We start from the raw sequence: 67,249 nt of genomic DNA, 5'->3' as shown, positions 1-67,249 counted from the left end.
GCACCAGTTTGCCCTGGTAGCCTCTGCCACCAGTATGAATGTGTGTGCAGTCTGTAATGTAAAGCGCTTTAGATATAAGCGCTATATAAATGCAGTCCATTTACCATTAGATGTCGTGTAGGTTCTAAAGTGGGATTTGGCTAATACTTGCCAACACACCAATTTCCATTTATACATTTTACACAGAAAGGTTGGTTTTAAGTTGATTAAAATGTCACTTTTCTGAGTATTTATCAGTTACTTTTTGAATATGAACCACTCTCCACATCAGCATAGATTAGATCCTTGGCACAGTGCTTATCAAAAAAGGAAATACTTCACTTATTAAGCTGGTTTGCCCTTTTCCTCCTGTGATTTAATTCTTCCAAAGCAGTGGTGACGAAAACCAGCTGCAAATGCCCAGAGTTGAACTTTCATTAAATCCAAATTATGACTGATGTGGTCTCTACAGGCCAAATTAATCAGAGCACATAAGCACAAATTGCCTCCTAAATTACCACATAACCGTTTGGTGACATGCAACGGAGCATTTAAAAGGCTATTTTCTAAACCGAGTCTTACACAGTGGTCGCTCCACATTAATCCAGAGCATTATGTTACTTTCAGAACACTGATGGCAAATACTGCCTCATGCAGCTGTTTTAACCAACTTTTATCTGGACTAGCTCAGTTTAAAACAGAAATGTTTGTGTATTGTTCATGCTGAACCTGTTTGTACTAACCCTTAGGCCACCAACATAATCTCCACTTAATCTCTAACTGACAGTTTAGATAACAGACACTCGACTGTCCTGCTTTTATTACCAACTAAACACATACAGACATCTGCTTCATTCATGGACTCACAGCAGTCCACCACTGTAGAATGAGTACAGACAAAACATAATTGCCAATCAGATTTATTTATTTATTTATTAATCAAGGGTGCCGGAATGCCACTCTGTAACGCCTGGAGTCATGATTATGATTTAGATTTGTTTTGGTCTTCACCAGCTCCTGCGAGAAATATGTACTTATCTTAACTTTACATATTGCTGTGTTTGCGTCATCTTGTTAAGACCATAGACTGCGTTGTCACATCAAATCGGACATATTGGACATATCTGGCAGTGATGATAGCTCCCACTTGTTGAAAAAACTATAGACAGCAATCAGCACAATGGCTGCAAAGAAGCCATCAATGTCAGTTAAATCTAAATAGCATTAAATATGAACACTTAATAGTTATTTAGTTATCTACATTTATTTGAAATGGTGCCATAATGGTTTCATAAACTGCTCCAAATACCCAATCAAGGCTATGATGTGACTACAAAGCTAGCAGTGGGGGGTAGTGTATGAACACTCCAGAGTCACTATAGAGGTTTTCCTGTTCTTCCCACTTGCTCGGCATTGTGGTGGGATTTTGCTGAAAACAGCTGGAAATGACAGATGAGAGTACTAAGACTAAACCAAAACAGTAAAAGTTGTGTGCTGTAAAACCAAAACAATGAGCTTACAGATGCTGAAACACTCCTTGGGTGGTAATTCTCTGCGGTTTTTTTTTTATTATGATCAACCCCCTCTTCACATTCGCAAAGTCAAGTGATTCATTGTTTATATAAAAGCAGCCTTTAGTTTAATTTTTTTATACATTTAAGTGTTGTTAGATCTATTTGTTGGTTGATCAGTGGCTGAATGAATGAATGAATGAATGGACAAAATCAAATATTTGAACCATTATTGCATTCATGTAACTCATATTTTTCCACTGTACTGACTAGTTGCATTTTCTTTTTCATAGGTCACATTATCTCTAACCAAGGGCCCGTTAAAGACCACCACACCGCCAAACCAACACTTTATAACCTCCCTTCTGTTTCTCATCTACCTCCAACAGAGGATTATAATGATGGCCCGCTACCGAGCTCCACATTAAAGACAATACAGTCACTGCCACCATCAAACAAAATACCGTCTACTCGGCTGTTTCCAGATGCGTCAGCGACCTCATATTTAATGACCGATCGATTATCAACAACTCAGCACTCTGATACAATCCAACATCTGTCCTCAGTTCTGAATCAGGATGTTATGTCTCAGCTAAATGTTACAACTCAGGACGCGTCATCGACCACATGGTCAAGTCAGCTGGCACTGACTGGACAAACTGAGCTGGAGTCTTCGCTCTCAACCTCCTTGTTTGAGCCCTCAGTGACGATGCTTACACCACCTTTACCTTCTGAGCTTGACTTTTTTAGTGGACAGTTAGAGACACCAAGCATGATAAATTCTGCATTCACAGCAGAGTCTCCCAAAGCCTCATTTACGATGCAACTATTGCAGACATTCTCCAAATCTTTTGTGCCTGATATTGGCGTATCCTATTTACAAGATAACATTGAAAGCACAGTTGTAACAGAATTATGTTCTGATCAAAACGCACCATGGCAGACATTAAGCTCCGACATTTTATTGATGTCCATACAACCAACACAGGCTCTTCAAATGAGCCTTCCTTTAACAGAAACTCTTTCTCTTTCTATGCTCAAAGACAAACCCTCTAAAGAACAACCATGTGTCAAGTCAAATCCTGGGAGTGTGCAATGCATGCCATCAATGCAACAAACACTCCATACACTACTGTTTGAGGAATCTCAGCAAGTTGATACATTTTCCAACATGTTTGTAGTCACTCATACAGTAACAGGTCCACATGTAAACACTCTGTCAGTATATGAGAGCAGTGCTCGACTAGTGTCTGAGCACTATTTTGCTCCAACTGCTCCCTCTACTGTTCAGGAGCCGTACACTACATCCTTCATTGATCAGGTGCAGAATCTTGATCCTTCGTTCCCGTTATGTGGCCAGTCTGTTTGGTGGGGTCATGTGTATGGAAATGGTTGCACCCTACAAATCAGAAGCACCTCCATTGAGGAAACAGTGGAGCAAGTTTGGGATAGTTTTTCACAAGATGAGAAGCACTTGAACACTTTTCCACCACAGTTTGATTCACGTGGACAAATCTTTTTGACCCAGACGTTCAGGAAATATATTTCAATGCATCCTATCCCCTCTGAAGATATTTTAAGCGAGTCGAATGGATTCACGTCCTTGCTTTTAGTGTCAACAATGCATCTGTCTGCCACAACGGTGATAAACTACTCAACAGCTACACCTCAAATTTCAGAGACACTTCCTGCTCTAAAGAGCACTGGTTTCTCAGTTATCACATCAGTAGCACTGACCACATCCGCACTCAGTGGCACTTGTGTCAGTTTAGAGAACTCCTTATTAATCTGTCGGTCATCTGCTACAGACAGCAGTGGGCCAGTCACAAAAGGACGTCCCACCCAGCAGATTATGAGCACATCTTTGAGTGGATTTTATGGGACATCAGCTGCAATATTAACATCATTACAGACTGTAGGCCTCTTCTCGTATAGAAGAGAGAGTTTGGTCCAGCCAACACCTTCCTCAGTTTCCATCTCAAGTAAGTATCATCAAGTGTACCATTACCATTGAGAGGGGATACCGTAGATAAATACATCAATACATTAATAAGGTACTTTTTTATTTGTCAGTAAATCTGTACCCCAAAAGTGTTTTATAAACTTAATTTTATGTTTCTATTTATGTGAAAAGGACCTTTTTCATAAAAGCAAAAGCCAAAAAACAACAAAAACAACTTTTTTTTAAGAAAATACATTTAAAGGTACCCTGTGATTTTTTTTAAATTTATTTTAAACCAACCAGAATATAGCTTCTTTTAAGATAGATAAGATAAGAAAGAACTTTATTAATCCCGAAGGAAATTCTGGTTCCAGATTGCTCCAAAGTTACAAAAACAATTACAAAAACAATCACAATATAGGATAATATAAGAAAAAACAATGAACAAAATACAGTCATGGTTTTCTTGATAATGATTTTGGTTTTTACCAAGAAAACCATGGAATATGGCTAGATATCAGCTCTTAAATTAAACTCCCATCAGCTATTTTTGTTGTTATCATTATATTTGTCAAAACAAATGAACCTTTAGTTAAAATGAACAAGAAATTGAAGAAAACTAGGGTGGTCTAATAATTTTTTCCATGACTATAGTTAACAATAACAATAAATAATACAAATATAACAATATAAAAATAAAGTGTTGAAGCAGCAATGTTGGAAGAGTGCAGGTGACATGGCAAGATGTATTATACAGATATATTGCACAAGATAATGATAATGAACATAATATAATAGTGGTGTTGAAAATTGTATTGTACATGGTGTTAATATTAGTCAGTCTGATATATTAGCTTTCCTCCCTGCAGAAAGCTGAGGAGTTATACAGTTTGATGGCTAAAGGTAGAAAAGACCTCCTGTGGGGATCTTTTGACCTTTTACATGTCAAAGTCAAGTCAAAGTTTATTTATAGAGCACATTTAAAAACAACCTCAGTTGACCAAAGTGCTGTACAGTTATTAAAATAGAATAAGTCATACACAACTGGGTATAAAAAAAAAGAATAAAAAAGAATAAAATACTAAAAACAGTAAAGCAATTAAATAAAATAGAATAAAATAGTAATAAAAACATTTTACATATAAAAAATAAAAAAAAAGCATAACATGAAAAAAGCTGAAACCATAAACTGGTATTTTTGCAATTTCAAACACATATTTCTGTGCAGTAATGTCATATCAAATGTTCTATTTGTATTTCAGGCTCCATGAATCTCCCACCCAAAGTGTTGCAGTCTATCCCAGTGTTGATGGCCACCGTTGGCTTCCCCTTCCACTACTCAATCCCACCCAACACCTTCCTGGACCCAGAAGATGGCGATGCAGACGCTCTTTCAATGGAGATTAGGTTGATTGATGGGCCTCCCATCAGCACTGGTACCTGGTTGGCCCTGGACGGTCTGGAGCTTCACGGTGTTCCTCTGGAGGTGGACTTGCAGTTTGCTCCTCAGCACCTCCTCCTGGCTGCCCGGGACAGACAGGGCCTGAGCACCTGGCTGCCTCTGACCCTGGATCTCCGTCGTAGCCGCGTCGACCCCTGTCATGTTTTCACCCTGACGGCTCAGCGCAGTCTTCACTCAGTTCTCCGTCGGCGCCGCAGGGTGGAGCTACTGCTGAGAAAACTGTCTCTCTTCTTTAACAGCTCGAGCAGCCACCACCTCTCTGTTGTTTCCATCAGGCCTGGGTCCACGGTGGTGTCCTGGTACAACTACAGCTTGTGTGTGATGGGTCACAGCAGAGTCACACGGTGCCATGTTGATAGAATACGGAGCATGTGGCTGGCAATGAGATCTGCAGATGGTTCAGTCAACGCTGCGTTCAGAGAGGCAATGCTTCCAGAGTTCCCCGTCACCAAAGTTGGACCTGTGAGCTACAGACAAGACTGTTTCTCCATTTCTCCTACGCCTGTCTTCAATGGATCTACCCCATCTGTCCACACCACCACAACACCAGCTTTTGGCACAAACGCTTCCCTCAGTCCCACCTTGAATACCTGTATTTCCGCATCACCAGCTGCCACCACCACCTCACAACAAATTAACAACTTTCAATGGATGGCTAGCATGTTCACAGCCCTCCTCGTTATCTGTCTCCTCATCCTGATCGTCCTCCTCGTCGCTGCTGTTCTCCATTTCTGCAAAGGTCACGGAAGGTCAAGGACAGTGGCCATTTGGCCCGCAGGCAGGGTGCTGGCAGTTCAAAGCAGGGATCTGAGAGCCTTAAGACCGCGGCGTCCTCCGCTACTCCAACCTGAAGTGCCTCCACCACCGCTCAAGCTGTGGATTAACTTTTCACAAGGCGATGATGGGCGACTCCCATCCACATATGAGCAAAGAAAGAAAACTGTTGACGAGGCGCTACGGCCTCGTCCTCCACAATATGACTTTTCAACTATCTAACACCAAGAAATAGATCTGAAAGTTTTACAGCAAAACCCTAAAGTACCAGGAAAGTTCAGTTCCTCTAATGTTTTCAAGCACTATCAGGGCAGTTTTATTTGTAAAATTCTTACAAAGTGCTAAAATTGTACACTTGTACACCTGGTAGTCCATCACTCTGTGATTTTCCAATTCTAAGGAGACACTCCAGGTGAATAGGATTAAAAACAGATTAAGTTAATTTATCACTATGAAACTTCTCCAGTTAATTACTTGCATAAAGACAATTATTTTTGCATTACAAGTGTCTGGATCTAATGCTAACTTTTGAATAATTTAGGAAATCTCAAAATGGTAAATAGACAATGTGTAGTAAAATAAACACCTAAATGTGTATTTTGGATGTTTTCTATTCACTGTATCATAAGAAGACATGCTATGGAAGCTAAATAGACCAAAATTGAACAATGCATGAAAAAAAGAATGTTTTTGTTTTTGTCGTGTCTCATACTGAACTCGTCTGTTATTGTAACTGAGATCAACTGGATCTTTTATTTTTGAACCAGCACATTAATACTTTTTTATTACTAAAATGCAATGTCATTTATATGAAAAACATAAGCATTTTTTTGGCCTGCTTCAAGTTAATGACACAAGAAGTCAAAGTGCATCACTTCCATATTCAGCAAAGCAGAATTGTCTATTAACAGCTTTTATTGTGTTACACAATATGTGAGCAGCATATCTACAAAACCATGAGTAAAAAAAAATATAAATTCCATGTTAATAGTTCACTGTCTGTTTCGTTTGATGTCCTTGTTTTCGGGAGTATAAGGTGACACCCAACTCTTAAAAAAAACACTGTGGTCCAAAATCTCATCCGTGGCAGGGGCGAAGCAGTGGATACGAGGAAACATCATCTGGAGGCCTTGCCGTTTTCGTGAACGTCCATCCTGCCAATGAGGAAAAAGCCAAGCTTGATTAAGATACAGGAAGCAACTTGGACACGTTCAATACAAGAGGAATGTAACACCCAGACAGAGACAGATATTTCACACACCCGTTCTCGTCTTTCAGCTGCTGGTACAACTCAAACTTGTTGTTGACAGAGCTCACTCTTCCAGCGAACTCTTGGTGCTTCCTGGAATTGACTGCAGTGATGCGATTGCTCCACATGGTGAGGAGCGAGACAGGACCTGAAACAACAGCCAGACAAAGCCACAGATGAAAACACACACACACACACACACCCAGTGTGGCCTGAGTGATTTCATGAGCTGGTATAGACAAAGTTACAGGTAATTATTAGAGCTTTTATGCCACTTCTCTGCATCCAGGATGCATTCATTTTATTAAGTATAGTATATGTCATTATAGTTATCCACTGCATGAATACAACAAGTTTTTATCCGGAAGTTTGTCAGTGAAATCGCAGAAAAAAAACTATGATCAGTATTAGGGATGGGCGTTTGGAAGAAACCTGCCAACTTTAGCATCTATAATGTTAATGATTGATTCATCTCTATGTTTTTATACATACTCCAGGATGTATAAAACCTGCATGCATAGGCAAAATAAAAGATATATATATATTTGATTTTTAAAGGACGAAAAGAGACTTCCCGTCTATGGTAAAATAAAATCAAGTGAGATTATGCTGTAAAGATAACGTCAAGGCCTTAAGAGGTATGAGGTTAGTTTTCACAGTAATCTTGCATATTTAAGTGTGTTTTGAGTTTAAGTAAGTTTTGGACAAAATTAAACCTAGTAATTCATGCTGGCAAGGTTTGATACAGTAAGTTAGTTTTGCTCAAATTATTCCTAATATCAATACCCTTGTATTTCTGTGTGTTTTATAATTGTTATTGCAACTTTCAGTTTGTAAACTGTAGCTTTATCTAACTTAATTCTCAGCTTATTGGCTTATTGATGTACGGCCGCAGAACTGAACGATCGGCCGTGCTTCAGTTCAGGGAGTACTGATACGCAGTAAAATAAAATTGAAAAATACACAGATCGATTAGAAAATCCACGCGATCGACCAAATTCTTAACGACCAATAATCGATTAAGTATTTCCATCCCTAATAAGTATTGATACCTTTAGCTCTCTCTGGGGGCTGAACCTCCTCCGTGCAGAGACGTGGCTTCTTGTTAAGCGGCTCTGGAGAGTCTGGGGAATCCTTGATCACCTCAGACTCCGGCTCTTCTTTATCCAGCAAACCCTTTAGTCTTCAGGTTAAAAGGTGGCACAAGAGAGGAGAAGGTTTAGTGACACAATCATCCAAAAGCCACAGAAAGATTATTTTCCCTACTTGATTTTGGTTATTTTTTACACCACTGACCTCTCCGACTCCTGCCAGCTCTTGTCTTCTGCGTCCTTGTTGCCATTTTTCTCCGTCCTGTCTTCCCTCTCCTCCCTCTTCCTCCCCCTCTTCTTCCTCTCCTCCTCCTCTGGAGGTTTGCTGCGGCATGCGATGATACAGTCCAGTACCCGCTGGTGTCTGTCAGTGGCGCCGGCGTGAGTTTTCACTAAAGTTTCCAGCTCGTTCCACATGATACGATACTGTTCATCTCTGGGGACAGCAACAATGCAGAAACATCAGCGACTCTGTTTATCATGGATTGTGATCTGATGCTGATTTTGGAATAAATACCTCTTGGGGCCTTTGCCTCTGGATCCCACAGTGGAAATAGGGAGAGGGTCGTTCTTCCTCTCCATGTCTACCAGGTTGTAAACTGTCTTCTGACAGGTCAGAACGTCCTCTTCAGATAAAGTCTCTTTCACTATCAGGTTAGCTAAGGGAACCACCTGGTGGAGGAAAACAGGAAGACACACAGACACCGAAATGAAGGATGATGATGTGGGCCAACATAGAGGCTGATCTGGATCTTTTATGTGCAGATTTCCTCAGGAAACAACAGGTCGAATACTTGATGGAAACTTCAGTTGTACAATGGAAATCTTTGACAGAACTAAACTGAACTGCTGCTCACTCACCGCCTGCATGTTGAAGATGGTGGTCTGGGAGATGATCATCGGCCAGTATCGAGTGTGGCGCTCCAGCTGAGCTTTGGCCCTCTCAGCTGGTAGCTTCCCCGAGGGATCATGGGAAGACTCTGAAACCGGAGTGAGCCGGTTCTCCCTCATAAATTCGCCAAAGTCCTGAAAGAGACAAAACAGTTACCATATGAAGGATATTGATGTACACTACTGGTCAAAAGTTTTAGAACACACCAACTTTTCCAGAATTTAATTGAAAATTATGCAGTTTAATGTCTCAGTGTACTCTGAAATTAATGCACATTTGCAACATTTAAAATTCTTTATTGAGCATGATAGTGTTTTGAAAGTAAAAAAAAAAGATTCAAAATCACATTTTATGTTGGACTAAAGGACTAAAAAAAGACACAAAATGACCAAAAAAAGACACAAAATGACAAAAAAAAGACACCAAAAGACACAAAATGACTAAAAAAAAGACACAAAATGACTTACAAAGACATGAAAGGAATTCAAAAATGGACAAAATAGCCCAAGACCCCATAGAGTTAAGTTGTTAACCCATTTCTTGTTCCCTGAAAAAGGCCTACTTGTATAATTCTGAAATGTACATTATTTTTCAGTTTTGGTTAAGCTTACCTTTTTTTATTTACCTCTGGCAGTTCACCACTTACCTTTGTACCCTTTCAATAAAAAACTGGAAAAATTGGGGTGTTCTAAAACTTTTGACCGGTAGTGTATGTTACAACAAAGCTGCTGTGAGCTGAACGTACAGTGATGCGATAGTCAGTGACTCGGCCTCCGCAGCCCTCGCTGATAGAGGGCGGGTCCTCCAGGGTGGAGCGGTTGCTGTTAAGCACGTGGAGGAAAATCTCTCCTCCGTGGCTGCTGAGCATGTGGCTGATGACCTTCGACCCAGACTTCCTAGGCTGCTCCAGCAGCACCGATCGACCTAAGTCAAGAGGAGAAGCAGTCGAACAACAAGCCAAACATTTCCAAGGACACTTTGCCGGAGACTCATAAATGTCTAATTACTAGTAAATTGAGAGATAAAAGAGAGATTTTACCCGGCTTACCGTTGAGGAGAAAGTTCGTTAAACATGACGAGGGACGACTGTTTACATCTGTGGGGGAGATACGATAGGCTCCTGTACAGTAATGCAGCTCTGGGGTTGGAAAAAAAACACAAATAGATAAAGCAAAATGCAGCAACCCATCAGTTTGTTCAGTCAATGCTGCAATGAATAACTTTCCGAACAATACAGCCTTAATGCCGAAAGAAATATTGTATGCCTTTTCTTAAATTAGAACTACTTCAAAATAGAGCTGCAACAATGAATACTATATGGATAAAGAATGAGATTCAAAATAAAATACTTACTAATACTAGAGAATGTAATAGCTAAAGGAGAAAAAGTGGGAAATATATATTCCTGAATGGTGTCAAAGCTTAAAACCCTTCAAATCAAATATCAACTGACAAATAAGAACTTCATCCCACCTATGCTGTTGGTTCGTGGAGTGCACCATTTCAGTGTAATTGTCTCTTTCAGGCCATTTTCTCGAGTGCTGGTGCCAGCCATATGCAAGTCTCCTGCACAACAAAAAGATGACGTTGTTAAAAAATGTTGAATTGTTCATTTTTTTTGTCATAAAAATCTACATACTGACTTCCCAGCATGGTGCCTAAAATGCAAACCATGAAAGCTAGTTTGAACACAACATTTGAGGATTTTGCCTTAAATTCGACTTGAAAACCTATTTTATATTCATTTCTTTCTTACTCACCGCTCTTAAAGAACTCCAGGTGAGCGTCTCTGTGATGCAGGAGCTCAACATCGTAATTGGCTGATGTGTTGGCGTGCTGCTCTTCCTGTCCATCCGCACATGCAATAACAAACACAGGTCAGTATGAAGTCAGCTCTTAAACTGTGCAAACTCACACACACGCACACACAGACACACACATGCACAAACACACATTAACACTGCTGATTTCATGTTCCAAAGGGTAAATGATAATGAACAAAGTAAAAGAAAAAGCTCGCTGGGTGACCTCAGTATGATTTCTTCTGTTCAGATCATAGACAAGTGTCCTAAAATTCACAGAAAACTGATCCTACACTTGGTTGATATAAACAATGGATTCCTGATCTTACAAAAACAGCAAAAATCTGGCAACCGCTGATCTTAAAACAATCACAAGCTTTACATTTGACAACTTTCTACCTGGAAAAATAGCATTTTTTTAGGACAGCTAAAGGTTTAAAAGGTCAAGTTTAAAAAAACTAGTTATCCAGACAACACAATGGACCACACCAAGACACTAAAGGGGGAATGAGTGGGAACTGATGGGGAGGGGGGGGGGGGACAGAGACCAGGGTAAAGTTTGGACAGCTTTAAGGTGTAAACACCTGACAGACACTGACAGGATTTAATAACTCAGAAGAGGCAACGCTGGTCAAAGATGTTTGGAAATTGAAACAGTTGAATATTCATATTTGGCAAAAACATGCTTTTCTCAAAACAGTTTGAATTCTTTTATAGCAAATGGAGAGTCAATTTAGTTACAACATAATTGAATTGATTAGGACCAGAGTTGCCTGTCCTTCACTGGAGCCTCACCAGCAAATCTGTAGACCAACTGTCACATCAAAACAAATTAATGAAGACACTGTAAGCCTGTTGCAACAGTAGAGTTCAAAACATACATTGTACACTACGTGGTGTAAACTCTGACCCTTCCTCACTTTGATGTGTGTGTGATAAGAGTACTAACCTGGTCGCAAACATTTAATGTGGGCTAGCAAAACAGAAAATACAGCATGAAACCAGCAGCAGATTCACAGTCAAATCAACATGCAGATGAGATAAACAAAAAGATGAGACTGTAAAGTTCCATGAGTAATTATCGGTGAGGAAGGGCTCGTACAAAAAAAAAAGATTAAGCAAGCAAAAAATATTGTGTGAGGTTTGTGAAAGAAAATGAAAATAAATAAAATAAAAACAGGGAGTGGTTCACTGCATTGTGGACATGACAACATTTTGTTCTAGCAGAAGATAAAAAATATTCAAAAGTTTATGTCAATTTTGGCGAGGCATGTGCAAGGACAGACGGAGGGTAAAAAGCCCCTTACCTTCATGGGGATGTTTGTTATGGTGGTGGAGGCCAAGTCAAAGTGCTGCTGGACCAGGATGTTGAGTTTGGTGGCCAGGTGCCGCCCTGCACGAACGCTGTGAACCTCGCTGGTGAGCAGAGGGGAGATCTGAGGAAACGAGAGGGCAAGACGCATTGAGAACTAACAGCTGTGGCATGATAGTGTCAGAGAGTGGCGTGGTGTTGAGTCCAAAATTACGCGTCATGTTTTCACAAAACCTCATGAAAAGTCCCTTTTCAACTTGACCAAAAACCCACTGATACTGACTATCAACCTGCTTTTGTCTTTACTGGGAAAGGTTACAATCAGCATGCATTCCTAGGACAGAGGACACTGAATTGACCCCCCTTTGCTGACAATAGGAAAGGAGTCTACACTTAATTTTAGCAGCTAAACCCTGCATATAGGTGCTAATTTTGGTTTAAAATGGGTTTAAGTGTTCCTGGTTAGCACCCACCTCTTTCTTTGGTCGGTCAGACACCAGTGTGTCCTCACCCTGTGGGTGAATGTGAACTAGAACCAGTTCACACTGCTGGATGGCCATCAGCCTAAAACACACAAAGAGTTGGGAATAAGAAAACAAACCTGAGTAATTTATCACCTCTTCAGAAGTGTGAGAATCATTACAACAACACTGTGATGTACTCACATGCGTGTGTGAGGGAATTATCAATGCCATATTTTCAGCCTATTTCCACAACATCATTTTTTTTTAAACAAGTGTATGATATATATTTAAACACCATTTGATACGGACCTGTCTGAGCCTGCTGCCAGCTTGTTCTGCTCTAAAATAGTTTCTTGGATGCAGTCTTCCAACATGCGCACATGAGTATCACTGTAACAGAACACAAAAAAGCAATGATTATCACAGTCATAAATTATATAACACATACAAAGAGCAACCCTGAGATAGGAGCCATGTACTTGCAATTTATGTAATAAAGAACAGTGGTTATGCAGAATCTGGATGCTGTTCATTTTTCCACCATGTTTATGTTGATGTTTACCTTTTAGCATTGGTGAGGCAGATAATACGGCCCCGGTTGGCAACTCTCTCAGCGGTGTCCATCAGACTGGTGCGCCTCTCATGCTGCAACTCTGTGATCTTGCATAACGACTCCACCGCAGCAACCAGCCCATGCAGGATGCTGCAACACTCGGGATCCTCACGTGGGTTAGGTGGCCCAACGGCTGCCAGAGCTGACATGAGCTGCCAGAAAAGAGGAAAATACGACATAATCATATTGCAAGTCCAATTCTGAGGAAGACCTGTGCAAACATGTGGTTTGTTAGAAACATTGTATTTCTACAAAATGTGGCAAATTGGTGGTGTTACTGTATGAGTTTTGAGCAGTGGATTACCTCATGAGTGCTCTGGTCCTCCTGTCTCCAGCTATTCAAGATGTGGAACTCTGAATCACTCACGATGTAATTAATCTGTAACATAAAGAGGAGGCAGAAGATGTCAATGTTGACGTCATTTGTGCACTGATAAAAACTTTCTCAGCATATTTCATACGTTAGGTTTCTCCTCAACTGCCATTTCATCAATGTCCACTTGAACACTCATATAGTTACATCAATTAAGTGAAACCAGTGGTGGAGAAATAGCAAAAACATTTCAAAAATTTTAAAAAACTAGAGGCGAACCAGTTTGTGCAATGGATAAACATCATAGAGGATCCGGCAGTACTCCATGGAGCACTCCACAGCACAGGTCCACAAGGACTTGGACACAGGGGCCAAAGGAATAACCCCTTGAGCTCGACTCTTCGTCAGTACGTCACACTCCACCTGCTGACGACTTGACTCTGCCATGTAGGGACAGTGGTCCACCACAAAGACAGTCTTGTGAGACACTGAGAATATCTTCATTTTTGCAAATTTGCAGTGTTCACTGGTCTGTAGGATGACAGAAAATACACAAGTGTGAGATCTGAATAAAAATATACATCCTAATATAAATGATACATAAGCTCAACAAAACAAGGCCTTTGTTATTCTGTATGTTGTTATAGTTGTCTTGTGTTATATTAAATCCCTATGACAGCGGTCACATTTCAGTTTGATCAACACGGGGACATTTTAGTCATTTTTTTTAAATCCCTTTTTATCACAACATTCACATTTACGGTAACATAATCATTATTTCATGTGGTTGCTGGTGGTGGTTGAAGCAGTCTCCAATGGTATACATAAGCTGCAATGTTCGACATTTATTAGCATTGCCTGATGGTCAGCTAATGTCAACTCACCTGGGGAAAATCTTGTAAGCGGGTCGCTTCCCAGTCAGGGAGCGATCTGAACTGGTTAATATCCGTGGTTGCCTTCTTTAGGTCAATTTTTAACCAATAAACGTTTTATGACTACCAAAACAGAGACACGATCAGCCTCAGGGCATGTTATTTACCAACAACTCCCAACCGTTAGCAAGCTAACATGACTGCTTGCTAAAGGAGCATGTCACTGACCACCCCGTTAGCCTTTTAGCTCACACTAGCCGGAATCATTTGTTTGCTGATTCACGTTTATATTACCAGCGAATTACACATTCACCCATTGTAGCATATGTGTAATACTAAACTGTGTGATTTCTATTTAATCCACCTCCAAATGATCATAACCTAACTATTGCATACACTTCGAACGACTAGGACAAACAATGCACTTGAAGCCGCGTCAAGCTAGCAGGTTTGTTATTGGCGGAAATGTGTCCTTTAGAATTCCGTCACCGTTTTCCTTCCCCTGGTTGCTTGGCCGCATTGATAAATGGTTCCGGGCCCCATTTATGATTCGTAATTCGGTCACGTAAAAATAAAACGTTATTTTAACTTCTTATAGAGTTGTTTAAAACGTAAAAATTGGGCTTTATGCGCTGGATTCATGTTATCAGTGTGGACAAACCGTTATCTCCATATCAAAATTGTGACTTTAATTTGTTCAGGAACAAGGTTATTATAGTTAACGAAAACTAACGAAATAACGAAAACTAGAATTGAAAAAACATTTTCGTTAACTGAAATAAAAATAAAAACTAGAGTTTTGTATAAAACGAGAACTAACTGAAACTGTATTGTGTGGTTACAAAACTAACTAAAACTAACTAAAATTATAGTGGAAATGTCCTTAGTTTTTGTTTTTGTCAACTTTTTTCATTCATAATTCAGTGTTTCTATTTGAACATGCAACACATGGTGAATATGTTTACTGAGACTGGGATGTCTACACTAGAACCAAAATTCAAAACAGTTAATAACCTTATTGTGGCTGAGATGGATAAACCAAAGGAAATAAAGGAAAAATGTATTATGACCTCTTTGAATCTGGCACCCAACACATAGCCCATTACAAAAAGACTAAAACTAACACTAAAACTAATAAAAACTAAACTAAAACTAAGCATTTTCAAAAAATAAAAAATAAACTAAAACTAGAAAACTCACTCTAAAAACTAACTAAAACTAACTGAATTTGAAAACAAAAATTCACAACGAAATTAAAACTAAAACTAATGAAAAATCCAAAACTATTATAACCTTGTTCAGGAAATATGGTCAGAACAAGTTAAATGCAATACAGGACATCCTATTAACGGATTAGAATTGTGAAATGGGTTTGAGTTGTGCCTCATAAAAAAAAAAGCTTTGTGAAATTAGCTACTTTTTCACATTTCTGTTTCCAGTCACACACACATTTTGGAGAAGCCACTTCTTGTCACAGTCACCACACTAAGGTGTGGTATGTGTATGTGTATGTGTTAATGACAATTAATGCACATTCTGTGAAAATGACATTGAAACCACAGACCATGTCTTCTTCTCATGTGATGTGATGTGATACAAACATTCTGGCTCAACATTCACAATTGGATTAAATAAATAATCATATTATTTCCAGCTGCTATTTTTTTTGTTTGCTTTTGCAAAACAAAAACGATTAACTATGTTGCAACGTTATCCTTTGTTTAGCAAAATTTTTCATCCACAAGAATAGAGTTATGAAATCATCCCCCAAATTCATTGACTTCATGAATTAATTCAAATTGAACTTAAAATCTCAAAAAAAAAGTCTAACAATAACAAAGGCACAAAAATTATATGATATCTTGAAAAATGTTCCCACTGAAATGAACAGTTAAAACTAATTCGAATCCCCTTTAATGAAGACAACATTTAGACTGTTTTATATGTATTTTATTTTTGTTAATTTATTTTTGTATTTATTTTAATTTTATTTAAACTGCTCTGAATTTACAATATTGATGTTATTATTATTATAAGTTTTACTGTTGATTGATGTTGACCTAGCATTCTTTCTACACTTATGCAAGGTATGTACTGTGAAAAACATGAATCATTATCATAAATAATCATAAATCTGTAGAACTGTATATGTGTATTAAGGTTTAGAACATTATGATACGAGTATGAACATCCCAATTTTAGGTTGATACCATTTGTTACGCACATTTGGTGCAGAATTAGGCATTTTTTTCCATTCAGGAATAGATAAAAATAAAAAAAAATAGTCAGAAAAACCTTCCAGAATATAACCTTGAGGAACACCGGAGAAATTTAAAAAATTTCCCACTGAAATGAACAGTTAAAACCAATTCGAATCCCCCTTATTGAAAACAACATTTAGGCATTTTTGTCTATTTATTTTAATTTTAACTGCTCTGAATTTACAATATTGATGTTATTATTATTATTATTATTATTATTATTATTATTATTATTATTATTATTATTATTAATATTATTATTATTATGTTTGACTGTTGATTGATGTTCACCTAGCATTCTCTCTACCAGAAATGTTTATTTTTGTAATTTTCAATAAAGCATTGCAAAAAAAAAAAATAGGTATGCGTTAGTTGGCGTGCTCAACAGCGAACTTCAGAGGAATGAAGTGGGCGTAACTTGATCTGTCAAATGCGGCAGAGCAACATCAACACCTCCTCCTCCTCCTCAGTCTCCTCCTCCGCCTCCTCGGACCCCACCCGTTTGATTTCCATTATCTCAAGTCAGAGCTTGAGCAAAACTTTTTTTGTGTGGCTAAGTCCATGTTGAGAAATATAGCAAGAATGCGCGGAGGACGGGGCTGCGCTTTAAAGCCACTGTAATATCTACAGTAGGCTGTTGGTAAAAAAAAGAGGACACTTTTTTTGTTTCTGCTATTGGCGATGAGACTGAAGCCCCCCGGGCAAGGACTATGAGCGACAACGACATCTTCGAGATGGACTCCGTGTGTGAGACAGAGGAGCTGGAGGGTGAAATTGAATTGGGTATGATAGACGACGAAGTTGGTAAGAGAATAGCTTTGGTTTTTTTTTTTTTTGTTTTTTTTTTTGTTTTGTTTTTTTGCAAGAGAGTTGTTTTCTTGGTGTGCATGATGTGTGACATTATGGGCGCTAGCTGGATCTGATAACAAATACATCTGTTAGGCCATTTACCTCTGGGGATTGAACACCCACTCATTCATACTACTTTTTCTCAGTTTAAACAGTAATTCTTTAATGGGTGTGACTTTTTCTTCCCTCAGAAATTTGTTGTTAAACTTGGTGTACCATAATGGAGTACATTATCTCTTATGATATTGAAGTACACATATAAGTTACTTGTACTTTTTTAGACTTTCTTCAATTTTTTTTTTACTATGTTTACAATGAAAGTGTTGTACTTTTTAATTCCACAAAATGCATTTGATATTAAGTTACTGATCAGATTGATTTATACAATACATCAATTTAAAACAATATGTTTTTTTTCTGTTTGTAGGTGGCTAGTTAAGTTTAGCTTCATCAAATAATATATGAGAATTAAACATATCGGTCATGATTTCCTTATTGGACTAAAAATACATAATTTTTTGCCCTTTTCTGCCACCATCAAACATACTGCATTGTTATTTTTACAGGGTAGGTGTTAATACAGAAGTAAATGATCAAAAGTGGGATAGGAGTGAGTTTAGGAGTTATTCAGATCATGTGTAGCAGAACAATTCTTGGGGGTGTGGTGCACCGATTTTTTTAAGTGGGTATAAGCTCACACCACCATTTCCGCAATACAAATTTAATATGAATATGAATAACAGATGTTGGGCAATCATTAGTTCAAAAAGAAACCGCCCTAAAGAGAAAGAATCCCTGTTTATTACATAGATGTCTAATGTGGCTCTTTAAAAGACGACAACTTCCGAGGCTAAAAGTTATCACATCTCTCCACACTCTTTTGTTTCTTACATTTGTTACATTCCTGATGCTACAAAGTGAAAGAGAAAATGTAAACAGAGTGGTAGAAACCTGCCGACAGTACAGTATGCTGCAGTGCCTGTACAGCTCTCAGCTCCCACACTAGTATTTCATGGGAACGATTTCTCAATCTAGAAGCTCCTATGAGTCTTGTTTTGTCTTGTCCATAATGACATACTGTCTGGTATTGCAGTGTCTTTTTGTACTCACAGCTCAGTGAGAGACAAGTGGTCCTTTGGGTTGAGTTGAATAGATGTGAGAAAATGTGCAAGGGCCTGACCTTACGATTGACCCAATGCTTTCCACTCTGGATCACATAAGGCATGCCAGAGCAAAGTGTACTTTCCTTAATGGAGCCTTTATTCACTTATGAATTATTAACACTGACACTTTGTTGCAGCCTGTGATGCTGTCAAAACAGCAGAAAAACAATACATTTCTTTTGTGATCACCATATTTTATTTTAGAACGAGCAAGGCAGTACAAACAACAACAAAATGGGAAGTTAAAAAAAATAGATGGAGCATGTCGTGGCAATTTTAACAACTGTACTAAGTTAATGGGTGAGCTGGCCAAATACAAAGCACTAAATACTCTGTTCAGCAAGTTTTATTAGCACATTCGTATTCCATACACCGCACGATTCCGAATGGCTATTTTACAATACAACAAAGTCCTGTACACCGCTCGACACTTTTCAGCATTGGCTTTTCAGCAAGACTCAATGTGGCCCTATCTTCCTGCCCTATACATCACAGAGTATAGGGCCGTTCAAAGAGTGAGTTCCCAGAAGGCTTTGTGTCTTGAATACCAAGTAGGTCGCCACCTACTTCATGTCCCACCATGCACGGTGTGCCTGGTCTACAACCAGCCAAAAGGGTCACATGTCACCCCGCTGCTCATTGAGCTCCACTGGCTACCTGTTGCAGCCCGCATCAAATTCAGATCTCTAATGCTGCCTACAAAGTTGTCTCCAGTACTGCTCCTACCTACCTGAACGCCCTGATTCAGACATATGCTACCTCACGACCGTTGCGCTCTTCCAATGAACGGCGCCTGGCTCTGACCCCCGTTGGTCCAAGGCAATCCAGACTCTTTGCATTTCTTGTTCCCCGCTGGTGGAACACACTACCAGTTCCTACCAGAGCAGGGGCGTCCCTCTCTACCTTTAAAAAACTCCTGAAAACCCAGCTCTTCAGAGAGCATCTTCTTCCTAGCACCACACGATAATTCTACTCCTCAAAGAATTGTCACTAGCACTTATTGATGCACTAATTATTATTGCACTATACCTTGATTGTTTGTTTTTACTCTTCCTGTAAGTCGCTTTGGATAAAAGCGTCTGCTAAATGACTAAATGTCAAATGCAGGAGACACCAAATTTCCTTCACAAGCAGTATACAGTAGCAGTAATATACAACAACAACCACCCATTTCCACTAACACTAACTGTCCTGCTCCAAGTCTTATATTACTGAGCATGGAGGAGTGTAAAGGGGGGAAAGCCTTCCTTTTAAGGTGGTCCCAAATAGACACAGCAAGGCTTGGTCGTGCCATTATGCTCTACCCTGGTTGGATGCCATCGTGGAAACAATCGGCAGAAGTGTTGGATGAAATCACATTGTCAGACTGCAGTAAGGCCTGCCAGCAGCAGTCTACACTGATTTATGCTGAGAGATAGTCTTCATTAATCAGACAAAGACGTTGTCACATCACAGAACATGGGTCCAAAAATCTCTCTTTCGTCAGCATTCCCAAAACGTATGCATTGTTGTGCGGCTCAGATGATACTTTTATAGTTTATTTCAACGTAGTAATATGCAAAGAATGAACAGTATGGCGATACAGGAAGGGAGGTTTTCACAAGTACTCAGTAGTTGGTGCAGGAAACCTGATGTCTATCAGCATAGATCAGACAGCCAGGGTTACTGTAGGTCATACTGGCAGCATGTTTCAATGAAATGAATCATCAGTGATCTACTTTGCATGTTAAGAACACAATTATAGAGACTAACTGCTAATACTGAAGCAAGATTTTAGAGCTGATGCTGTTCCTGTGAAAGATATTACACATATGTAATAAAATGTTCTAATCAGCTAATGAGAAGGACATTCGACTGTGGTTTGTGTTTGACAGTCAAAACAAAGCGTGTATCGTGCACTTTTATGCTGCGCAAAATTTAGAAAAATCCAGTTAAGCACAGAGGTTTCTGTGAAAGAATTTCTGTTTGTTTGTTCTGCCTTTGTTATTTCGTGTGTGTTGTCATGGAAGATGTTCTCTAGAGAGGAAGTGAGCGATGAGCGGGTGGGTTGTGGCAAGAAAGCAGATTTTATTGCAGGCTACGTGTGGGCACTCAACATGCTTTTCAAAAGAATCATACTTACTGACTCACTGTAGTTTGTAGAGGATTCATAACGGTGTTTCTGTGGAGTTTAATGACTCAGTAGTTGTTGCTCATTTTATTTATTTTACATAGCAAAGTGGTGACAGTAGAAAATAAATATGTGGGAACTGCAGTGTGACTTCCAGTCTGCAGCTAACAGCTAAAAAACACAGAAAGAGGGAATTCAGTTTTCCTTACCCAGCTGCTGGTATAGCTCTTGTTTCCATTCTTCTTTTTCAGAAGTGAGAGACATCTACGCTGTTGTATTCCAGCAAGTTACTAATTGGTCTGCATCACAATAAAGTAGCCTGAGGCACAGTCGTTATTAAGGATTGGCGGTTCATTTGTTTCTGGCTCACAGTTATGCCTTCTGTCAAAATATGGACTTAGTGTAACAATGTTTCAGACTGTTAGCCTCTGGTAGAGTGCTTTGTCAGAGGAAAGTCTTGTGATGAACAGTTATTCCAGTGAAGTTTCCCAGCGTGTTACTATGGCCTGTGTTTGGAAAACAACATCTGTCTTCGGTTAGTTTTGTCATAGTGCTCCGCTTTATATGGAAAGATTACAGGACATTCCCTATTAGATGTCAGCTGTTTTGTTAAAAAACATATATAATTTATAGTAGAATTATGAGGCATATAACAATGCAGTTTATGCTGTTTAGGCTTGATGTGGTCACTGGTGTGAATACTGGGTGCAGATTTCTAAATTCATATTTGGGGAAACCCTGTTATACAAACTCAGTCAGTTGCGTGGTCAGTTGACCACATTGTAGTAGACGGTGACCTATTTCTTCTCTCTTTTTCCAGGGAGTAATATGACATTGTGGTGAGTAGGCAATTGTGTCCAAGCAGTGAAAAAGCAACAACACCAGCGAGAGGTTTGGTGAAACTGGCCTGTTAAAGGAGGGTCACTGGTTTAAACCTCAGACTTGTTTTGGAAATGAGTAACAGCCTGTGCTGCTTCAGTGAGCACCACTGAGGTACAGCGTGAATGTTGTCCTGGTCGGTGTGTGAGTGTGTGAATGTGAAGTAGAGCAGGGCTGTGAGGAACGTTGGAGGTCAGCAGCACCTTCACTGGCAAATAAAGATAAAATAATAAAAATAACGTGGTAGCAGATCTCTGTGGCTGTGTTCAGGGACAGTGGTGACCAGTTTAGTTGAACCAGAATTTAAAACAAACATAGCTGGGTGCTCAGTCATACCATAGACTGTATATAAATAATGGACGTAGTCACCGTGACATCACCCATTGGTTTGTGGACTGCCCGTTGGAAGCCTCAAGTTCAGCGTTATACTCGTCGCCATCTTGCGTCGCCATCTTGTTTCTGATACGGGGAGCAGACCATATCTGGACTGTGGAGGAGCGAGAGGGATCTGATCACTGACTACACGCCTCTCTACACCGGCAACCTGACTGAGAGAAGCCGCTGCTAATTCATGTTAGCATTAATTGGAGCATTAACTGGGATGTTAGTTTTGGCTAGCAAAAAAACAAAAACAAAATGTATCTTTCTTACCTCAGAAAACTGAACAGCGACTCCTTGGAGTGTCTGTTAGTCCAACCAAACACTGAACAAGACATTTTTACTGAACAAAACATTCAAATAAACTGTCATTAAGTGAAAATACAGTGTGAAAGGGTCAAAGTTATGAGAACGATATTAGAGCATAATAAGTACATCCTTTTCCACAACAATGAATTTGTTTTTCATCTCAAATGTGGAAAAGAAGGCTCTTTTAATAAAACATTGCAGTAAGAAAATCATTATGTACTATATAATTTTATCTTTAGAATAACATATAAACAGCTGGAATGGCTGCTTGGGGAATATCGTTTATTTTCGGCAATTCGTACCACCTGTCAAATATTTGCAGCATTACTTTAAACACAACACAAAAAAGCACAAAAAGTCACATGTAAACGACAATATATTGAGTCCAGAAAAAAACTATCCTGTCCATTTTTATATATTGTTCAATAAGTCGATATAGTAATTATTGTGACAGGCCTAGTTGATGTCTCTGCATCCTCACTTTTTTCTGTTTGTGACGGTCGCTCCATGATGGTTTGGGAGGCTGCTGAGTGAGCTGTGAGGTGGAAATTATTATTTTTATCCACTCGGGTGAAATTTATGCCTAATCAGAAATGTTTTCATTTCAACTTTCTCTAAACTCTGCCTCATCCAGAATATGGTTTGCTTAAATCTACCGAAATGGCATAAAACCGGTTTTACAAATACATTTGACCTCGATTACAATTCAATTAATTCTTTTTTTTATTTATTTTTTTTATAGTTTTTTGCCCTCATAGTTCACTGACATGGTCTCTACTGTAAATATGCTCAACTCAACTGGAATATTTTTTCAGATGCATATCATTGTGATTTTAATGAAATTAAGGAAGCACACACAGATTAACTATTTTGTGGTTATTTATTGAATATTTCAAACTGAAATCAAAGCATTGCTTGAAATGAAAATGTCACATTTTAGGTTTAAAATAGAAATCAACTTCTCTAAAACAGTAAAAAACAAAACAAAAAAAAACAGTTTATCTCCAGTGTTAAAATTTGACTTCCTCTTATTCATTGTCATTTACCTTTATGCCAAAATGTGTCCAAACGACGAACATGTCATTTTTCTAGGGTACAAGCCGCTCAAGTTGCTCAGTAAGTTCAGTGTTTGAGTTCTCCTCAATGTTACTTTCATGTCGCGGGTTGGACACATCAAAATAATCAAAGTAATCGTCATTGGCAAGATTACGTCAATTTCATGTCAGTTCAATGTCTGTTTCAATTATTTTTCGATTAATTGCCCAGCTCTAGAGGATTATATCATTGTTGTTTTTAAACCTTCTTTTATAGTTTATATTTTTCTGTATGTTTGATATTACTGACTATTTTCACTTTTTCACTTTCACAACACATGCTCACCTACTTGTCCTATCTTGAGGCTACTTTTCCTGCCTTTTAGTGATACACAGATCAGTATTTTTTAATACGCACCCACCCGACTCATTCTGATAGCCAGCTGAATACATTTGCGTTAATCAACCACCAGACTTGAGCCGCAAACTGCCAGCTTTATATTCTGTATTAGCAAGATTGTCGATGACTCTCAGCCATGGATGATGGCATCTTCCATCAGCCCTGCCCTAATCCAGAGAGAGTCCTTAAATGTGGCTCTTAGTCTAAATGAGATATGACCGTGTCAGCAGAGCAATAACGTAATGCAAGGCAGACTATAGGGCAGTTTAAAAATATAAATATATATAATGACTTTACACTGTAATGAATTATTCTGTAGTCATTTAATTTCACTTAATATATTTGATAAAATGTATTAAATATAAATGCGTCCTTGATTTTGAGGCAGTTGTTTAAGTAATTTCAATATAAAAATGTTTGAGATAGAATCTACTTATTTTGATCACATTAAATATAATCTTTATGTGTATGTAATTCTAAATCAAGAGAATTTTGAATGAATCCAACACAATAGAATTAGTCCGTTTTTAATTGACAGGCACTTCCTGTTAAGTTGTTATTAACTCAACTTGTAACGTAGTTAGATTTAATTAATAATATTGCGTGCAATCTGTTGCCTCAATTTTATTGAGTAGCTATTGTTTATCTTTTTTTACAGTGTATTCTTATTCAATTCAGACTTTATTCTCTGAATATTTTGACTATTACGTCTCAAAATATTACAAATTTATTCGTAAATATTCAGAGAACACCTACAAGCATATGTGGGATATATTTTGAGTGTGCAGATTTTTTTTTCCACATTAGTCGAAATTTTGCTGAAACATATGAGCTATTCATTTTTCTGGGGTTTATGAATAAACTAAAGGAATAAATCAATCATTGACATGAACTGGTGCCAAATGCATGTTTAAATTACGTTATTTTCAAACCCCGATGTGGCCAGGTGCTAGTTCGGACCTGCCCGCTCTGTTAAACAAGCACAGCTTCAGCTGAGCTGCAGGTAAATGCAGCTGAAGCGGATATGTGATGATGCAAGATCCGTGCCACACGGGTGACTCAGAGAAGTGTCTCATAGTAGTGTACTTCTCAAAATTGTTAATTAAGGTAACGAGTTTCAGCTATCAAGTTAGAAATACCACTGGAACAACAACAACTGGTGTTTTATTAATTATATTCTGTTTGCACTTTTGATTATCATAAAACATGTTTTTAGCCTATATTTTAATTTATATTTTATTCTAGCCTGTGATTTTAATAAAAATGTTCGGTAACTCTTTATAATAAGGTCCTTAATAACCATTAATTAACAAGTAATAAGGCATTGATCTGGCTTTAGATCCGGTAGTTGCAAAAAGCATAGTTAACTTATAGTTAACTTATAATAGATGAGCAATAAAGTATATTTTAATATCAATAAGCAAACAAAATAAGATTAATAAAGGCATGGCAAAGACATAATGGGTGGGTCATGGGTGTTTGTAATGCCATTATTAACACTTATATAAGCTTATAAACACACAATAATGTTAATAAGCATCTTGTAAGGACTTACAAGGGCTTTATTACTTGTTAATTAATGGTTATTACAAGGACCTTAATATAAAGCGTTACCAAATGTTCACTAACTTGTAGAACATAAATAACCTTTAAGAATCTAGTGTAATATCAGAAATCTCTTCTTTCTTACCTATAGTCTTCAAATAATTAATGTCATAATTGCATACATACATAACGATTCATCTGTAATAACAGCATGATAATATCAGCCTGCTTTTGTATCCGTCGGGCCCCATGTAATTTTGGTTCTATTGTTCATTATCATGTCTATATTCTCAATTTATGTGTTTGGTCTTGTTTTCACAGTTTATCCTGAGGAGTTTTTACCAACCTATCACAGTATTGAAGAAGGAGTAAAAGTCAGCAAAGTACAACTGGTGAGTTAACACAATAATGTTGATGTCAGCTACAGAAATAGCAGATCAGTTAATGTTTTCTATGTCTATGGGGTGTAGATTGACGGATTCATTTAAAAAATAAGTTTTTGTACTTTTCCAGGTGCCTAGCCTACATGCAGGATGACATATCACTTGTATATTATAAAATATAATTCACACATTTTATAATAGTCATGAATATAATTTTCTTTAGTTTTTCTCAAAGGGCAATAATTTTGACAACCAATGGCAGATGGACTGGAGCATCATACACCAAATGACCAGACAAAATACCCAAGATATATAATGCATCAACAGATTAAATCATGTACGCAATGACATATGCTTGCAACAGGTGTATTAACAGCGGTGTGATTGTGTGAAGAGAAAGAGAGAGAGAAAGGGCGGGCACCATAATGTTTGTTGACTCTTCCCACTCCTCCTGCATGGCCCACATAATGACAGCCAATAAATAGGCTGTCCAAGGTCAGATTTCAATAATATCTCTGCACAGACTCTCCACAGACAGACCTTCCTCTGTGCAACATGTACGGCGTCATGGAGGAAGAGGAGTATGAGTTTCAGACCGTAGACTTACCTGATGAACCTTGTTTTTGCCCTCAGGCAGAGTTTAACGACAAACCCGACTCCTTGTTCTTCAATGACGGCGTGAGGAGGATCGACTTCATCCTGGCCTACGAAGATGAGGATAAGAAGGATTTTGATAAGAGGCACACTTTCATGCGGCGCAAGGTAGGCTAACATTTTGTCATTACAAAAATAAAACATGTGTAAAAGATGATTTTTTTTTAATGTTTTTTTTTAGCCTTTTTCATTTTTATTTGATAGCGTACAGCATGTGAGATGTGAAATGAAATGTTGGGGGAAGAGGAAGATGATGACATGGCCACAGCCAGATCGAACCTGTCAGCATCCCAAAACCTTAAAAAAAGATTCAGTAGCAAACCCTTTGCCTTAATGAATAACAAAATATTTCTGTTATTGGAAGTTGTAGTTGATAAGTTGATTATAAAATTTTAACTTAGGCATATTCACTTAGTAAAAGTCAATCAGGGAAATGATAAGGCCAAATAGGATGTGATGTGTGTGTTTTATTACACAAACTCTATTGTTTCTTACCTATTTGTTAAGGGAGTTTTTATTTGCAGCAGGATGGCAGGCTGTCACTTTAAATGAAGTATTCGTGACAGTGTATATCCAGCACAGTGTGCACAGGAACTTAAATAATGCTTTAATGATCCAGGAAGGGGAACAGCTCAACATACATTGTTTTGATTGTGACTTTCTACTCTACTTTGTTATTGTGAGTTGTTCAGTGCAGCTGCAGGCTACATTTCCTGAGGGAAGTTATAGAAATGAAGAGCGTTACTTCTTCACTTAACCCATTGAAGCCTGGAAAGCGGATACGTCGTTTTGTAGTATTTGTATAAGCTCTCAAATACTTTTTGAATTTCATTTCTATCTGCTACAGAGGCTGAAAAATCTATTATTTAGTAGAAGCGTTGACACTTCTGTTGAATTTCCAGAAAAACTTCAGGTTTTAGGGGCTTATTTTAAAATCGCCCAGAGGTTTTACAGGCAGTTTTAGGCGTCAATGGGTTAAAACACCAAAACGCTGACAAAAAACCCCAAGATCAAATCAGTCTGATTTTAATTCTCCTAACCTAAATTTGAACTTTGTCTAATGTTATTATCTTAATCCAGAAATCTTCATAAGACGAATGAGTGAATGAGAAAGCAGGCTGTTTTTCTGGTTTTGTCTAACTGTTTGTTAGTCCACTGAATATTCAACACACCGATTTCTTTACACAACACAAACCTAGATTTGTGCAGGGATTGAAGTGCACACATTGAGGACAATGAGACATGATGACATACGCAGGTGTGTTGTTTGTTGCATTCAGTGTCTTTCCCAATAGGCCTACAGCGAGGGATGTGTAATACAGTACTTGTAGATCTGTTACCCACAGAGTTGCATCTCTAACCACCAAGTGGTTTTGAAATGGTGACTTAAGGCTCAAATCCTAATGGATAACTGACAAAACATTTCATCCTTAATGGGTAAAAACCAGCTAAAAGGTTTGTGTGGGCAGAAGACATGCCCTGCAGCTCATAGATGCACATGTGTAGAAGCTTTATCAGTTCCTAGGAAAAGGCCGGCTGGTAGAGGCGTTTCAAGTCAGAGCTCATGAGCTTCTTCACCACAGATCCCCGAGGACTGAGGCAACTCCTCATTCATAATCATCCCAAAGCAAACTAAATCCATTAAGAGGAGTCTGTACCAGGCACTCCCTTTACTTTGTTTTTCCAGAGACAGACTTGGGTCAAACATTTCAAAACCTTCTCTCTGCTCTGCTTTCTGACTGCTGGAAAGGCGTGGTTCAGTCCACATATTGATAGCTAAACTGTAAGTTTATAATAAAATGTCCATCATTATCTGTACGCAGACTCTCACACTGGTTGTTTTTTGTTTACAAGTGTCTTATTGGGCTGGTCCCTTCATATCTATGTGTTTACATGTCCACAAACAAATGTAGCTATGGAGAATTCAAAGGAATCCTGAAGGACAGAGAAGATAGTTCTCTTGGTCAATGCAATTGTTTGTAAAACTATTTTCTGATAACGACCGGGTTTATTCCTTCATCTGTCACCAGTTTATTTATTTCATTCTTAACTGTACTCATTTCAATCTTCATATAGTCTTGTCCCTGATCTTGTATGTACTTTAATTGATGTTGAATGTGGTGTATGAGAATTGTGATTGATTGTTCTTATTGTATCATGGTGCTGCCTTCTTGGCCAGGTCATTCTTGAAAAAGAAATTTTAATCTCAATGAATTTTACCTGGTTAAATAAAGGATATTGATTGATTGATTGATAATGATGCTGCATAAAAAAATGTTTTTATGTTTGTTTGTCCAAATTTCTTTATGCTTTCTGTGTGTCTTAAAAAACATACCTGAAAGCAGGGTTGGCCAAAACAAACTGTGAAGGTATTTGACGTTTGCTTTGTCAACAGTCTCACACAGGTGTTACTTAGAATGGAGGTGACGTTATAAATAAGGTTACATGGAAATGTTTAAAGTTTGTATAGTTCAGAATGACTGAATTGTCTTATTGATCCCAACTAATCAAATAATTCTTCCAAAAATTTTAAAGCAGTTGGAATAATTCATTTCCTTCTGTGTTTAATATTTTAACTAAAATATTCTCCATAGCCTTTTCTTGTGTTTTTGAATTTGGAAAGCTGTGCAGCAGATCAGTACATCGCAGTGTATCCGGGATTCGGTTTATCTGATGACATGCTACCAACAGAAACCTGCTCTGACTTGTTTGCAGTGGCGTCATTACTTGCTGCTATGTGCAGTGTAAATACTGCACATGTTATGGAAATGGAAAATGTCCAAATAAATGAGCTGTCAACTCCACACTTTGCTTTAGATAAACTTTAACGGTCGCCTTTAAACAATAATCTTACCACACATTCTTAATCATGGATCCAGTGTTTCAGCATTATCAATTTATTATGTATTTCTTTTTCTATTTTTCTACTGTTGTTTTTCTTTATATTACACTTTACATAATTTCTTTTTACATTTATTGATGTTATAAATTGTACATATTTTACAGACTTATTTTCTATTTTTCTTAAAATTTCTCCATATTAAAATAGATGTGTATTTTTGAGTGGTAGCAGCTTTAACATAACCCAATTCCTGGAGGATCAGTAAAGTTATTTACTGAAGAGTTTATCACAGAGTTATTGTGAAAGCACTTTCTTTATATTAAATACCTCTATTAATAAGGCATCAAAGTTTGTGTACATATGGATGATCACCCTCGACAGTCCTTTGACTAATGTTCACAGTATTTACACTGCAGGCTTGGCACATAAGTTATGCATATTAGTTCAGTACATCTGGTTCATAAATTGAATCATAATGGCCAGAGAACATTACATCCACAAGATCTTTAAAACCTTCTTTATGTGTTCTTCTCTGTAGAGGCGGCGAGAATACTTTGAGGCCAGCCTGATGAAGATGGGAATGGAGCTGGAGGCGACAAAATCTGTAAGTCGATTAACGTTTTTAGAAGGCTTCTGTGACTGTATCTCATACTTACAACACTCCTTCTTTGCGTTCTGCAGGTAGTAGATGACAAACTTACATTTGTGAAGATCCACATGCCGTGGGACGTGCTGTGCACCTACGCCGAGGTGCTGCACATCAAGCTTCCCATCCAGCCCAACGACCTGTCCTCCCGCGCCTCCCCGTGGCGCTTTTTCTCCTGCATCACCAAGCACTTCTACCCCAACGAGGACCTGATCACCAAGGAGACGGAGTATTTCACCGCCCCCTTTGAGAAGGACCGTCTGGAGTACTTCTACATGAGGGACAAAGATCTCTTCTTCACTGCGTCCATGAGGAGCAGGATGGTGAGTTGTCTCACATTGTTTCTTATTACAGTTTTATTTTGAAGGATGAACTTCATCATTGTAAACGTCCTGTGCTTCACAGATTTATCATGTTAACATGACTGTGACAAAAATAATGTTTCCAAGCTTTATTATTCCCTATGTTTGTATATAAATTATGTTAATTATGGGCAGTCTGTGGCCTAGAGGTTAGGAATCAGGCTTGTAACTGGAGGCGCCGGTTCAAATCCCGGTACTGACAGGTCTTCTAGGACTGAAGTGCCCTTGAGCAAGGCACCTAACCCTCTTGCACAGCTCCCCGGGTGCAGTAATGTGCGGCCCACTGCTCCTTGCATGGTGTGTTCACTTGTGTGTAAAAAAGGATGGGTTAAATGCAGCGGTTGAATTTCCCCATTGTGGGATTAATGAAGTAATCTTCTTCTTCCTCTTCTTAACAGATTGCTAGCATAAAAATAAAAATATTTTCTTCTTCCCTTAGGCATATTACATCCTGAGTCGTGCCCCCTATGAAATTCGAGGGAACATAAAGAAGTTTGGCATCACCAAACTGCTGGATGGTGGAGTGTACAAAGCTGCCTATCCCCTCCATGATGTAAGTTACACATTACAGTCATAATATGTATGCTTTTATGCTATTAGTGAACTAATAATTTACTGAAAAAGAAATTTACTCGTTTTTCCTGTTGGCTATTTCAGTGCAGGTTCAACGTCAAGTCCCAAGAGGAGGGCTGCCCCAGCGAGAGATACCTGCTCTATGAAGAATGGGCTCATCCCAAAAGCTTCTACAAGATGCAACCGCTAAACCTCATTAGGTAAACACAGTCTTGTATGTTCTTGTCACACTCAGTGGTGGAAAAAAAGTATTCAGATCCCTTACTTAAGTAAAAGTACTAATATCACACTGTGAAATTACTCCACTACAAGTAAAAGTCCTGTTTTCAAAACTTACTTCAGTAAATGTACAAATGTACTGCATCAAATGTACTTAAAGTATCAAAAGTAAAAGTACTTGTTATGCAGAATGGCCTCACTCAGATATATAATCTAAATGTATTAGATTATTCTTCGTGATATTTTATGTAAGGAAACATTTTAATTTTGTAAAGATGGGGCTCCGTTTAACTATATATACTGTTATTAGGTTTAATTTATAAAAATGCCTAACCATTTTAAATGTATCATGTTTTTTTAGGTTAAAAATGTCAACCTGAAAAGTAACTAAACTGTCAGCTAAATGTAATGGAGTAAAAAGTACAATATTTGCCTTAAAATGTAGTGAAGTAGAAGTATAAAGTAACATAAAATGGAAGTACTCAAGTAAAGTACAAGTACCTCAAAAATGCACTCAATTACAGTACTTGAGTAAATGTCGGTCACACCCACTTACTTTTATAACAGCATCTCAATTCAGCTTAAAAGAACATGCAGAAATTGGTATTTTTAGTGATTTGGTGCCCCTGCATTTTGAAAGTGCAATTCACATCTATCTCTACCATTGTTGTCTATATGAACAGGTGTGCATGTCTATTTATTATGATTATGTTGCTTCGGGAGTCGACAACTTTGTGTGTGTGTTCAAGCAGGAACAAACCAAATCTTTGTCCTTGCAGAGTTTTTTCCAACAGTGAACAGTGGAGCCACAGTAGCTAAAACAATTGTTTTGCTTCCACAGGAAGTATTATGGAGAGAAGATTGGCATTTACTTTGCCTGGTTGGGTTTCTACACAATAATGCTTGCTCTGGCTGCTGTTGTGGGACTGTGCTGTTTCATCTATGGATACAGGACTCAAGAAACCAGCACCTGGAGGTACATTTTGTGGTAGATGAAGAACAGTGAACTTGTAAATAAAGTATGCACAGGTGATGTATTACCCTGTCTAATAATATATGTTCTGTGTTTGATTGACTGCAGCAAAGAGGTGTGCGACCCTAACATTGGAGGACAAATTCACATGTGTCCACAGTGTGACAGAGATTGCCAGTACTGGAGGTTGAACAGCACCTGTGACGCTTCCAAAGTGAGTTTTTTTAGTTTCAGAAGTAATTTTGCATTTTCTTCTCCTCTGTCCTTCTGCTAATGCCACCCAATATGCAATGGACAAAAAAGTTTTAAAATCTTAAAGGCAGAATTAAACGCACCAGTGAGTGCTCCAGTTGCAGCTGCTTGTGTCCCCAGTGGCACTGCAACGGTTTAGGACTGATTTGCATGTCAGCAGGAGGAACTGTAACAATTTTGACACCCATGTTTTTTTTCTCTCCATTGTTTTGTAGAAACTTTGTATATTTGACAACTTTGGGACCCTGGTGTTTGCAGTTTTCATGTCAATCTGGGGTAAGTTGTACACAATGTCAAAAACATGTCTGTTTCCCATAGAGTTTGCTAAGGTTAACTTAACAAGAAGCAGTATTTATCAGTTTGAAATGTTTTTTTTGTCTACATCTTTAGCATTATTAAAGGCAAAACAGACAGGACACACTGTGTATATTTAGAGGTTTCCTTCTTACTCATTACTGACCTGCCTGTTTTTTTTCCTGCGCCTGTTCATTTCCTGATGTTAGTGACTTTGTTCCTGGAGTTTTGGAAGCGCTACCAGGCGGAGCTGGAGTACACGTGGGACACTGTGGAGTTTCTGGAGCAGGAAGAGCCGCCTCGCCCCGAATATGAAGCCAAGTGTGTCTATGAGAGGAAAAACCCTGTGACAGGGGTAAATCTCTCTCTCTCTCTCACACACACACACACACACACACACACACACACACACTTATTTTGTTGTTTCTGTGGCTAATAAAGTGGAACTAAACCAGTGAAGAAAATAAGGATTTAAGGCCCAGAATATGAATTGAATCAGGTTATCTCAGTTGCTGTGAAAAGTATAAACTATTTGGAAATACTATGTTGACACAATGAATGTAACGTCATGCCATGCTGTGTTTCTTTGTGATTTTTAGGTAAAAGAAAGCGTGCCCTATACAGCCTGTGGACGATGTATGAGGGTGTCGATAGGAATTGGGACAGTCTTATTCTGGGTAATTATATTTCAATAATATTTTAATTATTTTTTCTTTCTAATGCTGTATTTCACCTGTTTGTAATTCACTCACTAGTTCTTAGGAAGATCCATTTATTATTATGTGATTTGGTACTAATTAATGTGGAGATACTCATTTCTTTGGAAGGTCCATTTAAACCCATGTTAGTATTTCTTAATAACTCATTTATCATCTGAAACTTAACCCTCTTTATATATTGAATTGATTCTGCATGTACATGATATGTTACATGAATAAAAGACTCTTCACTTATTGTAATTATTTAATTGATTATTTAGAAGTATAGTTATTGAACACTTCTTCATCTTTTTAAGTAGTGTCAATTTCATATTTATTTTCAGGAAACGATAAAACTTTGCAATTTCATAACTGAATACACACTAATCTCTTCAATTGTATTTGGTCCTTTAGATTCTGTTGATCCTGGCGTCCATTGTGGCCATCATCGTGTACCGCCTGGCTGCATTCTTTGCCTTCTCAGCTAAACTCAGACATCAAGAACTGAAGGAGCTGGAGCCCATAAAAGAGTATGTGACGCCTCAGATGGCCACTTCTGTCACAGCCTCCCTCATCAGCTTTGTTGTAATCATGATCCTCAACATGCTCTATGAGCGGGTCGCCATCTGGATCACTGATTTTGGTGAGTTTGAGTTCTACTTCTGATCAGTTTCAACTGATTTAATCCTGAACCTTAACCCTCTCTAATCTAACACGACAACAGAGCTTCCACGGACCAAGACAGACTACGAGAATAGCCTGACCCTGAAGATGTTCCTCTTTCAGTTCGTCAACTATTACTCCTCCTGTTTCTACATCGCCTTCGCCAAGGGGAAGGCAGTTGGCTATCCCGGTGCTCCTGTTTATCTGTTGGGAAAATACAGGAATGAGGAGGTACAGTTTGTCCATCTACGTCCTACATGTTGAACCTATTCAATTGTCTTTCTTGACTTTGTGTCTTGTTGTCCTGCAGTGTGATCCCGGTGGCTGTCTGATTGAACTGACGACTCAGCTCTCTATCATCATGGGTGGAAAAGCAATCTGGAACAACATCCAAGAGGTCTTGCTACCGTAAGAAGTCAGAATCTAAGACACATTTATGTCAAATATTTTAAAAGAAGTAATTTCATTTTTAGCTTAACTCCAAGTGAATTCACTGCTTAGTTTCAATGCCACAGGGCTAATAACTTATCACACACCAACTTGTCATACTGAGTCACTGTCTCTCTACATGATCTCCTCCACCTCTCCACAGGTGGGTGAAGAATTTGATTTTCCGCTATTGCACCAATGTGGCCAAAGAGAAGGTGATTCCTCGCTGGGAGCAGGACTACCGGCTCCAGTCCCTTTCAAAACTAGGACTGTTCTATGAATATCTGGAGATGGGTAAGAGTCTTCGGTGTCCTTATATGCCACATTTACAGCTGCATACCTGGAGCTGGTTGCACAAACTGTTCTTAAGTTCAAACTTAATTATAATGCGAGGGTTTACTATGTGGGGACATATTTATCTCTAAATTACCAAACAGGTTGCACAACACAAAATAGTTCTTACAGACAGTAGTCGTTAAGTGTTGCTAAATGCCAAGCCCTCTCAAATGTCCGCTCACTCAGCGTGTCGGCAACACTAACTGTGCACAGAGTGTCTGGTGCTTGTTGTAAACAAACAGAGATCGCTAAGTGAACACCTCCTGCAGCAGCAGCACATACACACTGTACTGCTACAGAGCTAACTGTTAGCCTATTAGCAATTTGCAGACTGGACATTAAGGGTTTAACATCCCCTTCGGCTCTGCAGCTGGGAGAGACTGCTGCAGGAGGACTGTGCCGCTTCAACTCGCTCTTACTCTTCTAAACAAGCCGCGGGGCCGGTGGCTCGTTAAGAAGAGTAAGAACGAGTCTCCAAAAGTCTCCAATAATACCAGAAAAAGTCGCTAGATTTGTCACTGGATTTGTCACTAGTCACCTTGTTGAAAAATAGTCGCTAGGGGGATCTGAAAAGTCACATCCTGCTTAGCATTCTATCCAATCAGCAACCAGGCTTTTTTCAGGGGAGAAAAACGGCCCTGCTCTTCGACAGGGACAAAAAAAAGTCCCGTCAAAAGACCGATCCGGACGGCTCATATTCAAATTAGGGGCGTTCCGGGTAATGGAAACACTCCTATTGTATTACCTACAGTAGATGGCGGTCAGCAGGCCCCTCACATGTATCTTGTCTCTTACAGTCATCCAGTTTGGCTTTGTGACCCTGTTTGTGGCCTCGTTCCCTCTGGCTCCCGTCCTGGCTCTGGTCAACAACCTGTTTGAGATTCGGGTCGATGCTTGGAAAATCACCACTCAGTTTCGTCGCATCGTGCCAGAAAAAGCGCAGGATATCGGGGCCTGGCAGCCCATTCTTCAAGGCGTCGCCATATTGGCTGTCGCAACAAATGTAAGATACTGTTTTCACTGAGTTATTCTATTTTATGTATATTGACCACAATGTGAAGATAGCAGTGATGATCAACTTTATGCTTTCAGTACATTTAGTTGGTTTTCTGGTGTCTTAACAGGCCATGATCATTGCTTTTACATCCGACATGATTCCACGGTTGGTCTACTACTGGTCGTTCTCTGTGTACCCATATGGAGATCACGCTAACCACACCATGGCGGGTTACATCGAAAGCTCGCTGTCTGTATTTGACATCAAGGACTTCTCCAACTATAGCAGGCCCATAATGCCATCACGTTACAACATCACCACCTGCAGGTACAGAGACCAGCCCATCAGTGTGTACTGTAAAAAGAGCACCAGCATTTGAAAACTTTTACTTACAATTAAATATTTTTTGGTGATAAACCTCCTCCCATGACAGAACTCATACAGATAATTGATAAAATCCCAGGATTAAATTGATTGAGTCAATATTCTGTATAGGTAATATATCCAGCTCCCACACAATGGCCCTCATTATCAAACCAGCGTACGACAGAAAGTGAGCGTACTTTACGCTCACTTTCTGTCGTACGCTCATATGATAATTTCTACGCAAGGCTCGGCATTTATTAATTTGGACGTGAGCGGAGTGTACGATCAGATCTCACGTCTGCTCTCAGCTCGTGTACGCAAATTTGAGTCAGCGTGAAGTCCACACGTCTGAGTTTGAGAATTGATCTTAGACTATTGTATCGATGCCTGGAGCTGATAAAACTCCGCAGAGTTTGTTTTTTTAATGGTGACAAACCTAAGCATGTTAAGGCTACATCATTTATCATTAAAACTTCATTAAAAATAAATACACCCTGCGACTGTGAAATTCTTTAAACAGAATATTAACCGAGGCTATTAAATGTTTACCGTTATCAGGCAAGGACACCGAAGTGTCAGATCTGTGCTCGTTTCTACGTTCGTTTGATAAATGAGGGCCAATGTCTGTAAATTGCAAAAGTTACCAGGGGTTATTATGGTATTAAAAATTAGTTCTGAGCAAAATGCAATTTCAGCGTATTTTACGCTCACTTTCTGTCGTACGCTCGTATGATCATTTCTACGCAAGGCTCGGCATTTATCAATTTGGACGTGAGCGGAGGGTACGATCAGATCTCACGTCTGCTCTCAGCTCGTGTACGCAAATTTGAGTCAGCAGGAAGTCCACACATCTGAGTCGGAGAATTGATCTTAGACTATTGTATCGATGCCTGGAGCTGATAAAACTCTTTACCGTTATCAGGCACGGACACCGGAGTGTCAGATCTGTGCTCGTTTGATAAATGAGGGCCAATGTCTGTAAATTACAAAAGTGACCAGGGGTTATTATGGTGTTAAAAATTTGTTCTGAGCAAAATGCAATTTCAGCCCATACAGTAAAGACACATGCACAAATACTTAAAGAAAATACCGTAAGAAGGCATTTTGAAAATATGATATGACAGAAACTGTTTTGTGGCAAGTCATGTTTGACTTTAACTTTCTTCTTCAGGTATCGAGATTTCCGGTTCCCTCCCGGGCATGCCAGGGAGTACTCATACAATGTTTACTACTGGCATGTGATTGCTGCCAAAATGGCTTTTATAATTGTTGTCGAGGTGGGTGTGAGCATCACAAAAATCTTTCTCAAAACACATTATAAACATGAATTATTGAAACATATTAATGGAGGTGTTTTCTTCTTCTCCTCCTCACAGCACATTGTTTACCTCACGAAGTTCATCCTATCCTACATGATCCCAGACGTCCCGTACGCTGTGAAAGAACAGATCAAACGAGAGAAATACTTGACCCAGGTTATCATCCATGAGACCAACCTCAAGCTGGTGACCAAACGTTTGAAACCAGCCGACGACGAGGTCGTCAAGAGCGCAAATGTGAACCTGACAGATGAGGAGTTGGATCTTGATTTCTGAAAATAAAAGAAGCGATCAGGGCATACAGAACAAACTGTATATACATGACGACCCAGTTTTCAGCAGCACCTACCCACATCTGTTTAAATACTGACAGATTCCTGTGAACAAGGGGCAAAATTAAGACCTGGAACAAGGTATTGACTTTTTGTTACGGTAAATGTGTAGCAAGCAGGAAGAAAGAAGACGTCTGGAGGGCTGTTGGACAAAGAAGAGAAGAGAAACCACTGTTGTATCGTGTTCACCCCTGCAAAAGTGTGTCAAAGGAAAAAGAACAGAGCATCTGTTCTCTATCACCCTCTAACTATAGCTGACAGTACACAAACTACGTGGGACAAACAAGTAAAATGGCCGTCTGTTGCACCTCCTGATCTAGAGTATGGAATTTTAATCTATTTAGATTTAGGTTTTAACAATTTTAAACAACAAAATATATCCCTAAACTTAAAGCCACACAGAGTAGAAGTTCCCTAAAACACAATGTGTCGTCTCATACAAAAGTTATCCCTTTCATTCATAACTAATGGCCCACTAGAACTGTGTATGTATCAGCAGAAATCTGCCCTCTGCTTATATTTTCTCTTTGCTTTTAATGATGTTTTGGCACTGGGTGTGTATCCCCAGGCAATAGTGAGTGCTGGATGTAGCAACAAGGTATAAGATGTTAGCACATATCTAACAGGAAGTTACCAAAATGGCACATACACCGCCTAAAAGAGAAAATATAGAGAGGCTAAAGGGGGCATGCACTCCAGGTGTCATCCAGCTGGGGAAGAGGGGCCAACTTTTAATGTTGTGTTATAAACCTCAGTGGATAAATCCTACTGGGTCCACTCCACGCCATTACCATGTCAGTGTACGCCTGTGGTGTGCGAGTCACAATTTTAAAAGGCGTTCTAGCCAGCAAATATGTAGAATGCCCCGCTCAATTCAAGCAGCAAAAATGACGTTTATGCGTTCCCTCAACCACATGGCTGATACAAACACAATATAGTAGTAAAATACTTTATGCTATTACAACTGAATGAGCAAACACCATAAAGTGTACTTAATATACAGCAGAGAAGTCAGCAGGGTTCTTTCTTTTTCTCTGTGGCATCGTTATCTCATCAATGACACATTGGACCTCGATCCCTCTGAGAAAGCCACGCTTCATTTATCACCTCCATTTCATACTCAAAAACTCAGATATAAAGATGCTTATTAAGCTAAATGACCTCCTGGATGTTTTATACATTCTTTGGTTTGGATGTTACAGCAAAGAGAAGCAGCAGCACTTTGAATCTTCACACCAACCATGTGGTGGATTAAGCATGAAAAACAAACAAAACAAAACATCCGCTTACCTGTTTTTTTCCCCCCGACAGCTTTCAGCTGTATCAAATGGTCTTCATCAGCAAATGGGAATTTATTCAATTATAATGGAGATATGAGCTCAGTAGGACTCCTCCTCCGTACTGGTCTAAAATGTACGATATAGTATGAAAAAGTGTGGAGACTTTGAGTTGGGATTTGTTTTTGTCAAAACATGATGATGACATGATGAATATTTTTTATCCAGATTGTCTTTCAGTTTTATAACTAAGGCTATAGCAGCACTGCAGTGCCCCACTCCGTCCACAGAGCTCCATGCTGGGGGCTCAAAGCTTTCACACACATTACCAACAAGTGCCAGAGCATGGTTTAGTGATGTCATGAAATATCAGTATTACAATACACAAAAAGTGTACCACTTTTAAATGCAATGTTGAAGTTTTTTTATGCTTCCATTTCTGTTACTAGAACTAAGGAGCTGAGGTGATCTGTGGAACAGCCCATGATGTTACACAGTGATGAGTTAGAATAGACTTATGCACATATACTGACAAAATGTGCCTTTACCTCTGGAAGCCTTTCAGATGTTTCAGAAATCATTGTTTGGAGGGGATTCGATCACAGTACAGCTAATGCACAAAGGAAATTTACAGTATTTGGCTATTCAAAAGTGACAATGTAAAGGTTGGTTGTATGCAACGTTACAAACCACAAGAATGAAACAGGAAGCTCTTACCCATACAACACATGCAGTTGACTTTAACCTATATTTTAACTTGAAAGAATGAGTTGCAGCCTTGTGATGTGCTTCACATTTACAGTAATGTTTTGCACTTTTTAATTCAGAGTTCCAGTTCTGCCATGACCACTGCACTGCACATTTTGATCGCATGTTTTACAGTACTTCAGTCTTCTCCTGTGTTATTGCCAAAATCTTTGATCAATACCTCTGCTGTATTATTGCCTCGCCTTTAAACAATGGTACTATAACCACTATGTATGTAAACAGTATCATATACCAGCAATATCTGATAATGCATACCTATCATTTCTTTTTGTTTTATATTGTCTGTGCCATGAAATTGTTTTATAAAAAAGTTTCCCTTGTGTATATTAACTCTTACTTAAAAGACTACTTAAAAGACGGCTGTTGCATGTTTTATTTAATTTTACCTCTCTGTATACTGACAATGTCTGGAGGACACTGCCACATAATCTAAACCAGAAATTTTTAATTGCAGCTATTGTTTAGTTTCTCTTTTTACTACCAGCAAATACTACACACAGTCTCTCTAGTGATGAGTCTGATTAGCGCTTTAAATATATTAGCTTATCAACTTGTTACAGACATTTTCCTTCACTTCAGGTTGAGTTGAGCTGCAGCACTTTATTACTTAAACCCAAAAAGAACAATAATGTATTGAAAAAACTTGGAATTGTCATCTGTGCCATTGTTTTTGTCTCTAAAGTGCTTGCTTTCTTTTGACACTGTGTCATGGAGTAGTTGGAGATAGACAGAATATTAGAAAAACCTCTCAACGTAGGGCAATACAGAACAACAAACACTTATCTCACAGTGTGTAAATGTCTGTGCTAAAAGCCTCACAAAGGTAGCATCTATTGCAGAGCTGTTGTTGAGTGTGCACATACAGGTGAACTTAATAAACCGGACAGTTTAGTCAGTCTCTTGCATGAAACCATATGATGTCATGCTGTTACAATTTTCACTACTTGCCAGGTGCATTGTGCAAGTGTGTAAAATTTGCTTCAACCTGGTTGATTGGTTGGTGGACATGCCAGAAACTAAACAAAGCACACAGTGAAGTCCTTTTTAAAAAAATCTCAGGTGCTCACATGCTGAAGCTGCTTGGTGAGGTAATTTCATAGGCACCTATGCAATATCAAAACAGATCCAACATAAGGCAGTGCTGTATATTTTAAGCGGTGGCAGGAGAAAAAAATCTGATCTTTTGAAGTTAAAGTAGTAATACCACCGTGTGGAAATACTCTGTTAAGTAAATGTTCTACATTCAGTCTTCAATAAAAGTCAATAAAATACTGAAATAAAAGCACATAAGTATTAGTACCAAAATGTTCTTAAAATATCAAAAGTACTCGTTATGCACAATCACCCATTTCAGAATCATATATATTATAATCATTGACTGCTGGGTTGCATAATTTATTAGTTGCTTGTATAGTATATGAATAGTCTAAATATGTAAAGTAACTAAAGCTGTCAAATAAAAGTAGTGGAGTAAAAGTAAAATATTTGCTTCCAAAAAGTCAAGTAAGGTACAAGTAACTCAAAATTGTATTTCAGTACAGTACTTGAGTTAATGAAAGTGGATTTAACGTGTTTTAAAGTGGAGCAGTCAGCTGGCTTTACGTCTCTGCTACATTTTTGATCAGGCAGCCTTCTCAACGCTCAACTGACGCCATCGAGATGCGACACAGGACCCATTGTAACTCACATGTACGCCCCCTGTGTACGTGCCTGAGCTAGAGCAGTTTATCAAAGGCTTCACATTTGTAGATTTTACTGTATTTAATCGTTAAACAGCACGATTTATCCAAAATGAGTGCCCAGATTACTTGTGTCGGATGGGTGGCGAGAGGCGTTGCCAAGACAACCCCGGACAAAGTAAGTTAACAAGTTGAGCTAGCTAGCGTTAGCCGACAGGCGGCTAATATGTCAACATGGCAGGTACACACCATGCTGCTGTAATCGTTTAAATTACCACACCTCTTACACTTTTGGCTGTAAAAAACATTTTTAGGTGGCTTTACCGATGCTACTTTAGGCTGTCAAAACATAAAATGTTAGAAAAAGTATTAACGTTACAGCTAATGATCGCTAACGTAAGTTAAAGTGTCAGGATAATTATTAGCTACGTTTTAAGCGACAAAAAGAAATTGTACTTACAAATAAAATAATTATCAACCCAGCAAGTAAATAACATACAGTGTATCTTTATTTAAATTGCATCAGATGCATGTATCGCAAGAATGTTTTTTTCAAAGATGTAATCAAACCTGCTCTGATAAAGTAAGTTTAGCTTTACCATTGAACTTGATTGGAAAGTCCTTGAGTCCTCCTTCAGACACTGTGTGAGGATTAAAGGGATAGTTTGTGCATTATTATACAAAACTTGGTACAATTATTGTCAATGCCCTCCTGAGGATAACCCTTTAAGGTTTTATTGATCGGCCCCTAGGTGGCACTGTGGTGGCAGTCTAATTTCATATTTGGTACCGTGGCCACACTATAACACTTAAGGCAATGAAATTCATAGGGGTGGTATAGACTGGACCCTGTAATGCACACACCCCGACGGCAGCATGCCCCCGACACACGTGTACTGCGAGGGCCCGTTCAGTACTGCTTGTTTGTCATGTTTTTTTTCTGTCAATTGATGAATCAATTAGTCGACTAACAGTTGCAGCTCTAAATATACAGTTTAATTAGTGCTGACGAATAATATCAGGTGAACTGGAAAAGTATTTTAAAAAGTTAGTTTTTCATTTTTACTATTACCACTGTACTGTGTATTAATAGATTTAACCAAAATTGCCAACAAAAAAATGTCTCTCTCTTTCTCTCTTCATCTTGTATCTGATCAGAGCTTGAGACACATGAGCTTATCAACTTGTTTTTTATTACAGGTTGAGTTGAGCCAAGAGGAGCTGCAACGCATCATTACTGAAGCAAGAGAGGAGCTCGGGTATGTCGGAATGAAACGCATCTTACTGCCGTGATCTATTGTCAGAATGTTCAAATGTCATTGTCAGCATTGCCCATCAAGTGAGCGCTGAATAGAAATAAAATATTATGGTTCTTCCCGAAACAACTGCAGCTCTTCTCATGTTTGTTTGTTTATATCGACTCTGCTATATCAGGGACTTAGCAGCAGCAGAAGAAGAAGACGATGATGAAGGTATAGCGTGTGAGGACAATCTTGATAACGCAAGCGCAGAAGTTGCTGCGGCTCCAAAGAATAAGAGTGACGAAGGAAATGAGGACGATGACGAGCTGGCAGAGTACGGCCTGGACAGATATGATGAAGAGGATGCAGGTGAGGAGAATAGCTGCTTATGTCCAGTATATCTTTGCAGACTCATTGCTGCTCATTATATTTTGCCTCTGTGCTTGTGTACTTAAACAAGAGTCTTGTTCTGACGGGCCTTGTATTCGCTGTTTTGCCTCTTCAATTTAGCAACTGCGAGCCTCGGTGACAGTCTGGCTGGACTCACAGTGTTCAGCTGTAATGATGAGGATCCTTACATCACCATCAAAGACACAGTAAGTGCTGTCAATGATCACATGCACACAGATTCACTACAGTCGCCATGATCATGGCTAGAAGTAGAGAGAACTCAGAAATGTCTCTGGGCGCTATAACACAGTTTTGATGCCATAAATCTTTTTTTTTTTTTTAAATGCAAGTTGAATTTCTGTCAACAGTTGAGTAAAAAGTGGAATCTGTATAAACAACAAGTTTTACCAATATTTAAAAAGGATGGGGGCTCCACAAACTATACATAGAGTATTATTTACATTTTACAACCTCTGCTTTCAAATCTCTTTTGTCCCCTCCTCTCAGCTCTGTGTAAGCAGCCTGCTGTTCATTTGCAAGTTTCACAAATTTTTTGTTATGCGACTGTTCCTAGCCGAGTCATTAATGGCATCTTAGTTGTGCAGAGTGGAGAATTTACTATTTTACAGTATCTGATTATTGCATGATTGGTTTATTTTTGGACAGTATGGTCTCAAATTTGAAAAATAATTTCAGTTTAAACCGTTTCTGGCCATGATAAATGCTTCGTTTGGATTTCTTTCTTCTTTTTTTATGAATTAATTGATTTGTGTAAAACACCTGCCTTTTTAAAATGTATTATTTTATTATTACATTTATTTTTGTGTAGGTATGTCAATAAACCTTTGAAAAAGCCATGAAATTTTACCCTGAAGTGAAGTTCACTTTTAACTTTGTTGTTCCCTGTAGGACCAATACGAGCGAGAAGACTTCCAGATCAAGCCCACTGACAACCTCATCCTAACTGGCAGGGCAGAGAAGGACGTATGCAATCTGGAGATCCATAGTAAATATCCTCATATGATACATGTTATGAAGCTTTTTTCTTGTAGTTGTACTAGCTTACACTATAACCTATAAGTATATCACATGTAAAAGAAATGTGCAAATATTTACTGTAAACCTCTTATTTTATAGAATTCTCAAATGTATATTAAACACTTGATTTCTTGCTTTCCAGTCTATAACTCAGACGAGGACTCTCTGTATGTTCACCATGATGTCATGCTGCCAGCTTACCCTCTGTGTGTGGAGTGGCTGAACTTTGACCCCAGCCCCGGAGAAGCACCCGGTAAGACTATTCAGGTTTTTCTCTGACAAACCTCTTTAAAAAATCTTGTTCCTCTTCAAACCAGGCCTCATTTTGTAAAATGATTACTTCTATGACTCCACAGTTAAGCCTGACATTCATTGACAGCAGTTTTTCTGAACATTATATTTCATCTTTACATGCCAGTGTTGTTACCTGACCTTGTTCTGCTCTGTGTGTCCTTCCTGCAGGTAACTATGCCGCTGTGGGCAACATGACTCCTCAGATAGATGTGTGGGACCTGGATGTGGTGGACTGTTTAGAGCCCGCCTTCTCTCTGGGCAGCAAGAAGGCCGCCAAGAAGAAAAAGAAAAGCAAGAAGGTACAAGTTTTTTTTTTTTTAACACTGTCTTATACAACCATCTGTCAATGGTGGCAATGGGGTCTGGTAGAGTAGATTTAAGTTGATACTTTAAGCCTGTAATGAAATAGATTATATTTTTGTAATTAAAATAAGTGGGAAAAAAAGGCTTTTATTGGCTTGATAATTAAAAAGTTTGGAAGGGGAATGAATTTCTTCTGTTTTAAGATGTGTAAAAGATGTTCTAGGGCTGTACTGAATAGTTAGAAGCCTCATTCATAACATTATAATTTAATATTTGAATGATGTTCAGCTTTTTAAAAAAACATTTAGCATATTCTAGTCTATTATTTATTTTTTGATACAGTAAGTTGAGGATAAACTATTATTAATATCCCAGTTTTTTCATATTTTATCTAACAAAACGTTCTGCTTAAAACCATATTTATTGGCATTTAACTTTTAAAAAAACAAAATTGTCCATTCCTCACACACCAGTATTTACACAGCCGTCTAACACCAAACTAACAGGATCATAAATTAAATTTTTACATCCAAAAATACAAACATTTTATCTTGATTATCAGTTTTTTTCAAATTGAGGATTTTATTTCAGGATGTATTTAAGGTGATGACTTCATAAAATATGACGGCAAAAATTTTAAGCTTCATTCAAAAAGAAATCCCAACACATTACTGCTTGTTGTCATGGTGGCAGGGAGCAGCAGCAGAGCCTGTGGAGGGGCACACAGACGCAGTGCTGGATTTATCCTGGAACAGACTGGTCAGGTCAGTATTCTGAGGCTGATTTATTCCTTAATATTACTGGAAAAGGGTCTTCTAACAGTGCACCCAAAGTACCGTTACTGTGTGTTTATGTCTACACTCAAAATATTTATTTTCCCTTAAAACAAATCCATCTTCTTTAGAAATGTGTTGGCCAGTGGATCGGCAGACGAGACCGTTATCTTGTGGGATCTCAGTCAAGGCAAACCAGCCACAACTCTGCGCAGACAAACAGATAAGGTATTAATGACAACAAAAACTGTGCTGGATGAAAATCACAGTGTATATTTTGTATTACACCCTCAGAATCTGCAGGCTTCAGCTGCTAGAAAACCTATTTTTACCTTCCAGGTACAGACGATATCATTCCACCCGTTTGAGGCTCAGACTCTGATATCAGGATCATATGACAAGTATGTGTAACCAAGTGTTGTTGTTATTGTATAGAATGAGAATAATGCTTTTTTGCCTTCAGTGGCCGAGGTGTTTAGCATTAACTGGAACATTAACTGGGATGTTAGTTTTGGCTAGCAAAAAAACAAAAACAAAATGTACGTTACTTACCTCAGAAAACTGAGCAGCGACTCCTTGGGAGTGTCTGTTAGTCCAACCAAACACTCAACAAGACATTTTTACTGAACAAAACGTTTAAATAAACTGTCATTAAGTGAAAATATAGTGTGAAAGGGTCAAAGTTATGAGACCAAATCGGTAAACGTCCTCTTTTCTATCCATATAACGTTATATATAACTTTATTGACACGTTGCCGTGGATACGCATTGCTCTGCTTCTCTCCTGATGACGGCTCGCCTTGTTAGTGACCTGTCAATCAAAGGTAGTCACGCCCCAAATCATATGATTTTTTATCTTCTATTTTCTTCTAAATAGGGCCTTTATTACAACTGTTGACATCAAATTGTCTTGAAGATGATTTTTTACTGGCGATTGAGACCATATTGTTGTCCTGAAAAAAATTCTCATAGAATGAGAACAATGTTTTTTCATTCAAAGTGAGTTTGAGACACAAATGTTTTCTTTCCAGGACAGTTGTGCTGTATGACTGCCGCAGTCCAGACAGCAGCAACCGCACCTGGAGGTTCAGTGGACAGGTAGAGCGAGTGGTCTGGAACCACTTCTCACCGTGCAACTTCCTGGTAGGCTCAAAGTCTTCTATTTTAAAGGAAATAATCCACTTCCCTTTTAACACAATACTTATAAATAATTATTATAAATATAGCTGGTGTCTGTGCTTTCTGTTTGTTGTGCAATAAACCATGTTTTTATGCCATTTTCATTCACAAGCTCAGTGGTGAATTTGTGTTTGTGGTTTTGTGTTTCAGGCCAGCACAGAGGATGGATTTGTTTACTGTCTGGACGCACGTTCAGATAAACCTGTTTTCACACTGAAGGCTCATGACGAAGAAGTGTCAGGTGTGTGGTGTGTGTGTGTGATCAAAGAATAATAGTTCTATGTTTCCAGTTATTGTCTCAGTGCAGCATATTCATTGTTTAAACAGCTCAAATGAATGTTGTTGTGCTCTGTGTGGTGATACTGTCGGTCCTGAGTCACTCAGGAAGGATGAAATTATGGGCTAACATTGTTAGAGAGGCATGGGAAAACATGTGGCGACTTTATTTTTAGTCAGTCTTTGTACACATTTTGATGAGCCCAGTGAATAACACCAGACCAGCCAGAAAGACTCTTACAGTACAAAAATTGATCAGCCATGCAAGTTTAATTTAGGCGTATTGTCAGTGTGGAGGGATTGTTGGTGAAATCTTGAATACACCTGCTCCAGTAAAACTATGACATTACATTAAAATCTATAAATTTAATTCATAAAATAAATGAATGAAATAAAACTGAAAATAAGGCAAACAAACAAAAACATATATATATATGAATTACAATTTTTTTTTCTTTTTTTTATTCTTTCCATAATTTCACAATTATTTATTTCAGGGGACTTTATTTAATCATTTTACAACTTTTTTTTTATTACCATTGTTTTAATATTTAAATGAGTGAGGCCTGATTATTTCACAGCTTCAGACAGAATAGTTTGTCAGAAAGTTTGCTGGTCCAGCAAGAAGTCAGGATTTATTTCATAGGCATATTTATTTATGCATTTATTTATTTATTCATTTGTTTATTTTTTTTTAGTGTTATGTATGTTGTTGACATTGGCAACTAAGCACCCTGACATATGTAAACTTTGTCGACCTTCCTGCAGGTTTGGACCTCAGCAGCCAGATTAAAGGATGCCTCGTCACCTCGTCAGCTGACAAACACGTTAAGATTTGGGACATTTTGGGCAACAAGCCCAACCTGGTGCACTCGCGGGACATGAAAATGGTAAGAACTTTTTTTATTCACCATGTAGACCTCAGATTGAAATATTTTTGCCATATCAAAGTCTTTAAGTGTGTGATTGTTAAAGGAGTTCTAACAAAGTACTTCTCTGGCTGTGAACTACCTGTAGATCTGAGGTCTGCCCAAACGCTCAGCTCCTTTAAATCAGGACTAAAAACACTATTGTTTACTGCAGCGTACTCTTAACTTTAACACTTATCTGCTCTACTCTACTGCCCTTACTTTTTAACTACACAATGTTTGACTTGTGCTTTTTATTATTTTATCTCCTGCTGTATCTTATTTTATCCTATTTTTATTTCTATTTCCCTGTTTTTACTGTTTTCAATTGTGTCTTGCTGTTTTTAATGTTTATGTAAAGCACTTTGAATTACCTTGTGTTGAATTGTGCTATACAAATAAACTTGCCTTGCCTTGAACAGGGTGTGCTGTTCTGTGCGTCTTGTTGCCCTGATCAGCCCTTCGTCTACGCCTTCGGAGGACAGAAGGACGGCTTGCGGGTTTGGGATATAAGTGATGTTGCAGCAGGTAGGGTTTCTTAATTGTCTCCACACAGTCCAACACTGATCTGTATTCATGAAGTCAGTTGTTAAATGAATAATGCTTTTTTTGCCTTCAGTGGCCGAGGTGTTTGGCGGGCGAGAGCGCCTGGTGGTGAACACGGGGGCACAGGCGTCCAGCAGTGCAGCCGCAGCAGAGATGGAGGTCTCCTAGTCACACTCTGGATGCATCAACTACCTGTAAAAACGAATAAACTGAGCATCCCTGGAAACATATCTAGCTGCTCCGCTTGTTGCTGTGTGCCTCATCGTGCAGTAGTTCACGGGGAAAGGATGGGAATAAACAAAGCGGCATTCCTGAAGGATTTGAAAGGTCGGCCAGAATGCAAACTGTACATAAAACACCTGAGAAACATGTTCAGTTTGTCTCTCTGCACAGATAACAGCTGCTTTGCACACTCAGAGATGTGTTAAGAAAAGAAAAGAACATGGTTTTTTTTAAATATTCATGTTATTGAACATTTCCAAAAATTAATTTTGGATTTTTCGGTGGAAGCAGCGATTCAAATAGTTGGATCAGTCTGAATCGTTTATAGGACTTTGAGATCTCTTGGAATTTGCCTTCTCTATACATTCACAAATGTAATATGCTACCACAATTATTTTCACAGGAAAGTATGTCATTTACATCAGGATATTGTGTACCTGGGTTTCCTGGTAATGATGAATGTTACGTTGAAACATCAAAATGAGCCTGTGTACTCATATATGCCCAAAGAATTGAAAAATTGTCATTTAAATGCTGTATATTGAATAAATAAATACATAAATAAATACAGTTGAAATGTGTAAACCTTTTCATTTGGAATATGTGAGCCTCAGATGATGGATGATGTTCAACAAAATGATGTCTAAAATGAAACATGAAGTCAAAATTATAAACTTTCAGTCAATGGACTAGATTATTTGTATATTAAGTAATCTTGTACCTTTCCTCCTGTTTATGGTTTGGTGCCTACTGCTTATGTTTTGTGAAAAAGGAAGCTGATAGGGAAAACTATGCGATTTAAAAAAATTCCCATGTAATTATATTGAAGATTGGCCCTAGAGGAGAGTGTGATACGTTTTACATTTAAAATCAGAAATTATTTTGCCTTTAGGATACATGTAATGTAACATATAACCTTGCCGAAATCAAAATCAAATCAAAGTTACTTTATTTATCCCTGAGGGGAAATTCAGTTAGTCTAGTAGAATCTCTTGAAGAATGAGACAGCCTGATGGCTGTAGGAGAGAAGGATCTTTTGAATCTCTCCGTCCTGCAACGGAGAGAGAGGAGCCGTCCACTGCTGTTTTTTTGGTGCATAAAGGTTTTGTGTAGCAGATGATCTGGGTATATCAGGATGACCTGGAACATGTTGACAGGTCATCTCTCCACCACCTCCTCCAGTGTGTCCAACCTGACTCCAACCACAGAACCAGCTCTTTAGACCAGTCTGTCCAACCGCCTTCATCTCTGTGTTGATGCTGCCTCCCCAGCAGACTGCAGCATAAAACAACACACTACCACCACACACTGATAAAACATCTGCAGCATCTTACTACAGATGTCCAGAGATCTGAGCTTCCTTAAGAAAAAGAGGCGGCTCTGCCCCTTTTTGTAGAGAGCGTCTGTGTTTAGGGACCAGTCCAGCTTATTATCCAGGTATACACCTAGATACTTATAACTTGGCACCACCTCCATGTCCACCCCACAGGTATTCACTGGCTGAAGGGGGGTCTTGAACCTGTGGAAATCTCTGATCATTTCCTTAGTCTTTGAGGTGTTCAGTAGGAGATAGTTCTTGTGACTCCAGTCACTGAAGGCTTTTATCAAATCCCTATAAAGATGTGGATAGATACAACTATAAAATGTGTTTTTGATTAAATACATTCTTAAATTGTAATTTTTATTAGCGTATTTATTAGTTGATCAAAAATAATGTAAAATGGAAGAATTTCAGAAATGTCTGGTTTGCGTTTCTATGACTCACCAGCTCGTTTGAAAGGTGGAACAAAAGTGAGGGAGTCTGAGTGCAAACACGGAGCTTTGACAGTGGTGCACACACGAAAAATAACTGAGCATGGCGTCGGGTCATTTGTGCAAGCTACACAGTCTAATGACGAGACTTTCTAGCTGCACCACAGCACGACATGTACAAAGTAAGTTGTGTTTTCATACATTTAACGGGTTATTTCTTTGAGGTCATATACATTTACATTAAAAGTTTACCGTTTATAACAGATAGCGTAATGGTAACAGCTAAGCTAACAGAGGCTAACCTTGAGAATAGTCATTTTAGGTAGACATTTGCTTTTAGCGAGCACTTGTTGTCTTTTCTCTGTCAAAAGCGTATTTTCTGTGAAATACATGAATTAAATAAATTGTTAGCAGGTGTCATAACTGTCTTCAGGTCATAAAATCAACATTTATGGTAATTTTGTGCGGATTTATGGCTTCAAGTGTGATATGTTAGTATTTCTAGCTTTTGTGTATATTTGTGTGTCTCACTTGCGTTTTGTTGCAGAATGTTTGGTGCCAATGCGACAGAAGTCCAGTGGTCCTTCACTTGATAGTCCTGACGGGTATGTTCAGTGTAAACTGTTTGGATTAAACTAAATTCGGAATAATAGGATTTGCACGTCACCCATGTTTAGTCTAGTTATTGTACTGGGCCCTATTTTCTTTTTTATAATCGTTTTTAATGGATAAAAAGGTTATTTTTAGCTATTTATTAATCATGACACTATGGTAGAGGTAAAGTTGCAAGTTGCAGATGTGCAAACATGCTGCACCTTTGCTATCTGCAAGGGGTTTTCACTATTTTATTGGCCATCCTGTATAAATGTAATTGTGTGGACAAACTGGTAGTTTTGTAAGTTATAGATGCAGGCCTGTGGTTGTAAACTCTGCACATTATTACAGTAATTGTTACCCAAACAAATGCTGAAGAAATTGTTATGTCAAAACACAATGCTTATATTTGAATGTGCATTTGATACAGCATGATCATTTCTGAAGATATTATTGTGATCAGGACAATAAATTCTCATTTTCTTTGGTTTAGTACTCCGGAAATTGGTGTGACCTCAGATGGGAATACCATAGTGTGCTACCATCCCGCTGCTGACATTCCCTATGAGCTGACCCAGGTAAGAGAGTGCTTTCCATCCTTAAAATATCAGTATGTCATTTATCACATGATCTAACTGAGTAGCAATGTTTCAACTCAACTTTATTTGTAAAGCACTTTAAAACAAACATAGCCGCAACAAAGTGCTGTACATAAACAAAGAGAACAAGAGACAATAAAATAAATAAAACAGGAATAAACACTAAAATAAATAGATTCATTGCTTTTTAAAAAACAATAAATCTCCACAAAAGAGAAATTAGAACGTCCAGTTTTTTTTTCTGCGTTTCTGCGTTTTATTAAAATCTTGCCAATTTTTTGCCCTCTGGAGCTCATTTGCCTTCCTCTGTCCCTAAAGACACATAAATATACATTTCAGTTTTTCAAGTTCTGTTTGCTTAAATCTTCAAGTGAGATTTTAAACCTTAAATTAAAAAAATGCTTAAAGGCTTTTGGCACAAGGGTGAAGCAACGTAGAACTGACGGCATATGGCTCTCACAGATGTGCACCAGTCAGATATATGAGTATCCGTATTCTGTACAAAAAGATAGACTGAAATTGTTTCATGACTTCTGGAAATTACACCTCTGAACCCCACACCTGACCAGCAGGTTTGGAAGGCATGATTTCTTTTTTTAAATCTGCAAAATAATACCATTTATCATAAACAGAAACTGTGAAAACAGAAATTATTGTCACATTTTCCCATTTCTGGTAGTCCTTGAAATAATCATGTGTGACGAATGATTCTTTCATGAAACACAGCCAAACCTCACGATAAAATTGTGATATTTCATCAAAATCACTTTATTCTACATACTTTATTAAAAACGTAAACAAAAGTAACACTTTAAAAAATTTTGTTTATATAGATTCTGTTTTATTCCAATATTACAGTTTTTGTAAAATAAATGATCAAAGAAATTCAACTTGAATTTTTTAAAAATGATTTATGGAATTAAGTGTTCTGCATCATTTGAAGTACTGCATTATTTTAAAATATGTAAGGGAGAACCTTGCTCATGACAGTAAATCTTTGCAGCCTATAGATCGTCCAGACCCCCTGACCAACCAGACTGAGACCCACGACATGATTTTAAAGGCCCACCTCAGCAAGGAGGTGCTGCGGGACAAAAAGGGACCAACTATTGAGGAGTTGAGCAAAATGTTCTTCACCACCAAACACCGCTGGTATCCATTAGGACAGTAAGTAAAAAATATGTCCTTTTTTTGTGCTGAATCAGGACTAGATGAGTGGCTGACTCTGATGTAGACATTTGGTGGCTTCTTGTAGTCAGATTTGTATTTATGTCAGGTAAATATTGGTCTAAATTAATTTTTTTCTGTGTCACTGTTCACAGGTACCACCAGAGACGCAGAAACAGGAATCCCCCAAAGGACAGATAGTTGAAGTCTGAAGTTACAAACCTTCAAATTATGTTTGTTCATGTTATTGACACAATTCTGTATAATAAACTGTTTAATATTTCATAGGTTGTCATGAGTTTTTAATTCAGTGCTGCTACAGTCGAACAGGTTGAAATCGTACTTGTATTTTCTTTGGCTGAGATTATTTATAGATTTCATGATTTCAGGGTCTTTCTGAAATCTCCTGTGAATACAAATCTAATGAACTAGCTCTCATTTTAAATCCTGGTAAACATATTAGAGTTATGGAGTAAAAGTAGTTTTGATCCTCATATGTATGAAAAACAAGAAGGATATCATGTACTTAATCTCTCAATCTGAGTGGCGGTATCAGATCATACTGGAGTTTGTTGATCTTTGAGTAATGTGTTCATATAGAGTATTCATGTGCCTGCAAGAAAAATGAAACCAAACGAGTCTTGCATAGATCAAAGTTATGCACACCACAACTAGACACCAACACCGGTTTACAACAAAGATGTAAAAGAAAACTGACAAAAGTTGGCGTTCTAAATAGTATATTTTACAAGCATGGAGCCTGACCCCTACAGAATGACGACATTTACTACAGTATTTAAGTGGTCATTTCACTTTTTTTGTTGGCTGCAGACCTTTTTGTACTGTACCCATACTTGCATTTGTTATTATGAACATGGGTGCTTGTTTTTGCCTTATATTCTGTGTCTATACATTGAGAACAACAACAAAATGAGTCCGGTGCCTTGCATGTGTACATACTAAAACTGAGGATGGGATTTGAATATTATTGTGTAATGCAACAACATTTACTTTTTTTTATACTCTTTGTTTTTATGTGGTGTTTTTTTTATTAGTTAGATGGACTTTATTGATCCCAAACTGGGAATTTCTAATGTTACAGCCAAATGTTTTCTAGGCAGTGAATGGGAATACATATACGTATATAAAAAAATACATAGAACATATAGCTATCAACACTGGCAGAGAGAAATATGACAACAAATAACTGGTTCACACTTTTGCCTCACAGCAAGAGGTGCGTGTAAGAAAAACAAAAAAATAATAGTGGAGTAAGTTTAAGAGGATTTGAGCATTTTCTCTATTGAGTTAAAAAAAAAAAAATTTTAAAGAATGAAACGCTTAATAAGAGTAAGAGTGACATGAGCGTGTCATAAACATGACATGGGATGTGTCATGAACATTAATGACACTTCTAAGTAACAATGCTCATGATACTTGTCATGTCATGTTTCTGACAGGCTTGTGTGACTTATGTAGACACCTTCAAAATAAAGTGTTACCATATCTTGCTTAAGTCACAAAGGCATGTTCAAAAACTTGCCTAAGTCATTTATTTCTCTTAAGTTACATTATTTACACACAGTGTTATTACTATGCCAATAGCCATCCTTTGTTACATCATTTTTAAGTGAATTAATCAATAAATGTCAAATGTTACACTTTTGGTGACGTTTTTTGTGTTTCCTGCAAAACTTGAAAAAATGATTATTTAATTTATTATTTATTTATTATTATTATTTATTATTTATTATTTATAAAGCGATTATTTTAACAGGGTGACGATTTATATTTCTACACAGAAAATATTGAACAGCAGCATATTTCCTGACGTCATGTGAAGCCACCGGAAGAGAGAGTTCTGTGTCTCCGCCCAGCAGCTCAGTCAGTCCAACCCGGAGAGAAGGCGAGTCCACGGCTAAAAATAAAATAGCTAACACAAGATGTCCGAGTTGCCTCGTAGGATTGTAAAGGTACACTTTACACCCGACACTGTATATACATCTCAACGAAGCCGTGTTAGGGCGTTGGAAAGTTAATTTAATGTAAATATGGACATTGAAATACTGCCATCCAGCTTGTAGCCTGACGTTAGCGCAGCTAGCACAATTAGCTCTTATCTAGCTAGTTATCAAGCTAGCTCGCTGCTCCGTGTCTGCAAATGTTTTGTTTGTCACTTCCGTTTACTCCCTACTGCTCCAGCTTGGGTTTATTTTTAATTTAATTTAATTTGTTCGCCTTCTTAAATTACAGTCTCCACCTAACTGGGTTGCTAAGTTGCACTGTGAACCAACAAAATCCGACCATTTGTCCCGGTCGCCATATGAATGGAGTCGCTCTGTTAGCCAGGCTAGCAGCTGTAGCTTCGGCCATTGGTACACATGTGTGGCGCTGCTGTGAAACGCTGCCCTTGTGGTGCGGAATCATTTAAATGTTCGTAATAACGCACACATGTTCGTATTGCGTCTGTTGTTGAAAACGAAACTAAAAATTGGGAGAGATTTCAGGGCCTGTTGCGGTCTCCTCCCTGCCTCACCGCAGCTCCACTGGACCAGGCCCGGCTGTGGGCGCGATCACACACATCTTGCACCTTTTTCTCGGATTTAGCAGCTTTTCTGAGCCACTTTACAATCGTCACCCTGTTAAAATAATCGCCTAACTAATTTTTTTCAAGTTTTGCAGGAAACACAAAAAAACTTCACCATAAGTGTAACATATGACATTTAATGATCATTTCACTCAAAAAGGATGTAACAAAGGATGGCTATTGGAATAGTAATAACACTGTGTGTAAATTATGTAAAAGAAATAAATGACTTAAGCAATTTTTTTAACATGCCTTTGTGACTTTACAAGACATGGTAAAACTTTTATTTTGGAGGTGTGTACGTAAGAGTCACTCAAGCCTGTCAGAAACATGACATGACAAGTATCATGAGCATTAATGTTACTTCAAAGTGTCATTAATGTTCATGACACATCCCATGTCATGTTTATGACACGCTCGTGTCACTCTTATGTAGGCGCCTTCAAAATAAAGTGTTAGCATATCTTGCTTAAGTCACAAAGGCATGTTCAAAAATTGCCTAAGTCACATTTTATTTTGACTTAGGCATAATACATCCGCTTAAGTCACACACTTGACATAGGCCATTATCTTACATGATCTGATCAACTGAGGATGTGGGCGATTTTACCATAGGTGGCTGGCGTCATGAGGAGATGATTTAGGCTAAAAAAACAATTTTGACAAAAAATGACTTAAGCGATTATTCTAACAGTGTGATGCAATGTTGACAAGCGAAATCAACACCCAATCTTTTATTATGGGAACCTGTAGTTTGTAGGAGACATAAGTAGGATTTACAACACAATTAAAGCATTTTACTTCCTCTTGACTGCAGATGTTTTGCTGCACCTGCTTTATGAAATGCAGAAATATCCAGAAATGTTTAATTTCCTCCTTTTGATTTATAGTGCCAATTGACCAATACTTAATTTGTAATACACATCAAAATTCTGCAAAGTCTACTTTTATGATGACATTTTATGTACAAACCAGACAAACTGTAATCAACTGAATTATTGTAATCACATTTTTCATAAGGTAACTTTGAACTAGGGCAGAAAATGGGGAGGGCAGTTTTGTGTGATTTTTTGGCCCCTGTTTGAAAATTGGAGACATTTAAATACACAACAATCACGACTTGTACCCCCACTAAATTGTGTTTTATGTGGCAGATACCTTCAGTTTTGGGGAAATTTTTTTCTTTGCCCCCCCGATTATTTCTCACTCTGTTTGGAGCTGAAACAGCAAGTCAATAAATAATTGTAGCTGTCAGCTATATAATCCATCACATTTCAAGTTTTGACATTTATCTTTATTATGCGTAAATCCCGTCACATTATCTGAACGGATAAAATTACTTGTTACAGTTAAATTAATTGGTTACAGTATTTAAATGTGAATATTTACTGTCTCAGTTATTTTTTGTGATAGAAGGGCTAGGCAATATGATTATGTATATCTTTATAACAATATAAAAATTTAAATTGTATATATTTTTCTATTAACAAAATAACATAATTTATACAAGGCTTTATACTGTGATTCTTGCACGGGAAACGAGGCCTCAGCGAGCCATGGATTATGCAAAAATGGGCGTTACCATTTGGTTGTTTCATATTTCATGTATCATAATGTATATTGTTATACAGGTATGAAATGAGCTATGTTGTGCTATTCATTTTTAGCGATTAGTATTATGGGCATTTTCTGATCATTTATAAACAAAAAGATTAGTTGATGAATTGAGCAGTTTAACATGGTGGGAGGTTCTTTTTATTTAAGTTTTAATTAAAGTCATTCAAGTGCTCCAGTCCTCATCCATCTCTTATTGTCTGTGTTAAACAATAGCTTGTGGAATGTAGTTTCGCCTGTATGTGGGTGTGTGTGGAAGTGTGTGACTAAGCAGGGTGAAGGTGTACGTCCTCATCCATTATATACTTGAAAGTCTACACCTACAGTACTGTTTTTCTACTCGGAAATGTCAACCATGGTGTTGTGTTTTGTATTTCTCATTATGACCTCGCTCAGGAGACGCAGCGGTTGATGGCAGAGCCTGTGCCAGGGATCACGGCTACGCCTGATGATGGGAACGCACGTTACTTCCATGTGATCATTGCAGGGCCTCAAGACTCTCCATTTGAAGGAGGCACATTTAGACTTGAACTATTTCTTCCAGAAGAGTATCCCATGGCAGCTCCCAAAGTGCGATTCATGACCAAAATCTACCACCCCAATGTTGACAAACTGGGAAGAATATGTTTAGACATTTTGAAAGGTAAGGAAACATAATGGCGTCAATTCAGTTTCAAGACTGTGTTGACATTTATATTTTCCCCCCTGAGTGGCATCAATGTGGAACCACAGTTGTAGAATTACACGTATTGCTTGCATGTTTTTTTAATTAGAAAACAGAATCCACCAATAATTACTGGCATTTTCAGAAAAAAAATTTAATTATCTGTCTGTCCGCTGTTTTGTGCTGGACAGTCTGTAAACTCGGACCTTCTTTATGGCTGTGAGAGTATAAAGTGGGCAATGGGTGATGATTCTCTGGCTTTGTTGGTACTTTCCACCCTTTCACTTTACACAGCCATTTGATTAATATAGAGCCAAATGGACACAGGATTTTTCAGACAATACTGTTTTTAGAGGGGAAAATCCCTGATTACTGATATGGCAACTGAATTGAACAAGGGAATTTTTGGAATGAAAATGAACAATTTCGATGTGCACTGTTATGACTATGCAAAGGTACTCAGAAGGCTGCGGTCTTACATAACTTTCTTAAAGAATATAAAACATTATTATACAGTGGTTTGTTCCCTATCAGTCAGTTGCTGACCATTTAAATTAAAATAAATGACACTAAATCGAAATCCCTCCCAATACTGTTTTTTTTGCATTAAATGTTCTTTTTTGATAAGCTGATCAGGCTCAGATTCAATATTATCTATTTGCATTTTAACAAGTACTGTTTGATTGGACATTTTCATAAAAACAGGACGTTTTTACATTCATTCATTTCCCAATATTTGCACTGCTTTACATTCTCTAAATGTCACATGTCAGTACGTTACCTGACCCAACATCATATTATTTGTTGTAATAAATTGGATGATGACCTTGGATCTGATGTAGAGAGTTTAATACATTGCTGACAACCAGAAAGTGCCTAATTGGCGACTCACAATTTCACACTCCAGCAGCAGTGTAAGGAAAACAATCACAGATTTCCTTTTTTTACTGTCATAACCAAAATGAGTTAAAAGATACTAAATTATCTTTTTTTATAATATGAGATGTCTGAAAAGCAGCTGGTACAGTCTTGTTGGATGAAGCTGCTGGAAGCAGAAGCTTAAATCAAGTTTTTGGGTAAACACACTTAGTTATGTTTATTTGACAATAGCTGAACAGGCAACAGCAACAGTGTTGCTAAAGATGCTCGAAGGTAATAAAGAAAATATTGAAACAGATTGATTTGTAGACACTCCTTTTATTGTTTTGATTCATTAGATTTAGTAGCACCAGAGATGTTTTTCATTATGAAGTAGCCTTAAGCTAAAGTGGATCTCAGAGCAGTTCCTGATTCAACTTTTATTCATGACGGTTGTTTCTGTCACTTGCCATCTTAACGCCATATCACCCTGAAGTTTCCCTCATTTTAAGCGGCTGTTTTTGCATTTTTCTTTCCTTCTTCCAGATAAATGGTCTCCTGCCCTGCAGATCCGCACAGTGTTGCTATCTATCCAGGCGTTATTAAGTGCTCCCAATCCAGATGATCCCCTGGCAAATGATGTTGCAGAGCAGTGGAAGAAAAATGAAAGCATAGCCATTGAGACAGGTGAGGATTTTATTAATATTTCTGTTAAACACTTAACCACATATAGCCTGCTCTCATAAAGTTTAAGATCAAAGCGTTAAAGAAAGCACTGTACTGAACAGTCATTTTTCTTGGATAACCGTGTCGATGTTGTCGAGGTCAGTGCACAGCTTGCGAGAGGGTCTCTTAGCGGCAGAAAGCTACTAAAGCAGGAGTCTAACGGATCCATGAAAGGGCCAGCGTGGCTGCAGGTTTTTATTCCATCTAAGTAAGAGCACAGCTCTGCACAGAAGCATGGAATATAGATTATGAAAACCGAAACACAACAGCTAGACATTTTGATGCTGGCAACTGATAAATTAAATGTTTAAAGCTTGCTAACTCGTCTGGAGGGCTGGGGCAAAACACCAATTTTCGTTGCCAACATTTGCACCATATTTTGATGTAAAATTGTTTCTCTATATACCAGCAATTCTAAGAGAATTACCGTCCTGTTGGAGATGACATACTGCGATTTGCGACCTTTGCTACACAAACATGGTGTTGAATTAACCGAAGCTGAGAGCCTTTGGTTACAGTTAGCAACACTTTCTCTCCATCTCTTGAATGCTTTGCCAATATTGATGCGATTTATAGTGCTTAGGCTGTTAATCGACTAAAATATTGAATGAATATTGACTAATTAATCACACAATTTCCTGCAATTAAGATCAATCACTTTTTATTGTCTTAAGACTGTAGCTTTTAATTATAGATCGACTGTAAAGGAGAAACTCTTGGGTGCCCGTAGAACTGTTTTCATTCAGATAGTTTGAGCTCAGTGAACAAGAGTTTGTCCTCGCCAAAATATAACCCAACTTAGATCATTATTTAGACCTTTTCCCAACAAGATGGATATAAAGTTATCACAACATGTTAACGAAAGACTCTTTAGGTCTTCTGCTTTTAGATTATCTTTATCTTCACTGTATTGTAAAGACTCAACCCACTACCAGCCAGAGCGTCTATTTTGCGTTCATTGGCAAACACGTTTAATATTTCAAATGAATCACACAATTTAATATGCTCGTCAGACTCTTTTAACTGTTTTTGAGGAGTCTGTCTTCGTTTTCTTCAGGCTTTTTCGCTGTTCAATCAAGTTCCACAGTAAGAAGAGACAATAAAAACCTCTCTCCTAAATGATCTGTGATTGTGAAACGTCTCCAGTCAAGGGCCAGATTTTAGAGGAGATTCAAAAGTCAAGTTTTCTCTCAAACCACTCAAATTAAAATATGCTAAATTGATTTTTATGGGAGCTTTAAACATTAGTGGTGTTTCCATCAGCAAATGTCTTTGTGCATTTTGAAGATTTGCATTAGGAAAGCTTAATGAAAACACCAAATTTCCATAAAATGCGTAAAAAAGGTTTTTTTGTGCTCTCTTGAGATGGTTTTTGTCTTTTTTTGCTAAACTGGGATGGACACGCTTTTTCCAAATAATTTCTGATGTAGCAAACATTTAACTCGCATGACTGATCTGCTGTTTACACTCTGACATTAAAGAACAATTATAGTTGCACATTTGAATCCAATTCCAATTGGGTGGCCAAAGTTGTCGAATTAGCAACCTCCCTTTTTTTTTTTTTTTTTTTTTTTTTTTTTTTTTTTCTCTTGCGTGAAATCTCTGCTTCTTCTACTGTTTACTGACGGATTAGCCTACAGCAATACATAACACTGGGATCGTCTGATGAAAGAACATTTATGCAGCTTTGTTTATTTGCTCTAAACCAGTTGAAACATCCTTAATTCCAATTAAAGTAAAATTATGAGGTTTAATATGTAATTCAGTCGTTCATTGCTGCCCCAGCTAGAAACAACCAAATTTAGTCTTGTTTGCTTGACAAACGTTCTAAATAATAAATGGGATCATTAAAGATGTTAACATTTACTTTGAGCAATTAATGAATTGTTTTGGTTTTGTATTGAGTACTACTGGGACGTTTCAGTTGCTTTCTGTTCTGTGGGTTTGATAGGATCATCTGTGTACACTCTGCAACACTTTCCTTATCCACTTCCCCCCTCACACCACCACCATCTTATCTCTCTGTCTCTCCCCCCCAGCCCGAACATGGACCAAGCAATTCGCGAGCAACACTGATGTATAGAAGAAGAGAGACGAGGCGTCTGAATGTGATCCACAAAATGTACTCCTATTCTGTCAACATTCAAATTTAAACGGACACAAAAAAAGACAAAAGAAAAAAAAAAAGATTATAAGTCCAAATCTATTTGAAAGAAATGACAAGATTTACTGCTGCAGACCTCTGGGTGACTTATTTTCCTCTCTAAGACGCGTTAAGTGTGTGTTAGCCTTTTTTTTTTTTTTTCCTGTGTTGCTATTTAAATGCATGGACAGAGAACGACACCCTCCCCACGACAGTCTTAAAAATAACATGCAATATGTTGTCCTGAACAAGGCACTTACATACTGGTACGCTTGCAAAACAAACATGCATTAAAGCTGTTCTTCTTTTAACACTTTTGTCAACACATCTGTATGTCTTTTGTGGGGATAACATGTTCTGTTCTTTCAATGCTTGGAGCGTACAGCCGTCTTTTCCCCCCCACTGGTAGTAAGCAGACGAAAAAATATGAATCACCATGTTCGTCTTTACTCTTTTTAGGGAAAAATAGCCCAGACACTCAACAACATGTTAGTTCCACTCCTGTGTGTCACAAAACTGAATATTTAGTTGGTGGTGCAGCTGCTATAGTTCAGCCTTATCTCAAGAGCACATGGGGCACTTATACTGGGCACAGAGGTGAAACACTTAACAATGTGTTCGTTGCACAGCAACAATTCTTAGAAAAATCGGACAAAACAGCAAGTAAATGTAGTACCGTCTTCAATCAGTCCCATATAAACAATCAAAAGACACTTTCTGTGACTGCAGCACCAATCAAGTTTGATTTTAAAGAAGCTGTTACAATACTGAAAAGACAGACAACATTTTCCTCCACACACAACTGAAAAAAGAGGTTCATCCCAACATTTTTAACATGAAACAAGTTTTTTTTTAAATGCCCCGATGGTTACTTTGTACCTGCTAATCTATTTGCCAGTAGAGAATATACAGCTAACATGTAATAGCATTTAGTCTAATCTCAATTTGTGGCCCCAGCAGATGTAATTCATCTCTTCATCATTTACATCTTTAACATTGGTATTAGGGTTAGAAAAGACAGATTATTGTGTGATTAGATGCCTGAGGACTGTGTTTATAATAATCCCAAAAATCTGGTGATTTATTGTCATGTTTTGTTCTTTCAAACTGTTCAACAGTAGTATGATTTTTTTCGGTTTTTCAGTGATCTCACATGTACAAGTTTCAGTGACAGTTTGGGGAGGGTGAGCAGATAACTTCCACATGCTTAAAAAAGCCATTCTTAACACATTCATAAAGGTAGAATAAGACAAATTGTTTGTGTTGAAAAGGATTCATGTTGTAGCAGATGACTAAAATGTGTTGAAAATGTCCCTCTTTTTAAGGGTGTAGGAGCTGTTTTTGTTTTTATTTTCCTTTTTTTTTTTTTAACTGTCTGTCCATGCTATCTATGTTGCCTGTTCTCTATTTTATTTTCAGTGTTACTTCATTAAAAAGGCATGTACCATAACCAAACATATCGGGACAGTTCAAAGTAGTTTTCTTCGAGGTGTTTGTGAGAGTTGGTTTGTCTTTTTGAAGGGAAAGTTTCAGCTTTTTTTTTTTTAAAGGTTTTGTCGATTATAAAGCTGTCTGTTTCTCCTGCCTTTATTCTTTCTATGATACTGATTCGGGAAAATTATGCAGGTGAATTAAATTTGTTTTGGTGGCAAAAAAGAGCCATATTGCAAATAAAAGTGTTCGAGATTACAGATTTTCTATCGGCTAGAAATCAAGAATCCTTCAAAATTGCATATATGAAAGTCTGTCAAATTCTCAGTTGGGAGTTGTTATTTAAATGTAGAAAAGACTTCTATAAAAAAAACCTTAAACTTTCCTTTTTAAGGATTCGTAGTTAGAGGGATCCATTACATCAGACTGTGACTCGAAAGGCTCCTCGGGTAGGACTGTACTGTTACATCGTAGTAAAACTCTTTGTGTTCAGCTTTCTTTCTTCGGTTGATCTCTCTTTTCTCGCTCTTTATTGGATTATAACGCAGGCTTGGTGTTGCTTAGATCCGTTTGTGTCCCGTCCTCACCCAGAAATATTAACTGTTTCTAACTGCTACATTTACTCAAGTCTGGATGATGGAGCACGGCTTAAAACCTGCTTAATTTATTGTTATTGTTTCTTGACAGTAATCTAAACCAAGAAACAGTCACTCACTGGATTTTTGAAGCCTCTAGATCAAACTATCGAGAGATCAAACTGATTAATCAGCTCCCCATGTGTAAAAAAAAAATAAGAAAAATCAACGAAAAAAGAGTTCTGTCGGTAATTTCAGTACATTTGCATACATGGCTCTTCAAATACTCTGTAAATAAACTGAGTTGAGTAAGTAAGTAGAGGCTCGTTTGGTTTATGTTGTGTGGAATTTGTTCACCTAAAGAAGAGAGGAATTCATTTATGTACACTCTGCTATGAATTACATACATGTATCCCTCTGAGAATGCATCTGATTTTTATTCAATCTGTTGTGAGAGCTTCTTAAGACACAAATATTGGATAAATTTCAAATGGAAGCTCACAGAATCTGATGTAAGTGTCTGGGTATTCAATAAAGCCGGAGACTCTTAAATCCTACCTGTCCACTTGTGACCAGCTTCTTTTTTAATATTTTTTTTAGACAAAAGTCCAGAGTTGTTGAAGGAGAAAAAATGGTTTATTTTCACTTTTTAATTCACTATCAAAGTGAGCCTAAGGGTAGTTAGTCATAAGAGTGACTTGTGATCATAGGTTTCACTTTGAACTTTGGTCAACAACTTATGAAATCCAACAGCCAAAATCTTTTCAGATGGAGGTCTCTGAAGCAAAGATGTAAAAGGTATGTGGTGATTCGCATAGTTCTAATGCAAAGCATGTCCTAAATATTGATATTCAAATTAGATTTATTATAGACGGGGACCAAAAGAAACATTTAGTTCAGGTTGTGTTTTAACCACATGCACATTTTCAGGAGCTGGAAGATGTTACCTTTCAAATGTTACCCCACTTACATGCTTTTAGACCTGTTCTGCTCTGTTACAAGCTTTTTCATTTGGGTCTGTCAAAAAGTCCAAATAAGTTGTGAAGCATCCCTGAGGTTTGCAGATCTGTTAGAACAGTGGTTCCCAAACTTTTTTAGCTGTGCACCCCCTTCTATGTCCCAACCGGGTTGACGCACCCCCAATCCCCCACACCTTAAAAAACAAAATGCAATAAGATTTTTTATAGCCATATTAAAGGTGGAGGACGATGACAGGCTCAGGATCAGAGGCAGAAAGCAGATCAGTTGGGAAAATGTTTTGAGCTGTGTTGAACAAAAATTGCAGCAAATTTAAACGAGCGTGGATTGAACACAACCCCGTCATCATAACACAGGTTGGAAAAATGATACAAGAACAAGAAGATAACTTCTTCTACGCTTCATTATAAGATCAAAAACAACCAAAAATAGATGCAAAAATGACTAAAGATGACACAAAATTATCAAAATAGACACAAATTGACCAAAAATACATGTAAAAATTACCAAACAACCAAAAAATAGATGCAAAAATGACCAAATTAGATGCAAAAATGAACAAAAAATGACACAAAATTGAATAGCCTGTATTTAATAATTAATTAATAACACGTCTTTATTGTGTGGGGGGAAAAAAATGTAATTGTGTTATTATCAGACCGCCATTACATTTTTCATCTCGCACACCCCCTCGCAGCAGCTCACGCACCCCCAGGGGTCCACGCACCACACTTTGGGAATCCCTGTGTTAGAAGAAATCCACCAAAAGTTGTAGCTGTTAACTGTCGTTCATGTGCACCTGAGCAGACAGCATGCATTATTTCTAGCGCCGTCTGCTGTAATCCCCCCAACATCACAGCTACAGTTACATGTATCATATCCTGTAGCAATCACTGGATCACAGGCCATGTCTTCATTTAATAGCCATGCTGGGCACAAGCACAGGGGCCCATCTGGCATTCACCTTTGAAATGTCCTTCAACATGACACTACCAACCAGGAACAGACTCTCAATGATTACAAGGACATATGACTCTAAAGAGACACAAAAAGACTAGAAATGGATCCAAAACGGCTGCAAATATGCACAAATTGACTGCCAAAAGGGGTCAAACCAACACAAACCAAAAAAAACAAAAAACTGCAATATGACTAAAAAAATAATCAAAACGACTCTAAAGTATATATGTTTTTGCTCCTTTGTAGGAAAGATGCACAAAATATTTATTTCTCTTTATATTTAAGTTTTTTAATAAATAGACCTCTTTCACAGCAGACACCTTGACTTTTCACAGTAGGGATTTAAAAAAAAAAAAGAGAAGCCATAAAATTTGAATTTTATAAGCAAGTTAATACCTGTAGTGAAATGTCCCTACTTACTGTTGTATTTAAATATTTTATTTAGAAAAGCACCTATAAATAGGGTTTAACTTTAATATTCACAAAACGATACACATACTGAAGCTTTTCTTGTTATATGTCAATGTGTGCCATAAAAAATGTTTAGTGCCAGCTCTTTTCCTGCAGTTCCACAGAATTTCACCAGATGGCGCTACATGCAAATTTTACCTGGACCAGAGACTTCACACCTGTTGGTTGTGAGAACTGAAGCACCTCATAAGAATAATTTTTAATGTTTTTGGGATGTGTTCTTCCTACTGCTTTACATTGATTTCTGTTAGGTGTCTTTTAATTTAATCTCAGCATTATCCCATGTAGCGACAGGTCAAAATGTTTGGATATTTAAGCGAATATGATCTGTGTACTTAGTCTTCGGCGGTTTGACAGCGTCTGTCTTCCTGTCTGAGGTACCTGTCGGCGAGGCCCATGTTTTTCATGTTTCCTCAGCAGGCCCAGAGGTTTCACAATGTTTTATGATCATGACTGGGTTTATATGGCAACAGTGAGTCATTCGAGCTGGTATGCAGCCATTCTTTGAGTGGAATTGCAGGAAATGATTCCCCCTCACTATCTGAAATATCTGACAAAACATTAACTAGTCTCCGAGGCTCAGAGGCTGTTGTCTCTCCGGCATCGTCCATCTCTGGTTGAAGTTGGTCAATATAACGAAGTATTTATACCACATTTTATTGGTTGTTTTTCCCAGCTTTGTGTGACAGTTGACCTTTTAACATGTGATTGAAAAACAAGGAAGGAGCATAACACTGTCACTTCTGTTTTGAGTGATCCCCTGAATCCATCACCAGACTAACTGAGACAGAGGTTGTCAATACAAAATTAACAAATATTTTTATTTCTGCACAAACTGAACCCAAATTTTATAGCAAGGAAACATTCATTCAATTTTACTCTATTATTTGCTCAGTTTACTACAGATTTTCTGATAATGTATTTAATATAAAAAGAATATACTGGATTTTAAAACAAATTTTAGGGGTTAAAATACAATTAAAGGGTCTAATTAAATGTCTGATTAAAAATATAGTGCATAAATATGATGTGAAGATGAGATGGAACTTTATTAATCTCGAAGGGAATTCTGGTTCCAGATTGCTCCAATTTACAAAAACAATCACAATATAGGATAATAGTAGAAAAACATTGACCAAATTAAATAAAAAATGTCAATTAAGATGCAAAAAATAGTTTAAAACTCTTGGCAGCCTTAATCTATTCATATATCTTATGTACATATGTCAAAAATAATTCTCCATAGTATGCCCTTTACTAAGACCTGATTTTAAGATTTATTATTGCAAAATCAAGAAAGAAGCCTTACATTTAACCCTCCATTTAACATTTACAAGCTGTATATAAAGAAATGTTTTATAGCACAATACACTGTTGCTGTCAGGGGATCTAAAGGTATTTTTATGAGCTGGACTATTTCTTGGCTGTGAACTTCCTGGAGTATCTGCTGGAAGCCATCAGCACATAAGCTCTTGTAAAAAAAATGTTTTACAGATAACATAAACTAAATATAATGTGTTAACTGGTGAGCTTTAGAGGCGACAGGTGGATTTTGTTACCTTTGGCCAGAGCCAGGCTAGCTGTTTCCCCCGTTTCTTTATGCTAAGCTAACCAGCTGCTTGCTAACGGGACAGATGTGAACGTGGTGTTGATCTTGTCATGTAACTATTGGGCAAAAAGGAATTCCCATAAAT

At 37.9% G+C, this 67,249-nt stretch overlaps 5 protein-coding genes across 7 annotated transcripts; 4 read left to right on the top strand and 1 right to left on the bottom strand.

Moving 5' to 3' along the window:
* Nucleotides 1-6,565: 6,565 nt before the first annotated feature.
* Nucleotides 6,566-14,790, bottom strand: ints13 (integrator complex subunit 13). Of its 2 annotated transcripts, none has more exons than XM_059325811.1 (17): nt 14,289-14,790; nt 13,684-13,935; nt 13,396-13,470; nt 13,041-13,243; nt 12,788-12,868; nt 12,488-12,578; nt 12,010-12,138; nt 10,661-10,745; nt 10,374-10,466; nt 9,940-10,038; nt 9,646-9,824; nt 8,870-9,034; nt 8,526-8,680; nt 8,214-8,444; nt 7,970-8,100; nt 6,930-7,065; nt 6,566-6,822 (listed from the first exon to the last, which is right to left on the bottom strand). In XM_059325811.1, the coding sequence occupies exons 2-17, from the start codon at nt 13,906-13,908 to the stop codon at nt 6,786-6,788; spliced, it is 2,115 nt and encodes a 704-aa protein (XP_059181794.1). In that variant the 5' UTR covers nt 13,909-13,935; nt 14,289-14,790; the 3' UTR covers nt 6,566-6,785. The 2 variants fall into 2 exon arrangements, with proteins under 2 accessions (XP_059181794.1, XP_059181795.1); XM_059325812.1 differs by having other exon boundaries at nt 9,949-10,038; nt 14,289-14,789.
* Nucleotides 14,791-17,057: 2,267 nt separating this feature from the next.
* On the top strand, nt 17,058-39,945 carry ano6 (anoctamin 6). The gene is made up of 20 exons (XM_059325847.1): nt 17,058-17,341; nt 25,526-25,596; nt 26,221-26,349; nt 29,622-29,687; nt 29,765-30,052; nt 30,531-30,644; nt 30,749-30,864; nt 31,725-31,859; nt 31,965-32,070; nt 32,324-32,384; nt 32,612-32,757; nt 33,002-33,079; nt 33,515-33,743; nt 33,825-33,994; nt 34,074-34,171; nt 34,356-34,486; nt 35,326-35,531; nt 35,653-35,852; nt 37,063-37,168; nt 37,268-39,945. The coding sequence occupies exons 1-20, from the start codon at nt 17,248-17,250 to the stop codon at nt 37,484-37,486; spliced, it is 2,763 nt and encodes a 920-aa protein (XP_059181830.1). The 5' UTR covers nt 17,058-17,247; the 3' UTR covers nt 37,487-39,945.
* A 1,261-nt stretch (nt 39,946-41,206) lies between these two features.
* pwp1 (PWP1 homolog, endonuclein) lies at nt 41,207-49,046 on the top strand. 2 transcript variants are annotated; one of them, XM_059325848.1, is made up of 15 exons: nt 41,207-41,444; nt 42,467-42,525; nt 42,701-42,876; nt 43,018-43,103; nt 43,807-43,903; nt 44,078-44,188; nt 44,398-44,528; nt 45,223-45,296; nt 45,437-45,533; nt 45,645-45,706; nt 46,337-46,448; nt 46,635-46,725; nt 47,529-47,650; nt 48,091-48,196; nt 48,288-49,046. In XM_059325848.1, exons 1-15 carry the CDS (start codon nt 41,379-41,381, stop codon nt 48,380-48,382), a joined length of 1,485 nt encoding a protein of 494 aa, XP_059181831.1. In that variant the 5' UTR covers nt 41,207-41,378; the 3' UTR covers nt 48,383-49,046. The 2 variants fall into 2 exon arrangements, with proteins under 2 accessions (XP_059181831.1, XP_059181832.1); XM_059325849.1 differs by having other exon boundaries at nt 41,208-41,444; nt 45,226-45,296; nt 48,288-49,045.
* Nucleotides 49,047-50,233: 1,187 nt separating this feature from the next.
* Nucleotides 50,234-52,833, top strand: mrpl42 (mitochondrial ribosomal protein L42). The gene is made up of 5 exons (XM_059326086.1): nt 50,234-50,370; nt 50,736-50,793; nt 51,276-51,360; nt 52,385-52,548; nt 52,704-52,833. The coding sequence occupies exons 1-5, from the start codon at nt 50,292-50,294 to the stop codon at nt 52,747-52,749; spliced, it is 432 nt and encodes a 143-aa protein (XP_059182069.1). The 5' UTR covers nt 50,234-50,291; the 3' UTR covers nt 52,750-52,833.
* Nucleotides 52,834-54,410: 1,577 nt separating this feature from the next.
* Nucleotides 54,411-62,599, top strand: ube2nb (ubiquitin-conjugating enzyme E2Nb). Its single transcript, XM_059325774.1, has 4 exons — nt 54,411-54,521; nt 57,146-57,392; nt 58,818-58,958; nt 61,037-62,599. The coding sequence occupies exons 1-4, from the start codon at nt 54,492-54,494 to the stop codon at nt 61,078-61,080; spliced, it is 462 nt and encodes a 153-aa protein (XP_059181757.1). The 5' UTR covers nt 54,411-54,491; the 3' UTR covers nt 61,081-62,599.
* The last annotated feature ends 4,650 nt before the right edge of the window (nt 62,600-67,249 follow it).

Source organism: Centropristis striata, chromosome 22 (genome assembly GCF_030273125.1).
Source record: "Centropristis striata isolate RG_2023a ecotype Rhode Island chromosome 22, C.striata_1.0, whole genome shotgun sequence".
In the NCBI taxonomy this organism is placed as follows: Eukaryota; Metazoa; Chordata; class Actinopteri; order Perciformes; family Serranidae; genus Centropristis; species Centropristis striata.
Note: the sequence above shows the minus strand (reverse complement) of the source record. Positions and strands in the feature narration are given on the sequence as shown.

Bases quoted from the DNA above. Each gene is read 5' to 3' on its own strand.
- ints13 (XM_059325811.1), bottom strand. From the start codon at position 13,908: ATGAAGATATTCTCAGTGTCTCACAAGACTGTCTTTGTGGTGGACCAC. The intron at 12,869-13,040 runs GTAAACATCAAC...GTTCTGTTACAG, and splicing joins TGCCTCACCAATGCTAAAAG to TGATACTCATGTGCGCATGT. The intron at 10,039-10,373 runs GTGGGATGAAGT...TTCCAACCCCAG, and splicing joins TCCACGAACCAACAGCATAG to AGCTGCATTACTGTACAGGA.
- ano6 (XM_059325847.1), top strand. From the start codon at position 17,248: ATGAGCGACAACGACATCTTCGAGATGGACTCCGTGTGTGAGACAGAG. The intron at 30,865-31,724 runs GTAAACACAGTC...TTGCTTCCACAG, and splicing joins CAACCGCTAAACCTCATTAG to GAAGTATTATGGAGAGAAGA. The intron at 33,995-34,073 runs GTACAGTTTGTC...GTTGTCCTGCAG, and splicing joins GAAAATACAGGAATGAGGAG to TGTGATCCCGGTGGCTGTCT.
- pwp1 (XM_059325848.1), top strand. From the start codon at position 41,379: ATGAGTGCCCAGATTACTTGTGTCGGATGGGTGGCGAGAGGCGTTGCC. The intron at 44,189-44,397 runs GTAAGACTATTC...TCCTTCCTGCAG, and splicing joins CAGCCCCGGAGAAGCACCCG to GTAACTATGCCGCTGTGGGC. The intron at 47,651-48,090 runs GTAAGAACTTTT...TGCCTTGAACAG, and splicing joins ACTCGCGGGACATGAAAATG to GGTGTGCTGTTCTGTGCGTC.
- mrpl42 (XM_059326086.1), top strand. From the start codon at position 50,292: ATGGCGTCGGGTCATTTGTGCAAGCTACACAGTCTAATGACGAGACTT. The intron at 50,371-50,735 runs GTAAGTTGTGTT...GTTTTGTTGCAG, and splicing joins CACAGCACGACATGTACAAA to AATGTTTGGTGCCAATGCGA. The intron at 52,549-52,703 runs GTAAGTAAAAAA...CACTGTTCACAG, and splicing joins CGCTGGTATCCATTAGGACA to GTACCACCAGAGACGCAGAA.
- ube2nb (XM_059325774.1), top strand. From the start codon at position 54,492: ATGTCCGAGTTGCCTCGTAGGATTGTAAAG. The intron at 57,393-58,817 runs GTAAGGAAACAT...TCCTTCTTCCAG, and splicing joins ATGTTTAGACATTTTGAAAG to ATAAATGGTCTCCTGCCCTG. The intron at 58,959-61,036 runs GTGAGGATTTTA...TCTCCCCCCCAG, and splicing joins AAGCATAGCCATTGAGACAG to CCCGAACATGGACCAAGCAA.